This window comes from Triticum urartu, chromosome 3A (genome assembly GCF_056163025.1).
Source record: "Triticum urartu cultivar PI428250 chromosome 3A, HENAU_Tu73, whole genome shotgun sequence".
Classification (NCBI taxonomy): Eukaryota; Viridiplantae; Streptophyta; class Magnoliopsida; order Poales; family Poaceae; genus Triticum; species Triticum urartu.
The window spans coordinates 481,717,157-481,789,245 of record NC_141875.1 but is presented as its reverse complement, the minus strand read 5'-3'; the positions used below and the strand labels follow the sequence as shown (position 1 = coordinate 481,789,245).

Below are 72,089 nucleotides of genomic sequence, written 5' to 3'. Positions count from 1 at the left end.
AGAACAGAGTAACGCCTTAAGCAAGATGACATGATGTAGAGGGATAAACTCATGCAATATGATGAAAACCCCATCTTGTTATCCTCGATGGCAACAATACAATACGTGCCTTGCTGCCCCTACTGTCACTGGGAAAGGACACCGCAAGATTGAACCCAAAGCCAAGCACTTCTCCCATTGCAAGAAAGATCAATCTACTAGGCCAAACCAAACTGATAATTCGAAGAGACTTGCAAAGATAACCAATCATACATAAAAGAATTCAGAGAAGATTCAAATATTATTCATAGATAAACTTGATCATAAACCCACAATTCATCAGTCTCAACAAACACACCACAAAAGAAGAGTACATCAAATAGATCTCCACAAGAGAGTGGGAGAACTTTGTATTGAGATCCAAAAAGAGAGAAGAAGCCATCTAGCTAATAACTATGGACCCGAAGGTCTGAGGTAAACTACTCACACTTCATCGGAGAGGCTATGGTGTTGATGTAGAAGCCCTCCGTGATCGATGCCCCCTCCGGTGGAGCTCCGGAACATGCCCCAAGATGGGATCTCGTGGATACAGGAAATTACGGTGGTGGAATTAGGGTTTTGGCTCCGTCTTTGACCGCTTGGGGGTACGTAGGTATATATAGGAGGAAGAAGTACATCGGTTGAGCAACAGATGGCCCACGAGGGTGGAGGGCGCGCCTGGGGGGGGGGGTACGCGCGCCACCCTACCTCGTGGCCTCCCTGTTGGTTGCTTGACGTAGGGTCCAAGTCTCCTAGATCTTGTTCACTCCAAAAATCACGTTCCCGAAGGTTTCATTCCGTTTGGACTCCGTTTGATATTCCTTTTCTTCAAAACCATAAAATAGGCAAAAAAACAACAATTCTAGGCTGGGCCTCCGGTTAATAGGTTAGTCCCAAAAATAATAAAAAAGTGGATAATAAAGCCCAATAATGTCCAAAATAGAATATAATATAGCATGGAGGAATAAAAAAATATAGATATGTTGGAGACGTATCAAGCATCCCCAAGCTTAATTCCTGCTCGTCCTCAGTAGGTAAATGATAAAAACAGAATTTTTGATGTGGAATGCTACTTGGCATAATTTCAATGCAATTCTTCTTAATTGTGGTATTAATATTCAGATCCGAAATATTCAAGATAAAAGTTCAATATTGACATAATAATAATAATACTTCAAGCATATTAACTAAGCAATTATGTCCTCTCAAAATAACATGACCAAAGAAAGTTCATCCCTACAAAATCATATACTTTAGTCATGCTCCATTTTCGTCACACAATAATGCTCCCATCATGTACAACCCCGATGACAAGCCAATCAATTGTTTCATACTTTAGTAATCTCAAACTTATAAACCTTCACACAATACATGAGCGTGAGCCATGGATATAGCACTATGGGTGGAATAGAATATGATGATGGGGGTTACGTGGAGAAGACAAAAAAGGATAAAGTCTCACATCAACGAGGCTAATCAATGAGCTATAGAGATGCCCATCGATTGATGTCAATGTAAGGAGTAGGGATTGCCATGCAACAGATGCTCTAAAGCTATAAATATATGAAAGCTCAACAAAAGAAACTAAGTGGGTGTGCATCCAACTTGCTTGCTCACGAAGACCTAGGGAACTTGACGAGGCCCATTGTTGGAATATACAAGCCAAGTTCTATAATGAAAAATTCCCACTAGTATATGAAAGTGACAAAACAAGAGACTCTCTATCATGAAGATTATGGTGCTACTTTGAAGCACAAGTGTGGAAAAAAAGGATAGTAGCATTGTCCCTTTTATTATATATATATATATTTTATTTGGCATTTTTTTATTTGGCCTTTTTTTATTTGGCCTTTTTTTATTTGGCCTTTCCCTTTTTGTATTTGGCCTTTTTTTATTTGGGACAATGCTCTATTAATGATGATCATCACACTTCTATTTATTTACAACTCAAAGATTACAACCCGATACTAGAACAAAGTATGACTCTACATGAATGCCTCCGGCGGTGTACCGGGATATGCAATGAACCAAGAGTGACATGTATGAAAGAATTATGAATGGTGGCTTTGCCACAAATACTATGTCAACTACATGATCATGCAAAGCAATATGACAATGATGAACGTGCCATGATAAACGGAATGGTGGAAAGTTGCATGGCAATATATCTCGGAATGACTATGGAAATGCCATAATAGGTAGGTGTGGTGGCTGTTTTGAGGAAGATATAAGGAGGTTTATGTGTGAAAGAGCGTATCATATCACGGGGTTTGGATGCACCGGCGAAGTTTGCACCAACTCTCAATGTGAGAAAGGGCAATGCACGGTACCGAAGAGGCTAGCAATGATGGAAAGGTGAGAGTGCGTATAATTCATGGACTCAACGTTAGTCATAAAGAAATCACATACTTATTTCAAAAATCAACAAGTCATCAAAAACCAAGCACTACACGCATGCTCCTAGGGGGATAGATTGGTAGGAAAAGACCATCGCTCGTCCCCGACCGCCACTCATAAGGAGGACAATCAAAAGAACACCTCATGTTTCAAATTTGTTACATAACGTTTACCATACGTGCATGCTACGGGACTTGCAAACTTCAACACAAGTATTTCTCAACTTAACAACTACTCAACTAGCACAACTTTAATATTACTACCTCCATGTCTCAAAACAATCATCAAGCATGAAACTTCTCTTAGTATTCAACACACTCATAAGAAAGTTTTTACTAATCTTGAATACCTAGCATATTAGGATCATTTAAGAAAAATACCATGCTATTTGAGACTCTCAAAATAATCTAAGTTAAGCATGAGAGATCAATAGTTTCTATAAAACAAATCCACCATCGTGCTCTAAAAGATATAAGTGAAGTACTAGAGCAAAACTATATAACTCAAAAGATATAAGTGAAGAACATAGAGTATTCTAATAATTTCCGAATCATGTGTGTCTCTATGAAAAGGTGTGTACAGAAAGGATGATTGTGGTAAACTAAAAAGAAAAGACTCAAATCATACAAGACGCTCCAAGCAAAACACATATCATGTGGTGAATACAAATATAGCTCCAAGTAAAGTTACCGATGGAAGTAGACGAAAGAGGGGATGCCTTCCGGGGCATCCCCAAGCTTTGGATTTTAGGTGTCCTTATATTATCTTGGGGGTGACATGGGCATCCCCAAGCTTAGGCTCTTGCCACTCCTTGTTCCATAATCCATCAAGTCTTTACCCAAAACTTGAAAACTTCACAACACAAAACTTAAAGTAGAAAATCTCGCGAGCTCCGTTAGCGAAAGAAAAAAAAGACCACTTCAAGGTAATGTAATGAACTAATTATTTATTTGTATTGGTGTTAAACCTACTGAATTCCAACTCCTCTATGATTTATAAACTATTTTACTAGCCATAGATTCATCAAAATAAGCAAGCAACGCACGAAAAACAGAATCTGTCAAAAACAGAACAGTCTGTAGTAATCTGTATATAGCGCAAGATCTGGAACCCAAAAAAGTCTAAAATAAATTTCTGGGCGTGAGTAATTTATCTTTCAATCATCTCAAAAAATAATTAACTAAATATCACGTTTCAAATAAAAATTTCAGCAGTTCTCGTGAGCGCTAAAGTTTCTGTTTTTTACAGCAAGATTAACAAGACTTTCCCCAAGTCTCCCCAACGGTTCTACTTGGCACAAACACTAATTAAACACAAAAAACACAACCAAAACAGAGGCTAGATAAATTATTTATTACTAAACAGGAGCAAAAAGCAAGGAATAAAAATAAAATTGGGTTGCCTCCCAACAAGCGCTATCGTTTAACGCCCCTAGCTAGGCATAAAAAGCAAGGATAGATCTAGGTATTGCCATCTTTGATGGGTAATCCATAAGTGGCTCTCATAATAGATTCATAAGGTAATTTAATTTTATTTATAGGAAAGTGTTCCATGCCTTTCCTTAATGGAAATTGGAATCTAATATTTCCTTCCTTCATATCAATAATTGCCCCAATCGTTCTAACGAAAGGTCTACCAAGAATAATAGGACATGAAGGATTGCAATCTATGTCAAGAACAATAAAGTCTATGGGCACATAGTTCCTATTTGCAACAATAAGAATACCATTGATTCTTCCCATAGGTTTCTTAATAGTGGAATCTGCAAGGTGCAAGTTTAAAGAGCAATCATCAAAATCACGGAAACCTAACAAATCACACAAAGTCTTTGGAATCGTGGAAACACTAGCACCCAAATCACACAAAGCATAGCATTCATGATCTTTAATTTTAATTTTAATAGTTGGTTCCCACTCATCATAAGGTTTTCTAGGGATAGAAACTTCCAACTCAAGTTTTTCTTCATAATATTGCATCAAAGCATCAACGATATGTTTGGTAAAAGCTTTATTTTGACTATAAGCATGAGGAGAATTTAGCACGGATTGTAACAAGGAAATACAATTTATCAAAGAGCAATTATCATAATTAAATTCCTTGAAATCCAAAATGGTAGGTTCATTAGCATCAAGAGTTTTGATCTCTTCAATCCCACTTTTATCAAATTTAGCATCAAGATCTAAAAACTCCGAATTTTTGGAACACCTTCTAGGTAAAGGTGGATCATATTCATTCCCATCATTATCAAGATTCATATTACAAAACAAAGATTTAATAGGGGACACACCAATAACTTTTAGATCTTCATCTTTATTATAATGGAAACTAGAAGAACACACTCTTATAAAGGAATCTTTCTTAGCACGCATCCTAGTGGTTGTTTCTTTGCACTCATCAATGGAAATTCTCATGGATTTGAGAGACTCATTGATATCATGATTAGGTGGAGTAGATCTAAGTTTCAAAAAATCAACATCAAGAGAAATCCTATCAACGTTCCTAGCCAACTCACCAATCTTAAGCAATTTTTCTTCAATCAAAGCATTGAAATTCTTTTGCGAAGTAATAAATTCTTTAATATAGATTCAAAATCAGAGGACATCTTATTATAATTTCCATAAGAATTGTTGTAGGAATTACCATAATTATTAGAGGAATTACTAGGATAAGGCCTAGGATTAAAGTTTCCTCTATATGCGTTGTTACCAAAATTGTTCCTACCAACAAAATTCACACCCATAGATTCATTATTATTCTCAATCAAAGTAGACAAAGACATATCATTAGGATCAGAAGAAACACTTTTATTAGCAAATAATTTCATAATTTCATCCATCTTTCCATTCAAAACATTAATTTCTTCTATCGCATGCACTTTCTTATTAGTAGATCTTTCAGTGTGCCATTGAGAATAATTGACCATAATATTATCTAGGAGTTTAGTAGCTTCTCCTAAAGTGGTTTCAATAAAAGTGCCTCCCGCAGACAAATCTAAAAGATTTCTAGAAGCAAAATTCAATCTGGCATAATATTTTTGTATAATCATCCACAAATTTAAACCATGTGTTGGGCAATTACGTATCATTAATTTCATCCTCTCCCAAGCTTGTGCAACATATTCATGATCAAGTTGCTTAAAATTCATAATATCGTTTCTAAGAGAGATGATTTTAGCGGGAGGATAATACTTAGAGATAAAAGCATCTTTGCACTTATTCCATGAATCAATACTATTTTTAGGCAAATACGAAAACCAAGCTTTAGCACGATCTCTAAGAGAAAAAGGAAATAGCTTCAATTTAACAATATAATTGTCCACATCTTTCTTCTTTTGCATATCACACAAATCAACGAAGCTATTTAGATGGGTAGCGGCATCTTCACTAGGAAGGCCGGAAAACGGATCTTTCATGACAAGATTCAGCAAGGCAACATTAATTTCACAAGATTCAGCATCGGTAAGAGGAGCAATCGGAGTGCTAATAAAATCATTGTTGTTGGTATTGGTAAAGTCACACAATTTAGTGTTATCTTGAGCCATCGTGACAAGCAAGCAATCCAACACACAAGCAAACAAGAAACGGGCAAAAAGAGGCAAATAGAGAAAGAAAGGGAGGATAGAGAGAGAGGGTGAATAAAACAGCAAGGGTGAAGTGGGGGAGAGGAAAACGAGAGGCAAATGGCAAATAATGTAATGCGGGAGATAAGGGTTTGTGATGGGTACTTGGTATGTTGACTTTTGCGTAGGCCTCCCCGGCAACGGCGCCAGAAATCCTTCTTGCTACCTCTTGAGCACTTGCGTTGGTTTTCCCTTGAAGAGGAAAGGGTGGTGCAGCAAAGCAGCGTAAGTATTTCCCTCAGTTTTGAGAACCAAGGTATCAATCCAGTAGGAGGCTACGCGCCAGTCCCTCGCACCTACACAAAACAAATAAATCCTCATAACCAACGCGATAAGGGGTTGTCAATCCCTACACGGTCACTTACGAGAGTGAGATCTGATAGATATGATAAGATAATATTTTTGGCATTTTTATGATAAAGATGCAAAGTAAAATAAAAGCAAAGTATTTAAAGATTTAATATGATCAAGATGGACCCGGGGGCCATAGGTTTCACTAGTGGCTTCTCTTAAGAGCATAGGTATTTTACGATGGGTGAACAAATTACTGTTGAGCAATTGACAGAATTGAGCATAGTTATGAGAATATCTAGGTATGATCATGTATATAGGCATCACGTCCGAGACAAGTAGACCGACTCCTGCCTGCATCTACTACTATTACTCCACACATCGACCGCTATCCATCATGCATCTAGAGTATTAAGTTCATATGAATGGAGTAACGCCTTAAGTAAGATGACATGATGTAGAGGGATAAACTCATGCAATATGATGAAAACCCCATCTTGTTATCCTCGATGGCAAAAATACAATACGTGCCTTGCTGCCCCTACTATCACTGGGAAAGGACACCGCAAGATTGAACCCAAAGGCAAGCACTTCTCCCATTGCAAGAAAGATCAATCTACTAGGCCAAACCAAACTGATAATTCGAAGAGACTTGCAAAGATAACAAATCATACATAAAAGAATTCAGAGAAGATTCAAATATTATTCATAGATAAACTTGATCATAAACCCACAATTCATCAGTCTCAACAAACACACCGCAAAACAAGATTACATCAAATAGATCTCGACAAGAGAGTGGGAGAACTTTGTATTGAGATCCAAAAAGAGAGAAGAAGCCATCTAGCTAATAACTATGGACCCGAAGGTCTGAGGTAAACTACTCACACTTCATCGGAGAGGCTATGGTGTTGATGTAGAAGCCCTCCGTGATCGATGCCCCCTCCGGCGGAGCTCCGGAACAGGCCCCAAGATGGGATCTCGTGGATACAGGAAGTTGCGGCGGTGGAATTAGGGTTTTGGCTCCGTATCTGATCGTTTGGGGGTACGTAGGTATATATAGGAGGAAGAAGTACGTCGGTGGAGCAACAGGTGGCCCACGAGGGTGGAGGGCGCGCCTGGCGGGGGAGGGGGGGGGGGTAGGCGCGCCCCCTACCTCGTGGCCTCCCTGTTGGTTGGTTGACATAGGGTCCAAGTATCCTGGATCTTGTTCGCTCCAAAAATCACGTTCCCGCAGGTTTCATTCCGTTTGGACTCCGTTTGATATTCCTTTTCTTCGAAACCGTAAAATAGGCAAAAAAAACAATTCTGGGCTGGGTCTCCGGTTAATAGGTTAGTCCCAAAAATAATATAAAAGTGGATAATAAAGCCCAATAATGTCCAAAACAGAAGATAATATAGCATGGAGCAATCAAAAATTATAGATACGTTGGAGACATATCACGGCGCGCCACGCCTCTCGCTCTGTGGCGCTCCAACGGTCTCGCCGTGCAGCGAGCCGCAGCCTATCAGCGTGGACGCGCCTAGCTTGCTCTGCGGCGCGCCATCGATCATGTTGTGCAGGGAGCTGCAGCCTGTCGGTGCTGACATGCCTATCTTGATCCGCGGCGCTGAGGCGCCATGCACCAAGGGTCTGCTCAACCCTGGCAATAACACGCATCATGGTGTTGTCCATCGCGTTGCCGGGGAGCGCCTCGGCCTCGACGGGCCGTGGTGCCTGCTCATTTTCCTCGTCAACGAGGTTGATGGCAGAGGCGACGCTTTGGTGGGTTGGCATGCTTGGAAAAGGTGGATGTGCTACAGGCTACGCTTGTTGCCTCTCTGCATCGCGCGCCGCCTAAGTTTATGCGCAATATCGCTGGGTGGCGGGAAACCGGTGAGGAAATGGCGGGAAATGGTGGTGTGTTCATAAAATGCCATCAATTAATGGAAACTTAGCATAGAAGGAACATCGAGCTAGCACAAGAAGTAGATGATAATCAGATGATTGTTTATCCTAGTTAATTACGCATGTAATAGTTTACTTTGGTGTGTGGAAATGTCATGTGTGTATTAGCCACCTATGTAATTGGATGTTTGCCGCTTATTACACACATCTTGTTTATGTGAAACTTTTCAGTTCTCTTGGCTCAACACAAACAATTTATCGGAATGAACTGTATGCCCTCCATTGCACACACCTTGATCTGGTTGAACCGTTTCTGTTGCGTTGCCTAATCGAAAACAGTTCATCCGAGTGAACCGTATGTCGTATATCGCACACACCTTGATCTGCCTGACCGTTTCTTTTGTGTTGCCTAATCACAAACAGTTCATCCGAGAGAACCGTATGCTGTATATCGCACACACCTTCATCTGGCTGCCCATTTCTTTTGTTCTTCCTCATCGCAAATAGTTCATTGAACTGAACCGTATGCCCTGCATTGCACACGCAACTAAAATCTGAACCGTGTTTGATGCATCCGTGATCACAAATGTTTTGCACCTTTTTGACGGTTTTTTACACCATCGCTTGCGATTATTGCATCGCACACAGTTTTGTCGAAGGGTCTCTCATCGTAGTGTCACGTTAGCAGCATCCTGCAGTAGTGATAGTTGATCGCTGGAGCCTGCAAACAGACCAATAGACCAGTATGTACGTGCACGTTTGCGACCAGATAGACAACCCTACGTACGGTTCGACCGGGTGGGTCCCAGCTATAAGAGAGGTAAGGAGGCACTTCCTTGCGTGCGAAGTAGGGCTGGAATTCGAGCCGAGTCAAGCCAGCTCGGCTCGACTCGCTAGAGCTTGTTTCGTTACCGAGCTAGCTTGACTCGACTCGTTACTATAACGAGCTTAAACCCAAGATTGGCTCGACTCGTATAACTCGTGAGCTGGCTCGTTTAGCTTGTTAAGCTCGTTAAAGTTATGAACATGAAACCCTCAAAATGGTAAAATTGATTATGTATATATTAAACATATATATCACTAAACAATTGTAATTTCCTTGTAATGCATGAGTCTCCTAGGCGGATGGGCCTTCAACGGTTGGGCCTTGTGTTGTGCGCCTGGAACGTTGGGTGCTGAGTGGCTTATCTTTTTTTGTATTGGGAGTGGCTGATCTTTTGTACCGAGCCTAACGAGTTACACGAGTACTCGTGAGATTGGCTCGTTTAACTAGGTCTATAAATGATCTTAAACTAATGCTTGGCTCAACTCGTTATTCTTCGAGTTCGAGTCGATTCGAGCCGAGTCACGAGCTACTCGTTTAGCTCGCGAGCTTCGAGCTTTTTTTCCAGCCCTAGTGCAAAGTTATAGCTGGTGGGTCCCAGCTGTCAGGGGGAGAATCATATTTTTTGCTCGTAATATGGACGCACTTCCTTGCGTGCGAAGATGTAGCTGGTGGGTCCCAACAGTCAGGGGGAACATTTTTTTTCATGAAATATGGTGGCCCGTCCGGTGGGTCCCTGCTGTCAGGTGGAGGAATCATTATTTTGCATGTAATAAGGAGGCACTTTCTTGTTGTGGTCGTGGACCCAGCTGTCAGCCTCTCCATGTATAGTACACTTCCGATGGAAGTTGTTCCTTGACCACATTGACCACACCGCGCCGAGAGCACAAAGGCGGTGGACGACGGCAAGGCCTAGGAAGGGGATGATGCAAAGCTGGGGAAGATGCGACAGTGGATGCCCACGTGGAGAGGAGTACGAGGGTTGACTGGTTCGGCTGTGGTGTGAGGCTGCTGTCGCCGCAGAATAACAGGGGTTGTGGGTGAGTAGAGGGATAGCCTGGCCAGAGGTTGGAGTAGGGTGGGGTGGTCAGGCCTGCGCGGCAGCAGAGCCGGCCACGGGAGACAGGATCAGGCGGCACGACCGGTGCTGGTTTGGGCGGTTGGAGAAAGAAGACCAGAGGTTGAAGAAGCACTACGGTCGTTGGATGGACATCATACAGTCACTGGAGCTAGAATCATTCATATTGACTAAGTTGACAAAGCCCTCCGCCCGCGTCAAGTTAGTAGGCCCACAAGTCAGCCTCCCACTATTGTGGGTCCCAGCTAGCAGGGGGAGTATTCATGTTTTTGTGCGTAATAAGGAGGCCTTCCTTGCGGGAGAAGATATAGATGGTGGGTCTGAGCTGTCAGTGGGGGGGGGCGGTTTTTTTTGTGAAATACAGAGGCCCTTCCGGTGGGTCCCAGCTGTCAGGTGGAGGAATCATTATTTTGCGCATAATTAGGAGGCATTTCCTTGTGTGCGGCCATGGACCCGGCTGCCAGCCTCTCCACGTACAATCCATTTTCGATGGATGTCGTTCGCTGACCATATTGACCACGCCGTGCTGAGAGCACCAGGGCAGTGGACGACGGTATGGCCTAGGAAGGGAACGATACAGAGCCAGGGAAGACTCTGCAGTTGTTTCCCACGAGGAGTGGAGTACGAGGGTTTGCTGGTTCGTTTGCCGTCGCCGGAGAATAACAACAGGTGTGGGTGAGTAGAGGGATGGCTAGGCCAGCGATGGGAGTAGGGTGGGGCGGTGAGGCCTGTGCGGCAGCACAGCCGACCACGGGAGGAGGGAGCAGGCAGTTTCGCCGGTGCTTGTTTGAGCGGTTGGAGCAGGAAGAGCAGAGATTGAAGAAGCACGACGGTCGTTGGATGGACATCCAACAGTCAATGCTCTCGTGCGTTGACTAAAATGACACGACGTAGCATCTGCGTCAACCTTTTTCATAGGAAAGCGTACACATCAACCTATAGTAGGCGCACAAGTCAGCGTCAAATCTGTGGAAAACAACATACAACCCATCTGCCATTATTTCTAATAATTTACAACCCATTTACTAATTCTTAAGGTTTTTCTGGAGCCCATATTCTTTTTGTTAGCATTACAACCCATATTGTGGCCATAGTTAAAAAAATTATACGAAAACTTTGCATATTTCGGTGCGGTCCGAACTGTTTTTAATCCCGAAATTTTGATTCACATTCAAACTAATTTTAAAAATAAATTTATATCAATATAAAATCCAAATGTCCACACATAAAAATCAATGGAATTTAAAATCTCGAAATGGAAAAAAAAGAATTTTGAAACTAATTGCCGGTTTGATGTGTTTTAAAAATGTACAACCCATTTCTCATTACTGATAGCCCATTTTCTGGGCAAGCCGAATGAAAAGCTCTCCTCGTCTTGAAAGATTTGCAGCCAGTAGGGCTGACAAAGCAAGTAGGCCTCGGATGGTTATTCTGCAAAAGAACAAAAAAATGGGCTAGCCATTTTCAGAAAGAAAAAAAACTACTGGGCTGGTCTTGTGGTAAACATAAAAGAAAAGGCTGGCTAGACAGGCTAGAGTGCCCCGCACAGCCCAGTTGACACCCTGCTTCCATCTCAAAAACAAAAATAATTGGGCGAGCTACTGGGTCCCTGGTGTCATCCGCTCGTTGTGCAATTCTCTCGTTTATTGACTACGTTGACAATGGCATGGGTCCCCGATGTCAGAAATCCATTAGGAGGAACCATTTTTTGGCTTAAAATAAGGAGGCACTTGCTTGCGTACTACCATGACCCTGATGGGTCCCTGCTGTCAACCTCTCCATGTACAATCATCTCCTGATTGTGTATGCGTCAACCTAGTAGGCCCACAAGTCATCCTCTAAACCCGTGGCGGACAAATACAACCCATTTAAAAAAATAACAACCCATTCCATACGTTCAAATGGAAAGTTCAACATTCAAAGCGAAGTAACAGGTCTGATCCAGATATAGAGTACTGAACTTCCACATTGACAACCATCATAGCCAAGTTAACTATCTACTCCCACTAATACTCTAGTAGTGTACAAGTACTAACTTACTCTTTAACTAGACGATGTCGTCCGCCATCTGCGGTACATGCTAAACGCGGGCACCGACGTCCTCCTCCTCTCCTCGTACTTGCCAGAGGTGCGATTAGGTGCGTTGCTCGCGCGCGTTGGCCCTTTCCATGCCGGCGTGGTCCACCAAAGCTTCATATTCTAAGCGGGAAACCCACTTGATGAGCTGGTAGTAAAATTTGGTGTCGCAAACGCGTGCATGCCCGACAGCCTCCAGGGCTATTTGCCGGGCACCGACCTCCACGTAATCGGCCTAGTTGCGGGCGCTCTGCTCGCGACTCAGAGTGTTGGTGCGTTGCTGCTCCATGCCCTGTTGGCGGCACAAATCGGCGATACGCTGCTCCTCCGCCAGGCGGTCACGTTCCAACAAGTCCTCATACTCCACATTGCCATCTAAAGACCGATAGAATGCCTCCTCCCTCCGTCTGCCTTCCCGTGAAAAACCGAACACTAGTTCCGGTGGTGACCGCCTCCGGCATCGCCTATTGCGGACGGGCGGGGGCATGACGGACGTGGCGAGAGCAAGGACAAGTGGCGAGCAACGTCGGGCTGGTGGGGGCTTATGAGGATAGGGCGAGTTGCGTGATCGTGCCACCGGAGAACGCTGGGAACGAGTACTTAAGGCGGAAGGTAGGTGAACCAGCATGTCACGGGAAACGCGACAGTCATCACGGTCATCAGAATTCAATGCATAAGAAGGCATGGCTTAGCGCGCCAGCTTGCCGTGGAAAACTAGAGAAACAAAAATTATGACTGTGCCGTACCGTCCCGTCAGTGGTGCGTCCCGTCCGTGCTGGGTCACACATCGGCATGACGGTCAAACGAGTGTGCTCGATTCATCCAGATGAGGTACGTGCATGATCCACTGGTTATTCGCATAGGATCGAGTCGGTCGGATAGTGTATGTGTAGGATCACAATAGCGGATGAACGTTCGCTGGGAGATAAGGCATTTGCGAACGTTTGTGCTGGCAGTTTCTTCAGATTCGCATGGCATTTTCTTCAGAACAATATGTCAGTTTGTTTAGAGGTAGGCATTTTTATTCAAAAAACTGCCACTTTGGATATTGCGTCGCCACTAAAACTGCCAAGAGCGTATTAGTAGGCTAGCTAGTGATCAATCAGTAACTTGTAAACACTGAGCGAATAGAAATAAGGAACTGCTAGTAACTTGTAAACACTGAGGACACAGAAATAAGGATCATGCCGTGCACAATAGTAAGAGCCGATCTGTTCAAAATGTTCACACGAGACTCACATGTCTGGCATCCTAATATGTTCACATTAGTAGCCCAAATTCACAACCAACTAGTACGATTCTCCTACATAAGATCAACATGTTAATGCATCTCAATGATTCACGGATCATATACAAATATGTAGCTCCAATAGCAAAGATTTAGAAAAAACATCTATTCTTCCTACTAACATGGATGCTTCTCTGGGCCAACATTTAGTACAGAGTGAAAGACAATTTTTTTTGTGAAGTCTACAATTCCTCTTGCAAACCTAAGTGGTTTCACCAAAAGCTGGAACCATGAGAATGAACCACACATGATGGAGGAACATCCACTGCAATATCATTTGGTCTTCTCTCGATCACACGACGAGACTATTTTCGAAATACAAACTTAGGCAAAATGATGCCCATAGTATAATCAGACCAAAGCAATGAAGCACCTAGTGTTGGCCAATAAATAGTACAATACTACTTTTGTGCAGTCCATGAAGTGACTATCCAATCTTTCTGTGTCTATTTTCAAATGGCACTACATGCAGTGACTATACTATTCTCTTGTGCAGTTCCTCCAAAATTGCGGTCACTTTGTTTGTTTGCCAAAGAGCAATGGGCAGACACATGTTTGCACAAATATCAAGTAGCTAGTAAAGATATACCACACCTTGTATTTTCAGTTTAAACATGTCTCTTCCGCTTAGCATCTGTCATGTTTTGCACTGGACAATTTGATACTGTCATGTTTTGCCCTGGACAATTTTGTACAGAACTGATTTGCTGGTATAGAGCAGAAATATAATGCCTATTCTTCATCAGACCAAGGATATCCATGTTCGCAGTGATGGAAGAGGTGAAATCAATACAACCGAAATTGAGCATCCAATCATTGAATCATGTCCCGCACCTCCAGTGTAGGTCCACCCTGCCAATAAATTCACATGCAAACCACTAATATTAATATCTAATGACAGTACAAAACGAGTAGCGAGATAGTAGCGAACCATGTACCTTCGTAATGAACAACTCATAGTGCCACCAATTGGATATAAAGGTTTGGAAGAAAACATGCTCCTAATGTTGTGCAGTTCCACTAAAATCGAGCATCACTGTTTGCATAGATATTGAAAGAGTGATTACTATAAAAGTGGCATTAGTTGAAGCATAGACTCACAAATATAAGCATTCCAATTTCTTAATGGGAAAAGGTAGCAAGACTGTTTCTACCCACCTGTTTGAAGGAATAAATAAGGCAACAACGGCCGATGTCAGGAAGGCGTATATAGTATTTTCTTAAAAACTGAACCATTTCTGACCTTTCCCCTTCTTTTAAGCATATTTTGTGCAGTTCAACTAAAATAAAATGCCATCACCACCTTGACAATTCAGTGACACTGTACAAAAAGAAATGACTTAACATTACAGCATGATGTCAGGTATGTAATCGATAGGCATTAGAGACAAACATACAGACCTCCTCTGATAACATAATGAACATTAATTTTAACAAAGGTGTGACTAGCTTTACTAGGATAATTTGAGTGAACTCTACACCCTCTGTTCCTTAATATAGGACATTTTTGCAGTTCAATTTAAAGTACCCAAACGTCTAGTATTTAGAAAAACAGGTAGTAGTTTTCTTGAGCACATATCTGGGAAAGCTTGCCACACTTTATGTATGTCCATATGCTAATGCAACACCATTCGAATAGTACAAATATACACTAATCCAGTGGCTAGTGCAACAGTAGAGTAGTTTTTTTATTACGGGGTATAGTACAATGGTTTTACTGAACAAATTTCCATAAGCTAGCACTAGAAGATTTCTATAAGCATTAACAATACAAAATGTAAAGGTAACAAGTTTCAGCATTGGTATACTAGCTGCACAACAGCATTAAAGCAAATACAAAAGTCTGAAGGTAACTAGCATTGTTAACTAATGACAGTATATTTTTTTTTGCAAACCATGTACCTTCAAGGTAAATATCATTTCGAACTCGAGGGGACCTCAAAATTGCTATCCCAATCTTGATAATCGATCTTTGATCGAATGAATCAAGAGAACAGTCGAAGGAGGAGGTGGCCACTCTTGACCTTTCCTCTTCTCTTCATAATTTTTTGTGTAGTTTAACCAAAATAAAATGACATCAACGCCTTGGCATTTTGGTGACACTGTAGAAAAAAATTGGCTTATCTCATGAAAGTGAGGTATGCAATCTATAAGCATTAATAGTGCAAAAATCTGAAGGTAGTAACAAGTTTCATCGTTGGTATACTGGCTGTGCAACAACATTAGAATGCCTTAGATGAAAAATCTTTAATACATCCACAATCAACAGCTAACCCTGAAATAATCCAGTGACATTAAATGACATTGCTTAAATTTATAGGTGGCATTAGACTGAGTGCGGCATTAGTTAAATGTGGCATCACTTTAGCAGTAGCATTGCTTGAGTTTACCGCTGGCGTTATACTAACAACAAAAAAGTGTCAATAAGAGCATGGGAGGCCCATTTGGACAATGGGCACACAAGTATGATGTACCTCCACGGACGCATAGAGTGGTGAGGGAGGTATGGTTTCCTAGAGGAACAAATATCCAGGCATCATATGTGGATTGCGTCCCATTTTTGTTCTCCTTGGCCACCTTTTTCCAATGTGAGGACAACAAACCGATCGACCTGGTTACTCTCTATTGCGTTGTCATGCCTTTCTACCCCTTTTCACCCTTTTCAACCAAGAGACATGAGAATCATTCCTTAACTACTAATTTTCCCCTTTTCAACCTAGATGCGGGTTCGATACCTAGTCTCTTCGACAATACTTTCTCCATTCCTTTCCTTATTCAACCTAGACATGGATTAGTCTGCATGAAGTAGGGTTTCCTTTAATAGTGCAAATTAAGGTTTTCGTCTACGTGACCAGCAGAGCAGAGTGTCGGTGTAAAAAAGTAGGGGCGCTCCTTTTGACCCCTATACTCGTGCACGAGTAGTTAGAGCCGCGCACGCCACGGCCACACGTAGCAGGGCAAAGGAGGGGAACCGGAGAGAAGCCGAAGCACGAGGCAACCGAGGCAAGCCAAGACCAGAAACACAAAGAGCAGAGGGACAAAGTAGGTTCCCCCGGCAAGACCCTTGCCAGGGCAGCCTCAGCAGCCCCGGCAAGACCCTTGTCGGGGCATCTCGCCCAACACCAGTGGAGCACGCCACCCTTGAGTCCACGGTTTCCAGCACCATCAACCACGTTGGGCCAGGGCTCGGGAGGCACCTCCATGGTGGCATGCAGATCTTTGTGACGACAAAGAATATTCAAGATCAAATGAGGATTGGAAGACAACGGCCCTTGGCAAGATCCTTGCCGAGGAAAGCCACAAGACCCCCGGCAAGACCCTTGCCGGGGACGACTGCGCGCCACGGCAAGACCCTTGCCGGGCCCCCAGCAAGGCCCTTGCCAAGGACATCAGTGGGGCCACTGCCAGGCCTGTACCAGCCAAGTTTCCACGGCCATTAGCATGCAGCTGCCAGCCCGACTAGCTGGGCAGGCACCTGCGTGGCAACATGCGGCTCCCAGGCCAACTCAGCAAGCGCCTGCGTGGCGGCATGCAGATTTTCGTGAAGACCCTACCACCGTGCCACCTCAGCTGCCTGCCTGCCTACATGGCACTGCATGCATCACTGGCCAGGGCGCATGTCGAAGAGAGGAGGAGCAGCGACGGACGGGACATGCCTTCCCTCCCGTCCCCGATAAAGCTGAGGGACACATAAGCGATGCATTAAATGTGTCTTGTCCTGTAATACGAGCGATAAGCGCATAGTACTGTAGGCCTTTCCACCTCCTGTGTGCCACTATGGCAGCCCATTTTGACTATAAAAGGAGGCCCATAGCATACTGGAGGGGGATTCGGCTCTTTGGAACGGCACAGTCACCGTAGCTAGTTCGAGAGCTCAAGAACACCCAATACATCCACCAAAGCAGGATAGGGTATTACGCATCCTCGCGGCCCGAACCTGGATAAACGACCCGTGTGCTTTCTGTTAGACCCGCTCTTCCTACAACCTCGCGCCCCACCAACTGTAGTAGGGATTCTTGTGATCCCATAGGTGTCGTTCGCACCGACATCTTTGGCATGCCAGGTAGGGGGCGCTGTTGTGAGAATCTGGTCTAGTAGTTAGCCTAGCAGTTCTTCATCGCCATGGCTCCCAAGAAGAAGATGGTCACGGCGATCGGCTCGTTGGGAGCCGAATGGTCCGTGCTAGTGCGGGCGAGCAGTGGGCCGGTCGCGGACAGGACCCAGGCCGCAGTGCGCGAGCACTAGCATCGCTCTAGCAGTCAGAGCCTGGCGAGCGGCGTCGTTCGTGCGCCAGGCGACGGGCCGCACACCGCCGAATCCAAAGACGGAGCTGGCCCCCCCGCAGGCGGCGCGAGGCCCTCTAGGAGTGTCGTTGTGCCACCCACGGGCGGCGCAGCAACCTCCAAGACGCCCATGCCGGCGCCCATGCCGGCGCCCACAACACGCTATTCCCAGGGTGCACGCGACGAGCAGCGCCACCACGCTGGAGAACCCGGACACCGCCGTGGGAAGAGCCCTGTGCATCGTCCACGGGACGAAGGAGTCCAGCATGCTCGCTGAAGTGCTGATGAAAATGGCACGCAGCCGCTGGGCCGTGGTGGAGCTCCTTCTAACATGGTTAGAGGTCGAAGCGCTCCATGGTCCATGCAGCTCTCGCCACCACCCACGCCAGCAGAAGCTTTGGCGTGCGCGCAGCTACTCCTCGACTTCCCTCCTGCTGCGGAGAAGCTCGACGAGTGGAGAGCCACCATCCGGAGCCTCGTCACCGTCGCCAACAAAGATGATCCGTGACTGGCGGGGCCCTCGGGCCGGCGCTCCACCAAGCCACCACATGCCAACGGCGGAAGGACCGGGGGTGCTGCGGTCACAGTGCACTCTCCTCCTCCACGCCAACCATCGCAGGTGTCAGCCCGTCGTGACGACGCTTGTGATAACATCTCCATAGCGTCGTCCGACCCGCGGACCCACCGCGACCAGCGCCAAGTTCTTTGGGAGCGAGCTCATGAAGACGCTCGAACCACCATCGAGCGTCGGCGCGATACACGCCACCAGTCGGACAAGCGGGCAGGGCCCGCTACGGACCACCCGGCTCCGGGAGGCTCCGGTGGCCTACCTTACGAGGTGGGTTGCCCAGCCTTTACCCGTGAGCTGCGGCAGTTCTAGTGGCTGTCCCACCGCATGTTCAAGCACGATGTCGGCAAGAAGTACAACGGCAAGACCCATCCGTCGGAGTTCCTCAGCATCTACACCATTGCGATGCAAGCCGCTGGGGCCCGTGACAACAAGCTACTTGCCAATTACTTCTCGTTGGCCCTAAAACCCAATGTCATGTCTTGGTTGATGCACTTGCCGGCGGACTCCATTTCTTCTTGGTCAGACCTGTGCCATGAGTTCGTTGGTGCCTTCACTGGAGGCCACCAAGCTCATGGCCAGGCGAGTGATTTGCATATCATTCCCCAGAAGGAAGGAGAAAACCTGCGCAAGTACATACAAAGGTTCATCCGGGTGCAGTACAACATCCCCGATGTTCACCCCGCCGCTGTGATTAGCGCGTTCCATCAGAACATGCACAATCGCAAGATGCGTGAGGAGCTGGCGATGAACAAGGTTAAGGACGTGGCCGAACTTTATGTACTGGCTGATAGGTGCGCCCGGGATGAAGAGGGAAGGAAGTAACCTGGCGAGGATGCCGGCGCGGAAACCGACTCTACTGATGAAGACACCGCCGCCCCGACGAAGAAGGGCCGGCGCCACAATAGGAAACGCAAGGGCAAGGCCGTGCTTGCCATTGAGGGGTCTGACGACACCGGCGCTGCCAAGAAGGCCAAGGCAGACGACCCCGGCAAGGAGATTGCCGGGTGCGCCGCTTGCCGGGCCTTAGCAGCTGCTGACAAGCCAGGGGGCTCCGACAAGCAGTACTGCAAGATCCACCGCACCAAGGGCCACGACCTCCAGAACTGCCAGCAAGTCAAGCTGCTTGCCGAGAAGCAGAAGGCCGAGTATGATAGGCGGGACAAGGAGAAGGGTCAGGATGGTGCCGAAGGATCCGGCAAGAAGCGTGGAGGCCAGGGAGTTCGCCGCGACAAGGATAAGCAGCAAGAGAGGCCCGCTCGGGACCGCGACAAGAAGCAAGAAGACGACAATCATGATGAGTCCGGCAAGCATGAGTTTAAAAAGGCTATGGAGGCCATGTGCGTTGATGGTGGTGCTTCACTACATACTTCTCACCGCCAGCTCAAGCAGTGGGCGTGTGAGATTACAGCAGCGGAGCCCTCGTTCGACGCTCAGAAGCCACTGAAGTGGTCCAGCACGCCCCTCATCTTTGACGCCGAGGACCACCCTGACCGCACAACTGAGGTCGGGTGTTTTCCGTTGTTGGTTTCACCAACAATATGCAACCTTAAGGTGAACAAGATGTTGGTTGACGGAGGGGCCAGTCTAAACTTGATCTTGCCTGTTGTGATCAAAAGGCTGCAAATTCCTGATGGAGACCTCGAGGAAACGGGCACATTTCAAGGGGTCAACCAGGGAAGGAGCCAGCCGAAGGGGAAGGTCACATTGCCCGTGACGTTTGGAGGAGAGTTGAATTACATGACGGAGAGGATTGTCTTCGATGTAGCCGAGATCCCCTTGCTCTACAATGGGATCCTCGGCCACCCGGAACTAGCCAAGTTCATGGCAGTGTCACATTACGCCTACAACACGCTGAAGATGCCTGGGCCGATGAACATCATCACCATCCCCTCCGACAAGAAGGACGCACTGATCTGCGCTGACCTACTCTACCGGGAGGCAGTTGCAGCAGCTGCCGCCAAGGTACTTGCTCCTGCCGCTGAAGCCCCGGGAGGGAAGAATAAGACCGGCAAGACCTCTTGCACCCACTCTGGCAAGTGCACCTCTTCGGAGTGTTGTGCTACCGTCGAGGGCGTGCCAGAGAGCTCCACCGGCAAGAGCAAGAAATCCAGAGCTGCACCACCAGAGACCAAGAGGGTGTCCGTCAAGGAAGATGACACGGGAGGGGCTTTCACCATAAGCTCCACCCTAGACAACAAATATGAAGGCACGCCCGTAGCTTTCCTGCGGGCGAATGTCGATGTGTTTGTGTGGCAAGCATCCGATATCCCCGGCGTTCCGAGGTAAGTGATTGAGCACCACCTTGCTGTCTGTCCCCATGCACGACCCGTCAAGCAGAAGGTCAGGAAGCAAGCTTTGGAACGGCAGGAGTTCATCACAGAGGAGATCAGGAAATTAGAAGCGGTAGGTTTGGTGAGAGGTGTGCTCCATCCGACGTGGTTGGCCAATCCGGTGGTGGTGCGCAAGGCAAATGGGAAGTGGAGGTTGTGTATTGATTACACAAATATCAATAAGGCTTGTCCTAAGGACCCCTTCCCGTTGCCGCGCATCAACCAAATTGTTGACTCCACGACCGGGTGTGATCTGTTGTCATTCCTCGATGCCTACTCGGGCTACCATCAGATCTTCATGACCAGAGAAGATGAAGAGAAGACAACATTTATCACCCCATGTGGTACGTATTGCTTTTTACGGATGCCTTTCGGGTTCAAGAGTGCTAGTTCAACATTTGCAAGAGCAGTCCAAATTGGTTTTGAACCCCAGCTACATAGAAATATGGAAGCCTATATGGATGACATAGTGGTCAAAACCAAGGATAGGGCAACTCTTGTACAAGACTTAGAAGAGATGTTTGCCAACCTACGCAAGATCAACCTCAAGCTGAACCCTGAGAAGTGTGTCTTCAGCGTCCCGTCCGGCAAACTTCTCGGGTTCTTTGTGTCGCAGTGTGGGATCGAGGCAAACCCAGACAAGATCAAGGCTATCGAGAAGATTGAGGCGCCCAAGCGGATCAAGGATGTACGTCGGCTGACTGGTTGTGTTGCTGCCATGAGCCGATTCATCTCCAAGTCTGCCGAGCGTGCCCTTCCCTTTTTCAAGATCTTGAAGAAGGCGGGCCCTATGGAATGGACCCCAGAGGCCGAGGCGGCTTTGCAAGACCTGAAGAGATACCTTTCCTCTACACCGATACTAGTTGCACCTAGACCACAAGAGCCGTTGCTGCTGTATCTGGTGGCGATGAATCAAGTGGTCAGTGCCGCGTTAGTGGCACAGAGGGAGGTTGACGAGGAGGCAGTGGCAGCAGCAGGACCGGCAGACGGCAAGTCAGATACTCCCCCGGAAGGGCCTGGTGCGGCAAGGCAAGGCTCCCGGCAGAGTCTGACGCCATCAGGACAGAGCCCGCGCCGTTAAGCGGAGTGGTGCAGAAGAAGAAGATGATGCAGCACCCGGTTTACTTTGTTAGCTCCCTCTTGCAGGGGGCTAGGTCAAGATATTCCGGTGTGCAGAAATTGCTCTTCGGCCTCCTTATGGCCTCGAGGAAGCTGCGTCATTACTTCCAAGGCCACGAGATCACTGTCGTCACCCGCCTCCCGTTGCAACGGATACTGCACAACCCAGATGCAACCGGAAGGATTGTGGAGTGGGCCTTGGAGTTGTCTAGCTTTGGGTTGAGGTTTGAAAGTACTTAGACAATCCAGAGTAGAGTCCTAGCGGAGTTCATTGCAGAATGGACCTCGACGCCTGATGAAGAGATCCAGGAGACCACTCTCCCCGGCAAGGAAACAACTCGTGACTAGATTATGTACTTTGACGAAGCTTTCTCGCTGCAAGGCGCCGGTGCTGGTGTGCCGCTCATCGCACCCACCGGAGAGCACCTCAAGTATGTAATCCAGATGCACTTTCCCAGGGAGATGTCCACCAACAACACTGCTGAGTATGAGGGATTGCTTGCCGGCCTCAGGATCGTAGCAGACCTTGGAGTTAAAAAGCTCATCGTTAGGGGTGATTCGCAGCTTGTCATTAGACAAGTCAACAAAGATTATCAAAGTCTGTTTATGGAGGCCTACGTAGGTGAGGTGAGGAAGCTGGAGGAGCGCTTTGACGGTATACAGGTGGAGCATGTTCCCCGAGTAGAGAACGAGATCGCCGATTACCTGTCAAAGCGCGCTGCGTTAAAGTTACCTGTGGAACCAGGTACCTTTTTGCTTCGGTTAACTCAACCATCGGTTGAACCATCAACGGAGTAGAACAAGCGGGAGGAAATCAGGCCCCGGCAAGTACTTTCCTGCCGAGCCCCCAGGGGCAGCCGACAAGGGTGTTGTCGTGGGCCCTGAGCCTGCCGAGGAGCGACCGACTCCGGCAGGCCGTCAAGCCCTGGCCGTAGAGACGGACGCTCCTATGGCGGAAGATATGCCTTTGGTCCTTGCCGTCGAGCCTCAGGCTCCAGCGTGGGCATGGCACACCGTACGTTTCCTCCAGACAGGGGAACTTCCTGAGGAGCAGGAAGAAGCGGAAAAAGTAGCCCATCAGTCTGCCTTGTACCAGTTCGTCGATGATGTCCTGTACAGAAAAAGACCAAATGGTGTGAAATTGAAGTACATCCCCTGGGGGGAAGGACTGTAGCTATTGGCAGAGATACACAGAGGCATATGTGGCTCCCACATAGGGTCAAGGGCCCTTGCCGGCAAGGCGTTCCGGCAGGGTTTCTTCTGGCCCACTGCCCTCCAGGATGCAACGACACTAGTAACCAAGTGTGAAGCGTGTCAGTTCCATTCAAAGAAGCTTCATCAACCAGCTCAAGCCCTTCAAACAATCCCTCTCTCCTGGCCATTCTCGGTCTGGGGGCTCAACATACTGGGCCCTTTCCCCTGTGTTGTTGGGGGCTTTGAGTACTTGTACATTGCGATTGACAAGTTCACAAAGTGGCCGGAGGTGGATGCAGTGAGGAAGGTGACAACACAGTCAGCCGTCAAGTTTTTCAAGGGCTTAGTCTGACGTTTTGGTGTACCAAACAAAGTCATCACCGACAACGACACGCAGTTCACAAGCCACACCTTCATGTAGTACATCCAAGACCTCGGCAGCAAGGTCTGTTTTGCTTCCGTGGCACACCCCCGGAGCAACGGCCAAGCGGAGATGGCAAATGCTGAAGTGTTGCGAGGCCTGAGAACGAAGACCTTTGATAGGCTGCACAAGAGCGGAAGAAGCTGGATTGATGAGTTACCGGCGGTTCTTTGGTCGATCAGGACGACGCCAAATCGAGCCACCGGTCAGGCACGCTTTGCCCTAGTATATGGGGCAGAAGCAGTTCTCCCCACGGAACTCATATACGGGTCACTATCGGTGTCAAAACCGGCGGAGCACTGCGTTGGTTTTCCCTTGAAGAGGAAAGGATGATGCAACAAAGTAACATAAGTATTTCCCTCAATTTTTGAGAACCAAGGTATCAATCTAGTAGGAGGCTATGCGCGAGTCCCTCGCACCTGCACAAAACAAATAAATCCTCGCAACCAACGTGATAAGGGGTTGTCAATCCCTAGACGGTCACTTACGAGAGTGAGATCTGATAGATATGGTAAGATAATATTTTTGGTATTTTTATGATAAAGATGCAAAGTAAAATAAAAGGCAATGAAAATAACAAGTGTTGGAAGATTAATATGATGAGGATAGACCCGGGGGCCATAGGTTTCACTAGTGGCTTCTCTCAAGAGCATAAGTATTTTACGATGGGTGAACGAATTACTGTTGAGCAATTGACAGAATTGAGCATAGTTATGAGAATATCTAGGTATGATCATGTATATAGGCATCACGTCCAAGACAAGTAGACCGACTCCTGCCTGCATCTACTACTATTACTCCACACATCGACCGCTATCCATCATGCATCTAGAGTATTAAGTTCAAGAGAACAGAGTAACGCTTTAAGCAAGATGACATGATGTAGAGGGATAAACTCATGCAATATGATGAAAACCCCATCTTGTTATCCTCGATGGCAACAATACAATACGTGCCTACTGTCACTGGGAAAGGACACCGCAAGATTGAACCCAAAGCTAAGCACTTCTCCCATTGCAAGAAAGATCAATCTAGTAGGCCAAACCAAACTGATAATTCAAAGAGACTTGCAAAGATAACCAATCATACATAAAAGAATTCAGAGAAGATTCAAATATTGTTCATAGATAAACTTGATCATAAACCCACAATTCATCAGTCTCAACAAACACACCGCAAAAAGAAGATTACATCGAATAGATCTCCACAAGAGAGGGGGAGAACTTTGTATTGAGATCCAAAGAAAGAGAAGAAGCCATCTAGCTAATAACTATGGACCCGAAGGTCTGAAGTAAACTACTCACACATCATCGGAGAGGCTATGGTGTTGATGTAGAAGCCCTCCGTGATCGATGCCCCCTCCGGCGGAGCTCCGAAACAGGCCCCAAGATGGGATCTCGTGGATACAGAAAGTTACGGCAGTGGAATTAGGGTTTTGGCTCCGTATCTGATCGTTTGGGGGTATGTAGGTATATATAGCAGGAAGAAGTACGTCGCTGGAGCAACAGGGGGCCCACGAGGGTGGAGGGCGCGCCTGGGGGGGTAGGCGCGACCCCCTACCTTGTGGCCTCCCTATTGATTGCTTGATGTAGGGTCCAAGTCTCCTGGATCTTGTTCGTTCCAAAAATCACGTTCCCGAAGGTTTCATTCCATTTGGACTCCGTTTGATATTGTGGTATGAATATTCAGATCCGAAAGATTGAAGACAAAAGTTCAATATTGACATAAAAATAATATTTCTTCAAGCATACTAACTAAGCAATTATGTCTTCTCAAAATAACATGGCCAAAGAAAGTTATCCCTACAAAATCATATAGTCTGGCTATGCTCTATCTTCACCACACAAAGTATTTAAATCATGCACAACCCCGATGACAAGCCAAGCAATTGTTTCATAATTTTGGTGTTCTCAAACTTTTTCAATATTCACGCAATACATGAGCGTGAGCCATGGACATAACACTTTAGGTGGAATAGAATGGTGGTTGTGGAGAAGACAAAAAGGGAGAAGATAATCTCACATCAACTAGGCGTATCAATGGGCTATGGAGATGCCCATCAATAGATATCAATGTGAGTGAGTAGGGATTGCCATGCAACGGATGCACTAGAGCTATAAGTATATGAAAGCTCAAAAAGAAACTAAGTGGGTGTGCATCCAACTCGCTTGCTCACGAAGACCTAGGGCAATTTGAGGAAGCCCATCATTGGAATATGCAAGCCAAGTTCTATAATGAATAATTCCCACTAGTGTATGAAAGTGACAACATAGGAGACTCTCTATCATGAAGATCATGGTGCTACTTTGAAGCACAAGTGTGGTAAAAGGATAGTAGCATTGTCCCTTCTCTCTTTTTCTCTCATTTTTTATTTGGGCCTTCTCTTTTTTATGGCCTCTTTTCTCTCCTTTTTTTATTTGGGCTTCTTTGGCCTCTTTTATTTATTTATTTATTTATTTATTTTCGTCCGGAGTCTCATCCCGACTTGTGGGGGAATCATAGTCTCCATCATCCTTTCCTCACTGGGACAATGCTCTAATAATGATGATCATCACACTTCTATTTACTTACAACTCAAGAATTACAAGTCGATACTTAGAACAAAATATGACTATGTATGAGTGCCCCCGGCGGTGCATCGGGATGTGCAATGAATCAAGAGTGACATGTATGAAAGAATTATGAACGGTGGCTTTGCCATAAATACGATGTCAACTACATGATCATGCAAAGCAATATGACAATGATGGAGCGTGTCATAATAAACGGAACGGTGGTAAGTTGCATGGCAATATATCTCGGAATGGCTATGGAAATGCCAGGTTAGGTAGGTATGGTGGCTGTTTTGAGGAAGGTATATAGAGGGTGTATGATACCGGCGAAAGGTGTGCGGTATTAGAGAGGCTAGCAATGGTGGAAGGGTGAGAGTGCGTATGATCCATGGACTCAACATTAGTCATAAAATCTACATGTTATCAAAGCAAAGTATTACGCACATGCTCCTAGGGGGATAGATTGGTAGGAAAAGACCATCGCTCGTCCCTGACCGCCACTCATAAGGAAGACAATCAATAAATAAATCATGCTCCGACTTCATCACATAACGGTTCACCATACGTGCATGCTATGGGAATCACAAACTTTAACACAAGTATTTCTCAAATTCACAACTACTCAACTATCATGACTCTAATATCACCATCTCCATATCTCAAAATAATTATCAAGCATCAAACTTCTCATAGTATTCAACACACTCATGAGAGAATTTTATTATTAATCTTGAATACCTAGCATATTAGGATTATTTAAGAAAATTACCATGCTATTTAAAACTCTCAAAATAATCTAAGTTAAGCATGGGAGATCAATAGTTTCTATAAAACAAATCCACCACCGTGCTCTAAAAGATATAAGTGAAGAACTAGAGCAAAACTATATAACTCAAAAGATATAAGTGAAGCACATAGAGTATTCTAATAATTTCTGAATCATGTCTCTCTCTCAAAAGGTGTGTACATCAAATATGATTGTGGTAAACTAACAAATAAATACTCAAATAATACAAGACGCTCCAAGCAAAACACATATCATGTGGTGAATAAAAATATAGCTCCAAGTAAAGTTACCGATAGAAGTAGACGAAAGAGGGGATGCCTTCCGGGGCATCCCAAAGCTTTGGCTTTTAGGTGTCCTTAGATTATCTTGGGGGTGCCATGGGCATCCCCAAGCTTAGGCTCTTTCCACTCCTTGTTCCATAATCCATCAAATCCTTACCCACAACTTGAAAACTTCACAACACAAAACTTAAAGTAGAAAATCTCGTGAGCTCCGTTAGCGAAAGAAAACAAAAGACCACTTCAAGGTACTGTAATGAACTTATTCTTTATTTATATTGGTGTTAAACCTACTGTATTCCAACTTCTCTATGGTTTATAAACTATTTTACTAGCCATAGATTCATCAAAATAAGCAAACAACACAAGAAAAACAGAATCTGTCAAAAACAGAACAGTCTGTAGTAATCTGTAGCTAGCGCATGATCTGGAACCCCACAAATTCTAAAATAGATTGCTTGACGTGAGGAATTTATCTATTAATCATCTGCAAAAAGAATTAACTAAATATCGCTTTCCAAATAAAAATGGCAGCAGTTCTCGTGAGCGCTAAAGTTTCTGTTTTTTACAGCAAGATTAACAAGACTTTCCCCAAGTCTTCCCAACGGTTCTACTTGGCACAAATACTAATTAAACACAAAAAACACAACATAAACAGAGTCTAGATAAATTATTTATTACTAAACAGGAGCAAAAAGCAAGGAATAAAAATAAAATTGGGTTGCCTCCCAACAAGCGCTATCGTTTAATGCCCCTAGCTAGGCATAAAAAGCAATGATAGATCTAGGTGTTGCCATCTTTGGTAGGCAATTCTTCAATGAGGGATCTACCATCCTTAGGAATTTCTTTCTTTTTATTGATTATCAAACTTTTAGGCACAAGATCGAAAAAAATCATTAGTAGCAAATGGTTCCTTAATGATAGCAAAAAGATTGGGATGAACACTTATAGATTTGAGATCCGCAGTTTCCTTATTAGAGGATTCACCCTTATTTTTAGGAACATACATAAGCTTGGCAATTTTAGTTGGAGGACTTGGAGTGTTCTTTACGGAATAAAAGGAGGTTCCCAAGTTGGTAATGATACCCTCAAGTTTATCAATTCTAGTGGAATCATGATTTATTCTTTCATTAACTATAGGTTCCTTCTCTTTAATATTTTTCAAAGTTACTCCTACTTTAGATCCATATTGGGTAATTTGGTTATGGATCTTTTTATCGAAATTTTCAATTAACTCAATGGTAGCAACTTTATTTTCAATAATTTCAAGTTTTTGCATTACATGCTCCAAAGTTAACATAGTTCCATTAACCAAAAGAGGTGGTGAGCCAAACAAATCTATCATAGCATTATAAGAATCAAAAGTATGGCTACCCAAGAAGTTCCCTCCGGTAATGGTATCAAGGCTATATCTGTACCAAGGAGCAACACCTACATAAAAATTGCGAAGAAGAATGGAAGTAGATTACTTCCTAGTAGATGTATTTTGAGCATTGCAAATTCTATACCAAGCGTCTTTTAGATTTTCTCCCTCCCTTTGCTTAAAATTTAGAACTTCATTCTCGGGAGACAAAAAAGAAGATAGAGGACTTGCCATAACGACAAGCAAACAGAAAAGAGGCGAACGGAAAAGAGAGGGAGGATAGACAGAGAGAGGGCGAATAAAACGGCAAGGGTGAAGTGGGGGAGAGGAAAATGAGAGGCAAATGGCAAATAATGTAATGCGGGAGATAAGGGTTTGTGATGGGTACTTGGTATGTTGACTTTTGCGTAGACCTCCCCGGCAATGGCGCCAGAAATCCTTCTTGCTACCTCTTGAGCACTGCGTTGGTTTTCCCTTGAAGAGGAAAGGGTGATGCAGCAAAGTAGCGTAAGTATTTCCCTCAGTTTTTGAGAACCAAGGTATCAATCCAGTGGGAGGCTACACACGAGTCCCTCGCAACTAACGCGATAAGGGGTTGTCAATCCCTACATGGTCACTTACGAGAGTGAGATCTGATAGATATGATAAGATAATATTTTTGGTATTTTTATGATAAAGATGCAAAGTAAAATAAAAGGCAATGAAAATAACAAGTGTTGGAAGATTAATATGATGAAGATAGACCCGGGGGCCATAGGTTTCACTAGTGGCTTCTCTTAAGAGCATAGGTATTTTACGATGGGTGAACAAATTACTATTGAGCAATTGACAGAATTGAGCATAGTTATGAGAATATCTAGGTAGGATCATGTATATAGGCATCACGCCCAAGACAAGTAGACCGACTCTTGCCTGCATCTACTACTATTACTCCACACATCGACCGCTATCCATCATGCATCTAGAGTATTAAGTTCAAGAGAACAGAGTAACGCTTTAAGCAAGATGACATGATGTAGAGGGATAAACTCATGCAATATGATGAAAACCCCATCTTGTTATCCTCGATGGCAACAATACAATACGTGCCTTGCTGCCCCTACTGTCACTAGGAAAGGACACCGCAAGATTGAACCCAAAGGTAAGCACTTCTCCCATTGCAAGAATGATCAATCTAGTAGGCCAAACCAAACTGATAATTCGAAGAGACTTGCAAAGATAACCAATCATACAGAAAAGAATTTAGAGAAGATTCAAATATTGTTCATAGATAAACTTGATCATAAACCCACAATTCATCGGTCTCAACAAACACACCGCAAAAAGAAGATTACATCGAATAGATCTCCACAAGAGAGGGGGAGAACTTTGTATTGAGATCCAAAGAAAGAGAAGAAGCCATCTAGCTAATAACGATGGACCCGAAGGTCTAAAGTAAACTACTCACACTTCATCGGAGAGGCTATGGTGTTCATGTAGAAGCCCTCCGTGATCCATGCCCCCTCCGACGGAGCTCCGGAACAGGCCCCAAGATGGGATCTCATGGATACAGAAAATTACGATGGTGGAATTAGGGTTTTGGCTCTGTATCTGATCGTTTGGGGGTACGTAGGTATATATAGGAGGAAGAAGTACATCGGTGGAGCAACAGGGGGCCCATGAGGGTGGAGGGTGCGCCTGGGGGGGGGGGGTAGGCGCGCCCCCTACCTCGTGGCCTCCCTGTTGATTGCTTGACGTAGGGTCCAAGTCTCCTGGATCTTGTTTGTTCCAAAAATCACGTTCCCGAAGGTTTCATTCCGTTTGGACTCCGTTTGATATTCTTTTCTTGTGAAACCCTAAAACAGGCAAAAAACAGCAATTCTGGGTTGGGCCTCCGGTTAATAGGTTAGTCCCAAAAATAATATAAAAGTGAATAATAAAGCCCAATAATGTCCAAAACAGAAGATAATATATCAAAAATTATAGATACGTTGGAGACGTATCATTGTTCCATCGTACAATTCGATGTTGATGGGTTTAAACCCGTTTGGAAATTCGTGCTCCATTACCTCATCAGCAAAGCAAAGCGGGTGCGCAGCTCCTCTATGTTGGGCCACACTGTGAAGCACCTCTGTTGGATGCCGCCGGCGGCTTCGGGCATGGTTGGCTCTGTTAAGTCCGGCTGATTGACCATCATCGCCTGTCGGGGCATATCCCCGCGATCTATACGTCGATCTTGTCTGTCCTGCTCCGCCCACTAAGCTTTGGCAGATATTGCGGTTGTTTTCCCGAACCGTCTTGTTCTTACGGCCGGACTAGTTGGTATGGTGTTTTGGTTGTGCTGCTGCTTTATCCGGACCGAACTGTGGTCGACCTGCCACATTATTCGATGGTGGTATGGATTCTAGCGCCTTGCCATCATGTGGAGGGAGCCACCTGCACTTGGGGTGGCTTTTGTTCGGGCCGCTAAGGCCGTATTCCTCGGCGGTTAGGACCTCGGTCCATTTATCATTGAGCAGGTCTTGGCTTGCTTGAAGCTGCAACTGCTTTATCCTTAGATTCCTTGCTGTGGCAATTAGCCGGCGTTTAAAGTGCTCCTGCTCGAGAGGTTCCTCAGGCACAATGAATTCTTCGTTGCCGAGGCTCTCCTCCTCCTCAGAGATGGGAAGATAATTACTATCCTCTGAGTCTCCGTACATGACCTGTTCATCGGGGCTATCTTGCCCACTTTCCTGGTCCTCCTATTCGGATCCTGCCTTAACAGTGTCTTCGTTGTCCAGAGTAGTATCACCTCCGGCGCTAGTATTGTTTTATCTTGATCGATGTGATTGAGCGTGGCGCCGAGGGCGCCGGTGTTCAGACTGTGTACCAGGAGGTTTGTCCTCAACTGGATCCTCCTTGTCATCGTCGATATCGTCGTTGGGTGTGTCTACCATACACACGTCATACCACGAAGTGGTCATCCCGCGTCTAGCGAATAGCAAGCTCTGACCTTGCCCCTCATCGTCGTCGATACCATCGATGTCTTCGGAGTAGGGGTCAGGCGTGTTGGTTGGGTCTTCGACAGTGGCTATGAAGTGGGTGGCGGGTGGGAAGCGAAATTCTCCATCATTCGCCGTAAGGTCGAACCGAACATAGTTTGACGACGAGCCGTCTGCCAGGGATAGGTTTTTTTAGTGAGTTTAGTAGGTCGCCCATGGGCGAGTGTTGGAAGACATCTGCGGCACTGAACTTGAAGATCGATAGCCGATCGAGTTCGGTATCCACGGGCTCGCAAGGTTCGGAGCTCAATATCGGAGACGAGTCCGGGGTTTCGTTGATGCAGGTATCGTATGAAGCGAGATCTGCGTGTGGCTCCAACACCGCAGAATCGGTAGCCCCCATGATGGGGTTGAGTTTCCCATCTTCGGACGACTTGATCTGCTCCGGATCTAGGGCCAGAGTTGTTGTAGGAGCTATCTCCTGGATGCGGCCCGATGACAGGTTTAAGCCATGTTCAACGGGGCGAAGGAGGGCGGTTGTCACGGTCTCAAATCCGTCGAAGATCAAGTCTCCACGGATGTCCGCGATGTAGTTCAAACTTCCGAATCTAACCTGATGGCCAGGGGCGTAGCTATCGATCTGCTCCAGATGGCCGATCGAGTTGGCCCGCAGTACGAAGCCGCCGAATACGAAGATCTATCTGGGAAGGAAGGTTTCTCCCTAGACCGCTTCATGACTAACGATCGAAGGAGCCATCAAACCTTTTGTCGACGGCACAGTGGAACTCTCAATGAAAGCACCAATGTTGGTGTCAAAACTGGCGGATCTCAGGTAGGGGGTACCGAACTGTGCGTCTAGGATCGATGATAACAGGAGACGGGGGACACGATGTTTACCCAGGTTTAGGCCCTCTCTATGGAGGTAATACCCTACTTCTTGCTTGATTGATCTTGATGAATATGAGTATTACAAGAGTTGATCTACCATGAGATCATAGTGGCTAAACCCTAGAAGTCTAGCCTATGAGTATTTGGTAATGAATGTCCCTATTTGGGCTATGCTCTCCGGTTTATATAGACACCGGGGAGATCTAGGGTTACATGAAGTCGGTTACATAAGAAGGAATCTTCATAGTCGGTCGCCTAGCTTGCCTTCCACGCCAAGAAGAGTCCAATCCGGACACGGGTATAGCCTTCGGTCTTCGTGTCTTCACAGTCCATCAGTTCGGCCCAACAAATAACAGGACGGATGCCCGAGGACCCCTTAGTCCAGGACTCCCTCAGTCACCTCGAGTGCTCGCTTATGATGAGCTTGAGCAAGAGCAGTTGCGGCAAGATGACGCAACGCTCCTCGAGGAAGATCGTCTTCGGGCGGCTGTGAGAGCAGCACGCTACCAGCAAGCCTTGGACCGCTACCATAGCCGCAAGGTTCATGCCCGAAGCTTTGAGGAAGGCGACCTTGTTCTTCGGTGCGTTCAGTCGGCCAAGAATTCTAACAAGTTGACGCCGAAGTGGGAAGGCCCTTATCGGGTAATACGAGTCACCAGGCCCGGCGTAGTCCACCTGGAGACCGAAGATGCTGTCCTAGTGAGCAACTCCTGGAATATCGAGCATCTTCGCAAGTTTTACCCATAAGGTGCGGCTTGCTGGGCTTCCCGGCAAGCCACCTTTTGTACAAGATTTGCCGACAAGGCATGTAACCCTCTGTAGAAAGCCAGGCGCAGACCCTGAGCATAAATAAAAGAAGCGTTGGCGCCCTAAGTTGTAGCATGCATGCTAGGTTAAGTATCTCCCTCGGTTACGGTTGGTAGTGCTTGACGACGACTAACCCCTAGCCTAGAGGTCGAGTATGTGTCTTTCTGTTCTCTTTGGTTCGCAGGGCACTTCTGCTGAGCCGCTTGGGAAAAGGAGGACGAACAAACGCTCCGGCCCCGGCAGGGCGAGGCTGCCGGGAGCTGAAGATACAAGGATCCAACCACGGCAAGCCAGGGTTGTCAGGGGCTGCGGATTCAGATAAGTCTTTCACCCCCCCTGTTATGCGTTTCCGTATCGAGCTGGGACATATGAAATCTCGTTCATGTTCCTAAAACCACCATGCTCCCCCTTTCTTGTACCTGAGAGCTACCTCCTGGGTCGGAATTTGGTAGTAGTCATGGTGGCAAGGAGATGAACAAGGGGCCAAACTCTACTTCGCCCCTGCCTCCGCCAAGAGCGCGAGAATGGTCGACCGAAGTGGGGGGACAGCAAGGCATGTTGCCGGGCGACAATGTTTAACTTAGAAATAACAAGGACTCATTCCTTGGCATGGGCCTCGCTCACGCACAATGAACCCGTCAAGCACCCTTTTTCATTAAAAACATCCCATACAGGTACAGTTCATACGGAATTAAAAACATGAGCAATGGGGATTACAAGCTTTAAATCTAACAAGTGCCCGTAGGCTTACAAACTAAAAACAGATTAGGTGCCCGTAATCCCTTTCTTCTCCCTCTCCTCAGAAGGTGGAGCAAGACAACAGAGGGCAAAAGGGGCACCTAGGCGAGGTGCGAGGAGCAGAAGGCACCAAGTGAACATCTTGGTGCCGGGAAAGGAGCTGGAAGACGAAGGAGCGGGCCAGCAATACGCGACGAAGGCGTCGGTGCCCGTGTACTCCGAGTTGACGGCCACCACCCGCCTTCTTCCCCTTCTCCGTCCCTCCTACGCCAGCCGCCCAAGTAGACGATGGGGAGCACCCCGATGGAGAGCTTGGCGAGGATGGCCCTCGGCAGGGCGCGTGGCCGAGGGAGGGATGGCGCGGTCAGTCGAAGTCGGAGTCAGCATCCTGCCGCTCGACTCCCTCGATGCTGCTGTCGCTGTCCTCCTCGTCACTCCCGCTTGAGGAGGAATCTTCATTGTTGGAGGAGCTCTCCACGCAGCACTTCAGGCGAGTGCCATAATCTCTGAAGACCTTGACGGAGAGCGCCCTCCATTAACTTGAAGTAGAGGACAAGCCCCACCGTCAGGCAATGGATGCGGGCAAATGTCTTCCATCTGCGACAGAGATACATGACGTGAGGAGCGGGGAAGTTGACGTGGACCCGCGTGCCGCCGGTCCCACAACCCCTCATGTGCAACCTGAGGGTCTGGGGCGGATCAAGCTCCATCTCCTCTACGAAGGGGGTGGGGAGACGGAGACGACGACGTGGTGGTCGGCGCAGCCTGATGAAGAACTCGCGGGGCCAGTCCCCGACGTGACCCGCCATCGTGGGAGGCATCGCTGGCGGAGGCACGGCCGCCGCGCCACCGCATCCCCCTCTCCCTCGACCGCCATGGCGACCTCGGCCACGCCCGCTCCCCCTTCCTCTTGTGGCTGGCTCCACCGCCACAGGCTTGTGGGAAGGAGGGACGCGCTGACGAGCAGCTACCCTCGCCGCCACCGACGAAGACCCAACACCTCCTCTCGCCATGGCAGGTGGAAGAAAGAAGCAAAGATGAAGGAGGACGGATACTGAAGGAATGTGAGATGGCGCCCTCCCTCCCCCTCTTTATAAAGGGGCAGGGTCGAGACTTGACCGCCCCACTCAGCCAATCCAGCCGCCGGAGGCGCAGGGAATCGGGACTGACCCGCTGCCCCAATCAGCGACGGCCCGGGTCCCCGCCTCCACAACCCGCCGCTTGCATGAAGGACGCGTGGCGAACGTGCATGGTCGAAAGGACAGGTGAGGAGACCGTACCCTACCCCGTGATGGGGGGGGGCGTGGGCGCCTTGAAGACTGCGACCTGAGTCCATCCAGTAAATGAGCCGCGCCTCCATGCCTCCCTCTTTTTATGGGGAAGGCGCGAGCCGCCTCTTTACCATGATGTGATGCATGCATGCGGAAACCGCCCCACGCATGCCGCCCACGTCACACACAACCCCCCACGTCGCGCGTTCAACACGGGTCATGGGGAAGCGCAGCGGACGAAAAGTTACTACGGAAAAAATCCCGCCCCAACTGCCCGCGCACCATTCTGGGCCTGGCCCAACAACATGTTGCGCTTATGTGTGGCCCAGGCCCGGGGGCTCCTGTCGGTGTACAAAAGTAGGGGCGCTCCTTTTGACCCTTATACTTGTGCACGGGCAGTTAGAGCTGCGCGCGCCACGGCCCCACGTAGCAGGGCAAAGGAGGGGAACCGGAGAGAAGCCGAAGCACGAGGCAACCGAGGCAACACCAAGACCAGAAACACAAAGAGCAGAGGGACGAAGCAGGTTCCCCCGGCAAGACCCTTGCCGGGGTAGCCTTAGCAGCCCCGACAAGACCCTTGTCAGGGCAGCTCGCCCAACACCAGCGGACCGCGCCACCCTTGAGCCCACGGTTTCCAGCACCATCAACCATGTTGGGCCAGGGCTCGGGAGGCACCTCCATGGTGGCATGCAGATCTTTGTGAAGACAAAGAATATTCAAGATCAAATGAGGATTGGAAGACAACGGCCCTCGGCAAGATCCTTGCCGAGGAAAGCCACAAGACCCCCGGCAAGACCCTTGTCAGGGACGATTGTGCGCCACGGCAAGACCCTTGCTGGCCCCCCGGCAAGGCCCTTGCCAAGGACATTAGTAGGGACACTGCCAGGCCCACACCAACCAAGTTTCCACCTCCATTAGCATGTAGCTGCCAGCCCGACCAGCTGGGCAGGCACCTGCGTGGCAACATGCGGCTCCCAGGCCAACTCAGCAAGCACCTGCGTGGCGGCATGGAGATCTTCGTGAAGACCCTACCACCGCGCCACCTCAGCTGCCTGCCTGCCTACATGGCACCGCATGCATCGCTGGCCAAGGTGCGTGTCGAAACGAGGAGGAGCGGTGACGGACGGGATTGGCCTCCCCTCCCGTCCCCGATAAAGCTGAGGGACACCTAAGCGATGCATTAAATGTGTCTTGTCCTGTAATACGAGTGATAAGCTCGCAGTATTGTAGGCCTTTCCACCTCCTGTGTGCCACTGTGGCAGCCCCTTTCGACTATAAAACGAGGCCCATGACATACTAGAGGGGGATTCGGCTCTTTGGAACGGCACAACCACCGTACCTAGTTCGGGAGCTCAAGAACACCCAATACATCCACCAAAGCAGGACTAGGGTATTATGCATCCTCGCGGCCCGAACCTGGATAAACGACCCGTGTGTTTCTGTTAGACCCGCTCTTCCTACAACCTCGCGCCCCGCCAACCATAGTAGGGATTCTTGTGATCCCATAGGTGTCGTTCGCACCGACACAGAGGATAGCAAATTGGGGAGATGGTGGAGTGGGAAAAGACCCACATGCAGCGACGTGGCAAATGGGGCAATAGAACAAGGGTATGGTTCGAAAAGAGGTAGCATACCTGAGGGTCGGTGGGAAGTGTCTTCGCTCGAGGTCGTCTGATACGTCTCCAACATATCTACAATTTATGAAGTATGCATGCTGCTATATTATCATTCCTGCATGTTTAAAAAAATTGTAGCAACTTTATATCATTTTTTGGGACTAACCTATTAACATAGTGCCTAGTGCCAGTTGCTGTTTTTTGCTTGTTTTTTACATCGCAGAAAATCAATACCAAACGGAGTCCAAACGTAGCGAAACTTTTTGGAGATTTTTTCTATACCAGAAGATACCCGGTGGGCCAAAGAAGTACTAGAGGGGAACTCTGAGGGGAGCACAACCCACCAGGGCGAGCCGGGGGCCCAGGCGCGCCCAGGTGGGTTGTGCCCACCTCGGTGGCCTCCCGCACCGCCTCTTCGCCCTATAAATTCCCAAATATTCCAAAAACCCTCGGGATAACCCTAGATCAGAAGTTCCGCCACTACAAGCCTCTGTAGCCACAATAAACCAATCTAGACCATGTTTCGGCACCCTGCCAAAGGGGGAAATCATCACCAGTGACCATCTTCATCATCCTAGCGGCCACCATGATCAGGAGGGAGTAGTCCACCCTCGGGGCTGAGGATTTGTACTAGTAGCTATGTGTTCAATCTCTCTCTCTCTCTCTCGTGTTCTTGAGATGTCAAGATCTTGATGTATCGCGGGATTTGTTAATATAGTCGGATCATATGGTGTTTTCCCCTCTCTATCTTGTTGTGATGTATTGAGTTTTTCCCTTTGAGATTTCGTTTTATTGGATCGAATACTTCTATGGATTTGAGAGCACTTGATGTATGTCTTGCATATGAATACCTGTGGTGACAACGGGGTATTATATTGATTCACTTGAGATATGTTTTGGCACTCAACTCATGGATTCCTGAGGTGATATTGGGGTAATCTATGCATAGGGGTTGATGCACATTCTCGTCTTTTGTTTCTCCGGTAGAAATCTTGGGGCACTCTTTGAGGTTCTTTGTGTTGGATTGAGTATTATGAATCTGAATTTGCTTTGGTGTTATTTTAGTACGAACTCTTGATAGATCAATCGAAAAGAATAGCCACATGTTATTTTAGTACGAACTCTTGATAGGATTAAGGAAGAATTTAACGCATATTTGCGTAACGCTGATCTTGTGAGTTTCGAGGAAGAGAAGTGCAGCCAGTATCACTATCTCACTAGTTCCTTTGTGAGGAGGTTTGAATTTTCATCTTCACGTAATTCTCCAACTGTCCTGTTTGATCTTTATGAAAATTCTTACACTATGGACTTAGAGGATTTTACCACTATTTGCAAACTTCCACAATGGGGTAGTATCAGGGAACCTCACAAATCTGAATTTAGAGATTTTCTTGCTAGTATAACTGTGGAGGAATCTAGAGATATAACACAAGCTACCATAGGGAGCATTCATTTTCCTGCTATACATTATTTTGCTCTCTTCATAGGTAGATGCATTAACAGTAAAGATGAAGCATGTCACATGTGTGTCCCCGACCTCAGTATTCTTAGGAGTGCTGTGTTGGAAGATAAATCTTATAATTTGGGAGCCATTGTTGCACGTAGGTTGCATCTAAATAGATTTAATGGAGATTTCTTTGGTGGAATTTATGCAACCCGCTTAGCTGATTTTCTTGGTGTAACTATACGTAATGATGATATTGAATTGCCTCCTGCTTACCTAGACTTTAATGCTATGGTTCACCACCAGTTTGTTGAGAGGAATGAATCACCTCTCCAGTATCGCTTAATCTTTGACACACATCGTGCTGTCCGTATTACTCTCCCTGCTCCTGCCTTCTTTGATTATCAGGCAAAAGGAAGATATGTTATTACCAGAGAAGAGGCAGATGAGTACGAGAGGAGGGCGGAGGCTGCTCATCGCCATGCTGCAGCTCAGGAGGCGATAGCCGCTGCATCTTAGTACGACCCCAACTATTACTATGGATATCCGCCAGGCCAACCGTGGCCATAGACCAACTTAGGCCAAAAGCCTAAGCTTGGGGGAGTACGTATTTCTCACCGACATTATATTCATGTTCACACACTCATTGCTAGATGTCGGTGCTCATACTTTTTCAGTGTATCATCCATGCTAGTTTATTTTCCTTTTCATGCTTTCTTCTTGTGTGTTTAATAAACCTTAAGAAAAACCAAAAAAAATTTGTTGTAGCTTTTAATTAGTTTACTTTCCATGCTTGTAGTAGTAATTAAAAAGAAAACCCAAAAAGATTTCCTGTTCTTCTTTTGCTTGTTGGGAGCTTTCCCGTGTAAATAGTTTTATTTCTTTTCTTTTCTTTGGGGTCGATAGGAGAAGACCATGATTAAATTGTTGAAGTGGCTCTTATATGCATTATTGTTGATCTGACAAAAGAGCCCATATTGCCTTGTCTTCTCCTGTTTATTGAATGCTTGCAGATTCCAGCTTAGTCCAATGCACGTGCACTATTATTATTATTCACACTATTCGGTCGTGCAAGTGAAAGGCAATTATGACGATATATGATGGACTGACTGAGATGAGAAAAGCTGGTATGAACTCGACCTCTCTTGTTTTTGTAAATATGATTAGTTCATCGTTCCTGATTCAGCCTATTATGAATAAACATGTTTGCAATGACAACTAGAGATCATAGTTTCTTGTGCCATTCTTGATTATCTAGGAGCTTATAGTGGTTTACCTTGCGTGCCAACATGCTATTAAAATGGTTGTGATGTGGTATGATAGGGTGGTATCCTCCTCTGAATGATTTAAGTGACTTGACTTGGCGCATGTTCACACATGTAGTTGAAACAAAATCAACATAGCCTTCACGATATTTATGTTCATGGTGGATTATATCCTACTCATCCTTGCATTCGGTGTTGATTAATTTTAATGCATGTTCATGACTATTGTCGCTCTCTAGCTGCTCGCTTCCCAGTCTTTTACTAGCCTTCACCTGTACTAAGCGGGAATACTGCTTGTGCATCCAACTCCGTAAACCCCAAAGTTATTCCATATGAGTCCATCATACCTACCTATATACGGTATCTACCTGCCGTTCCAAGTAAATTTGTATGTGCCAAACTCTAAACCTTCAAATAATATCCTGTTTAGTATGCTCGAATAGCTTATGTATCAACTAGGGATGTCTGTCTCTTCCATGTTAGGCGGGTTATTATCAAGAGGAGTGGACTCCGCTCCTCACTCACGAGAAAGTGGCTGGTCACCGGGATGCCCAGTCCCAAGCTTTACGCAAACTAAATCAAAATAATTGCAAACAAAACTCCCCCTTGGACTCTTGTTAGTTGGAGGCACTAGTTGTTTCGAGCAAGCCATGGATTGATGTTTGTTGGTGGAGGGGGAGTATAAACTTCACCATTCTGTTTGGGAGCCGCCTATAATGTGTGTAGCATGGAAGATATTGCCATCTCTTGGTTGTTATGTTGACAATGAAAGTATACCACTCAAAATATTATTCACCTCTATTTCAAAACCGAGCTCTGGCACCTCTACAAATCCCTGCTTCCCTCTGCGAAGGGCCTATCTATTTACTTTCATGTTGAGTCATCATCCTCTTATTAAAAAGCACCAGTTGGAGAGCACCGCTGTCATTTGCATTCATTATTGTTAGTTTACATTGAGTATGACTTGACTTGATCTCTTTTACCATGAATTACAATGTCTAGTCAGTCCTTGATCTTTAAAGGTGCTCTGCATTTATGTTTTGCGATCTCAGAAAGGGCTAGCGAGATAGCATCTTGTTATATCATATTATGATTGTTTTGAGAAAGTGTTGTCATCCGAGATTTATTATTATTGCTCGCTAGTTGATTATGCCATTGATATGAGTAAACCTGAGACCTAAGCGTTATTGTGAATGTGGTTAGTCATAATCTTTGTTGAAAACTTGAATGCTGGCTTTACATATTTACAACAACAAGAGCAAACAGAGTTTGTAAAAGTTTTTCTTTATCACTTTCAGTTTATCAACTGAATTGCTTGAGGACAAGCAAAAGTTTAAGCTTGGGGGAGTTGATACGTCTCCGTCGTATCTACTTTTCAAAACACTTTTGCCCTTGTTTTGGACTCTAACTTGCATGATTTGAATGGAACTAACTCGGACTGACGTTGTTTTCAGCAGAATTACCATGGTGTTATTTATTGCAGAAACAAAAGTTCTCGGAATGACCTGAAACTTCACGGAACATCGTTTCAAAAATAATAATAAACCCTAGCAAAAGATGAAGGCCAAGGGGCCCACCACCTATCCACGAGGGTGGGGGGCGCGCCCCCCTACCTCGTGGGCCCCCTGGAGGTCCTCGGACCTCAACTCCAACTCTATATATTTGGTTTCGGGGAGAAAAAAATCAGAGAGAAGGATTCATCACGTTTTACGATACGGAGCCGCTGCCAAGCCCTAAAACCTCTCGGGAGGGCTGATCTGGAGTCCGTTCGGGGCTCTGGAGATGGGAATCCGTCGCCATCGTCATCATCAACCATCCTCCATAACCAATTTCAGGATGCTCACCGCCGTGCATGAGTAATTCCATCGTAGGCTTGCCAGACGGTGATGGGTTGGATGAGATTTATCATGTAATCAAGTTAGTTTTGTTAGGGTTTGATCCCTAGTATCCACTATGTTGTGAGATTGACGTTGCTATGACTTTGCTATGCTTAATGCTTGTCACTAGGGCCCGAGTGCCATGATTTCAGATCTGAACCTATTATGTTTTCATCAATATATGAGAGTTCTTGATCCTATCTTGCAAGTCTATACTCACCTATTATGTGTTATGATCCGTTAACCCCGAAGTGACAATAATCGGGATACTTACCGGTGATGACCATAGTTTGAGGAGTTCATGTATTCACTATGTGCTAATGCTTTGTTCCGGTACTCTATTAAAAGGAGGCCTTAATATCCCTTAGTTTCCAATAGGACCCCGCTGCCACGGGAGGGTAGGACAAAAGATGTCATGCAAGTTCTTTTCCATAAGCACGTATGACTATATACGGAATACATGCCTACATTACATTGATGAATTGGAGCTAGTTATGTGTCACCCTATGTTATGACTGTTACATGATGAACCGCATCCGACATAATTATCCATCACTGATCCGGTGCCTACGAGTTTTCCATATAATGGTTTACGCTTATTTACTTTTCCGTTGCTACTGTTACAATCACTACAAAATACCAAAAACCTTACTTTTGCTTTCTTTACTTTTGTTGCCGCTACCACCACTATCATATTACTTTGCTACTAAACACTTTGCTACAGATACTAAGTTTCTAGGTGTGGTTGAATTGACAACTCAGCTGCTAATACTTGAGAATATTCTTTGGCTCCCCTTGTGTCGAATCAATAAATTTGGGTTGAATACTCTACCCTCGAAAATTGTTGCGATCCCCTATACTTGTGGGTTATCACCCCCCTTAAGAGAGTTCACCTGCACCTGATTATGCTTATACTTACATACATATTTGATCCTCTTCCCTCTTGGTGCACTGAGAGTAATAGACCGACTGGCACAATCAATACGACATTTATATAACTGCAACCAATCCATACCCAAAATAATATCCAGACCTTGTGACTTCAATATAATCAAATCCATAGGAAACTCATGCTTCCCAATAGACAAAGTCAACTGATGACAACCAACACCCGCTATCATCTCAGCTCCTGGGGAACTCACTCTAATAGGCATACTAAGTGTTTTGGTTGGCAATCCATGTTTATCAACAAACACCCTCGAAATAAGTGAATGTGATGCACCAGTATCAAAAAGAACAAGTGCAGGTACTGAATTAATCAAGAACTTACTAATCACTGCATCAGGTTCATTATAGACCTCCTCAACATTAACATGGTTGACATGACCCTTTTGGAAGGGGTTTGGCTTGCTGACTCCTGAATTCCCATTACCGTTCTTGCTCTCTGGACAAGCATTGGAGTAGTGGCCCATCTGCCTACACTTATAGCACTGAACCTGGCTAATATCCCTCTGCACAGGCATACTCTGGTGGCTCTGGTTATTATTCCCTCCATTACCATTACCATTACCATTACCTCTACCATTGCCATTGTTACTCTTATGCCCATTGTGATGATGGTGGCCATTATGGTTGTGGCTATTCCCTCCATGATGATTATGTCCATTACCTCCATGATGATTATGCCCATTACCTCCATTACCATGATATGAAGTGCGTGGCTTCTGCTGTGGTCCTGAATTATACCTATTATTATTGTTGTACTTCCTCTTGCGATTCTCTATGGCATGTTGCTTTCCCTCCAGCACAATAGCCTTATCAATCAAATCCTGACAATTCCTAAAAGTGGCCACTGTCAACTGAAGGCTCAACTCATCATTTAGGCCCTCCAAGAATTTCTCCTGCCTAGTTGCATCACTGTTAACATCATTACGAGCATAGCATGCAAGATTATTAAATTCCTCCACATAAGCATTAACAGTGTGACCCCCTGGCGCAAACTGCGAAACTCCTTCTTTTTCAGACTCATAGCACTAGCAGACACATGTGCAGCACGGAAAGCATCCTGAAACTGTACCCAAGTGATACTAGCAATGGGATAAGTGACCAAGTAGTTGTCCCACCAAGCTGCGGCAGGACCCTCCAGCAAATGTGAGGCAAACCTCACCCTCTCTGCATCTGTGCATCCAACCGTCTCCAGGTTCCTATTGACTGCACAGAGCCAATCATCAGCCACAATAGGTTCAGGGGAACTGGAGAACCTCTGAGGATTCAACCTCAAGAACCTGGTAAGCATATCCACAGGTGGTGGCGGTGGCGGCGGATTGTTGTTGTTGTTGTTGTTATTGTTCTGGTTCTGAGTAAGCAATTGGATCAACTGGGCCTGTCCCTCAATAACCTTCTGTATGTATGGTGGTACTCCATTGCCATTGTTGTCTCCTCCTGCAGTATTGCATCTAGTATCATGCCTCGGCGGCATCTAGTGGGCAAGCATAGATGAGTTATAGATATAATAGGGCCAAAAGCTATGTATATATAAATATATTCTACCCATATGCATAATATGATCAAGCCAACAAAACACAAAAACGAATAACACCAACAAACAAACAACAAACAACAAACAATATAATATTATATATATATAGTCGAATAATTTCGACACTAAGCAATTTAACAAACAACTACCAATCAAGCAAACAATCTAGTATCTTCATACCACAAAAGTGGACATAATCAGATACGCTAACACGATAACATGGCAATGTAAAACAAAGATGAATGGTGGTCTCAGCACTAGTTCCTACTTAACTGGTCAACATACTTGAGGGGGTTAACTAATAAACAGTAAAAAAGTATACCTAGTTTATAAAATAATTTTCACTCCTATGGCTTTTCTAATCCATTTTCTAGGGTCACATCCTACAGTCAACACACTGCTTTGATACCATCTGTAACGACCAAACCTCTAATTATTTGAGTCTCTATGCTTACCGTGCTAGTCCCTGGATCGAACTCGCTAGCACACACAGTATAGATGAATACCAGAATAGAAAGTGCATCATTTATTACATCGTATGATCCAGAATATATAAAATAAAACAATCTCATAGCACTTGGCTAGCTTCATTCAATCAAACAACGGAAAGTAACAGAAAATAACGATGAGTCCCATCATAGCCCACTGACGATGCTGAGTGCAGACTCACGACTCTAACCGTACCTTACTCTTCGTCTGAATATCCTGCAACATGAGACGTTGCAGCCATATAGGTCAATACTTGGAATGTATTGGCAAGTTACACAGGAGTAATAATAAAGCAGACCTACATGTATATGCATAGTATATCAAAAGGAAGGCTTGAGGGTTTATTTTTGTAGAAAGCTGATTTTGTCCTCATAACTACCTAATAGTCAAATTTTTATTTAGTTATTTTATTACTACAATTAAATACACAAGGTTGAGTTGGCAAAATCTGTTGGAAATATGCCCTAGAGGCAATAATAAATTAGTTATTATTATATTTCCTTGTTCATGATAATTGTCTTTATTCATGCTATAACTGTATTATCCGGAAATCGTAATACACGTGTGAATACATAGACCATAATATGTCCCTAGTAAGCCTCTAGTTGACTAGCTCGTTGATCAATAGATGGTTACGGTTTCCTAACCATGGACATTGGATGTCGTTGATAACGGGATCACATCATTAGGAGAATGATGTGATGGACAAGACCCAATCCTAAGCATAGCACAAAGATCGTACAGTTCGTATGCTAAAGCTTTTCTAATGTCAAGTATCATTTCCTTAGACCATGAGATTGTGCAACTCCCGGATACCGTAGGAGTGCTTTGGGTGTATCAAACGTCACAACGTAACTGGGTGACTATAAAGGTGCATTACAGGTATCTCCGAAAGTGTCTGTTGGGTTGGCACGAATCGAGACTGGGATTTGTCACTCCGTGTAAGCGGAGAGGTATCTCTGGGCCCACTCGGTAGGACATCATCATATGTGCAATGTGACCAAGGAGTTGATCACGGGATGATGTGTTACGGAACGAGTAAAGAGACTTGCCGGTAACGAGATTGAACAAGGTATAAGGATACCGACGATCGAATCTCGGGCAAGTAACATACCGCTAGACAAAGGGAATTGTATACGGGATTGATTAAGTCCTTGACATCGTGGTTCATCCGATGAGATCATCGTGGAACATGTGGGAGCCATCATGGGTATCCAGATCCCGCTGTTGGTTATTGACCGGAGAACGTCTCGGTCATGTCTGCATGTCTCGCGAACCCGTAGGGTCTACACACTTAAGGTTCGGTGACGCTAGGGTTATGAAGATATATGTGTATGCAGTAACCCGAATATTGTTCGGAGTCCCGGATGAGATCCCGGACGTCACGAGGAGTTCCGGAATGGTCCGGAGGTAAAGAATTATATATAGGAAGTGCTATTTCGGCCATCGGGACAAGTTTCGGGGTTATCGGTATTGTACCGGGACCATCGGAAGGATCCTGGGGGCCCACCGGGTGGGGCCACCTGTCCCGGGGGGCCACATGGGCTGTAAGGGGTGCGCCTTGGCCTATATGGGCCAAGGGCACCAGCCCCTATAGGCCCATGCGCCTAGGGTTTCCATATGGGAGGAGTCCCACTAGTGGAAGGCACCTCTAGGTGCCTTGGGGGGAGGGAAACCTCCCTTGGGAAGCCGCACCTAGGAGATTGGATCTCCTAGGCTGGCGCACCACCCCCCTTGGCCCTCCTATATATAGTGGGGGAGAGGAGGAACTTTACACACCAGCCCCTGGCGCCTCCCTCTCTCCCCGTTACGTCTCTCCCTCGTAGTATAGGCGAAGCCCTGCTACTGTGACGCCCTGCATCCACCACCACGCCGTCGTGTTGCTGGATCTTCATCAACCTCTCCCTCTCCCCTTGCTGGATCAAGGCATGGGAGACATCTCCGGGCTGTACGTGTGTTGAACGTGGAGGTGCCGTGCGTTCGGCACTTGATCATCGGTGATTTGAATCACGAAGAGTACGACTCCATCAACCCCGTTCACTTGAACGCTTCCGCTTAGCGATCTACAAGGGTATGTAGATGCACTCTCCTTCCCCTCGTTGCTGGTTTCTCCATAGATAGATCTTGGTGATACGTAGGAAAATTTTGAATTTCTGCTACGTTCCCCAACAGTGGCATCATGAGCTAGGTCTATTGCGTAGATTCTATGCACGAGTAGAACACAAAGAAGTTGTGGGCGTTGATTTTGTTCAATGTGCTTGCCGTTACTAGTCTTATCTTGATTCGGCGGCATCGTGGGATGAAGCGGCCCGGACCAACCTTACACGTACTCTTACGTGAGACCGGTTCCACCGACAAACATGCACTAGATGCATAAGGTGGCTGGCGGGTGTCTGTCTCTCCTACTTTAGTCGGATCGGATTTGATGAAAAGGGTCCTTATGAAGGTTAAATAGCAATTGGCATATCACGTTGTGGTTTTGCGTAGGTAAGAAACGTTCTTGCTAGAAACCCATAGCAGCCACGTAAAACATGCAAACAACAATTAGAGGACGTCTAACTTGTTTTTGCAGGGTATGCTATGTGATGTGATATGGCCAAAAGGATGTGATGAATGATATATGTGATGTATGAGATTGATCATGTTCTTGTCAAGGGAATCACGACTTGCATGTCGATGACGAGACAACTTCAAGAAGACACAATGATGGAGATCATGATGATGGAGATCATGGTGTCATACCGATGACAAGATGATCATGGAGCCCCAAGATGGAGATCAAAGGAGCTATATGATATTGGCCATATCATGTCACTATTATTTGATTGCATGTGATGTTTATCATGTTTATACATCTTATTTGCTTAGAACGATGGTAGTAAATAAGATGATCCCTTACAACAATTTCAAGAAGTGTTCTCCCCTAACTGTGCACCGTTGCTACAGTTCGTCGCTTCGAAGCACCACGTGTTAATCGGGTGTGATAGATCCTTTTTTTCACATACAACGGGTGTAAGAAGTTTTACACATGCAAAAACACTTAGGGTTAACTTGACGAGCCTAGCTTGTGAAGACATGGCCTCGGAACACAGAGACCGAAAGGTCGAACACGAGTCGTATGGAAGATACGATCAACATGAAGATGTTCACCGACGATGACTAGTCCGTCTCACGTGTTAATCGGACACGGCTTAGTTGACTTGGATCATGTAACACTTAGATGACTAGAGGGATGTCTTATCTAAGTGGGAGTTCATAAGATGAACTTAATTATCCTGAACATAGTCAAAAAGAATTTTGCAAATTATGTCGTAGCCCGCGTTTCAGTTCTACTGTTTAGATATGTTCCTAGAGAAAAATTAGTTGAAAGTTGATAGTAGCAATTATGCGGACTAGGTCCGTAAACTGAGGATTGTCCTCATTGCTTCATAGAAGGCTTATGTCCTTAATGCACCGCTCAGTGTGCTGAACCTCGAACGTTGTCTGTGGATGTTGCGAACATCTGACATACACGTTTTGATAACTACGTGATAGTTCAGTTAAACGGTTTAGAGTTGAGGCACCAAAGACGGTTTTTTTTTTGAAACGTCGCGAAACATATGAGATGTTTCGAGGGCTGAAATTGGGATTTCAGGCTCGTGCCCACGTCAAGAGGTATAAGACCTCCGACGATTTTTCTTAGCCTGCAAACTAAGGGAGAAAAGCTCAATTGTTGAGCTTGTGCTCAGATTGTCTGAGTACAACAATCATTTGAATCAAGTGGGAGTTGATCTTCCAGATGAGATAGTGATGGTTCTCCGAAGTCATTATCACCAAGCTGCTAGAGATTCGTGATGAACTATAATATATCGAGGACATATATGATGATCCTTGAGATATTCACGATGTTTGACACCGCGAAAGTAGAAATCAAGAAGGAGCATCAATTGTTGATGGTTAGTGAAACCACTAGTTTCAAGAAGGGCAAGGGCAAGAAGGGATACTTCATGACACGGCAATTCAGCTGCTGCTCTAGTGAAGAAACCCAAGGTTGAACCCAAAACCCGAGACTAAGTGCTTCTGTAATAAGGGGAACAGCCACTGGAGCAGAATTACCCTAGATACTTGGTAGATTAGAAGGCTGGCAAGGTCGATAGAAGTATATTGGATATACATTGTGTTGATGTGTACTTTACTAGTACTCCTAGTAGCACCAGGGTATTAGATACCGGTTCGGTTGCTAAGTGTTAGTAACTCGAAATAAAAGCTACAGAATAAACGGAGACTAGCTAAAGGTCAGCTGACGATATGTGTTGGAAGTATTTCCAATGTTGATATGATAAAGCATCGCACGCTCCCTCTACCATCGAGATTGGTGTTAAACCTAAATAATTGTTATTTGGTGTTTGCGTTGAGCATAGACATGATTGGATTATGTCTACCGCAATACGGTTATTCATTTAAGGAGAATAATGGTTACTCTGTTTATTTGAGTAATACCTTCAATGGTCTTGCACCTATGATGAATGGTTTATTGAATCTCGATCGTAGTGACACACATGTTCATGCCAAAAGATATAAGATAGTACCACCTACTTGTGGCACTGCCACTTAAGTCATATCGGTATAAAACGCATGAAGAAGCTCCATGTTGATGGATCTTTGGACTCACTCGTTTTTGAAAGGTTTGAGACATGCGAACCATGTCTATTGGTGTATATGCATGAAGAAACTCCATGCAAATGGACCATTTTGTACTCGCTTGATTTTTGAATCACTTGAGACATGAAAATCATACCACATGGGCAAGATGACTGAAAGCCTCGTTTCAGTAAAATGGAACAAGAAAGCAACTTGTTGGAAGTGATACATTTTTGATGTGTGCAGTCCAATGAGTGTTGAGGCATGTAGTGGATATCATTATGTTCTTACTTCACAGATGATTTGAGTAGATGTTGAGTATATTTACTTGATGAATCACGAGTCTGAATTATTGAAAGGTTCAAGTAATTTCAGTGTGAAGTTGAAAGATCGTCGTGATAAGAGGATAAAAATATCTATGATATGATCATAGAGATGAATATCTGAATTACGAGTTTGGCACAGAATTAAGACATTGTGGAAATTGTTTCACAACTGATACAGCCTGGAACACCATAGTGTGATGGTGTGTCCGAACATCATAACTGCACCCTATTGGATATGATGCATACCATGATGTCTCTTATCGAATTACCACAATAGTCTATGGGTTAAGCATTAGAGACAACCACGTTCACTCTAAATAGGGCACCACGTAATTCCGATGATATGACACCGTATGAACTATGGTTTAGAGAAACCTAAGCTGTCATTTCTTAAAAGTTTGGGGCTGCGACGCTTATGTGAAAAAGTTTCAGGCTGATAAGCTCAAACCCAAAGCGGATAAATGCATCTTCATAGGACACCCAAAACAGTTGGGTATAACTCCTGTCTCAGATTCGAAAGCAATAAGGGATTGTTTCTAGAATCGGGTCCTTTCTCGAGGAAAAGTTTCTCTCGAAAGAATTGAGTGGGAGGATGGTGGAGACTTGATAAGGTTATTAAACCGTCTCTTCAACTAGTGTGTGGCAGGGCACAGGAAGTTGTTCCTGTGGCACCTACACCAATTGAAGTGGAAGCTTATGATAGTGATCATGAAACTTTGGATCAAGTCACTACCAAACCTCGTGGGATGACAAGGATGCGTACTACTTCAGAGTGGTACGTAGTGCTGTCTTGGAAGTCATGTTTCTAGACAACAATGAACCTACGAGCTATGGAGAAGCGATGGTGGGCCCGGATTCCGATAAATGGCTCGAGGCCATATAATCCGAGAGAGGATCCATGTATGAAAACAAAGTGTAGACTTTGGAAGAACTACTTGATGGTCGTAAGGCTGTTGAGTATAGATGGATTTTAAAGGGAAGACGGACAATGATGGTAAATGTCACCATTAAGAAAGCTCGACTTGTCGTTAAGATGTTTTCCGACAAGTTCAAAGAGTTGACTACGATGAGACTTTCTCACTCGTAGCGATGCTAAGAGTCTGTTGGAATTATATTAGCGATTACTGCATTATTTATGAAATCTTGCAGATAAGATGTCAAAACATTGTTTCCTCGACGATTTTCTTGAGGAAAGGTTGTATGTGATACAACCGAAAGGTTTTGTCAATCCTGAAAGATGCTAATAAGTATGCAAAGCTCCAGCATTCCTTCTAAGGACTGGAGTAAGCATCTCAGAGTTGGAATGTATGCTTTGATGAGATGATCAAAGATTTTGGGTTTATACAAAGTTTATGAGAAACTTGTGTTTCCAAAGAAGTGAGTGGGAGCACTGTAGAATTTCTGATTAGTATATGTTGTTGAAATATTGTTGATCAGAAATGACATAGAATTTCTAGAAAGCATATAGGGTTATTTGGAAAGTGTTTTTCAATGGAAAGCCTGGATTAAGCTACTTGAGCATTGAGCATCAAGATCTATAAGGATAGATCAAAACGCTTAATAGTACTTTCAAATGAGCACATACCTTGACATGATCTTGAAAGAGTTCAAGATGGATCAGTCAAAGAAGGAGTTCTTGCCTGAGTTCTAAGGTATGAAGTTAAGACTTAAAGCTCGACCGCGGCAGAATAGAGAGAAAGGACGAAGGTCGTCCCCTATGCTTAAGACATAGGCTCTACAGTATGCTATGCTGTGTACCGCACCTGAAGTGTGCCTTGCCATGAGTCAGTCAAGGGGTACAAGAGTGATCCAAGAATGGATCACAGGACAGCGGTCAAAGTTATCCTTAGTAACTAGTGGACTAAGGAATTTTCTCGATTATGGAGGTGGTAAAAGAGTTCGTCGTAAAGAGTTACGTCGATGCAAGCTTAACACCTATCCGGATAGCTCTGAGTAGAGATACCGGATGCATATAATGGAGCAACAATTTAGAATAGCTCCAAGTAGAACAGTTATTTGGAATAGCTCCAAATAGAGCATGGTAGCTACATCTAGGAGATGACATAGAGATTTGTAAAGCACACACGGATCTGAAAGGTTCGGACCCGTTGACTAAAACCTCTCTCACAAGCAACATGATCAAACCTAAAACTCATTGAGTGTTAATCACATAGTGATGTGAACTAGACTACTAACTCTAGTAAACTCTTGGGTGTTAGTCACATGGCGATGTGACCTGTGAGTGTTAATCACATGGCGATGTGAACTAGATTATTGACTCTAGTGCAAGTGGGAGACTGTTGGAAATATGCCCTAGAGGCAATAATAAATTAGTTATTATTATATTTCCTTGTTCATGATAATTGTCTTTATTCATGCTATAACTGTATTATCCGGAAATCGTAATACACGTGTGAATACATAGACCATAATATGTCCCTAGTAAGCCTCTAGTTGACTAGCTCGTTGATCAATAGATGGTTACGGTTTCCTAACCATGGACATTGGATGTCGTTGATAACGGGATCACATCATTAGAAGAATGATGTGATGGACAAGACCCAATCCTAAGCATAGCACAAAGATCGTACAGTTCGTATGCTAAAGCTTTTCTAATGTCAAGTATCATTTCCTTAGACCATGAGATTGTGCAACTCCCGGATACCGTAGGAGTGCTTTGGGTGTATCAAACGTCACAACGTAACTGGGTGACTATAAAGGTGCATTACAGGTATCTCCGGAAGTGTCTGTTGGGTTGGCACGAATCGAGACTGGGATTTGTCACTCCGTGTAAGCGGAGAGGTATCTCTGGGCCCACTCGGTAGGACATCATCATATGCGCAATGTGACCAAGGAGTTGATCACGGGATGATGTGTTACGGAACGAGTAAAGAGACTTGCCGGTAACGAGATTGAACAAGGTATAAGCATACTGACGATCGAATCTCGGGCAAGTAACATACCGCTAGACAAAGGGAATTGTATACGGGATTGATTAAGTCCTTGACATCGTGGTTCATCCAATGAGATCATCATGGAACATGTGGGAGCCATCATGGGTATCCAGATCCCGCTGTTGGTTATTGACCGGAGAACGTCTCGGTCATGTCTGCATGTCTCCCGAACCCGTAGGGTCTACACACTTAAGGTTCGGTGACGCTAGGGTTATGAAGATATATGTGTATGCAGTAACCCGAATATTGTTCGGAGTCCCGGATGAGATCCCGGACGTCATGAGGAGTTCCGGAATGGTCCGGAGGTAAAGAATTATATATAGGAAGTGCTATTTCGGCCATCGGGACAAGTTTCGGGGTTATCGGTATTGTACCGGGACCACCGGAAGGGTCCCGGGGGCCCACCGGGTGGGGCCACCTGTCCCGGGGGGCCACATGGGCTGTAAGGGGTGCGCCTTGGCCTATATGGGCCAAGGGCACCAGCCCCTATAGGCCCATGCGCCTAGGGTTTCCATATGGGAGGAGTCCCACTAGTGGAAGGCACCTCTAGGTGCCTTGGGGGGAGGGAAACCTCCCTTGGGCAGCCGCACCTAGGAGATTGGATCTCCTAGGCTGGCGCACCACCCCCCTTGGCCCTCCTATATATAGTGGGGGAGAGGAGGAACTTCACACACCAGCCCCTGGCGCCTCCCTCTCTCCCCGTTACGTCTCTCCCTCGTAGTATAGGCGAAGCCCTGCTACTGTGACGCCCTGCATCCACCACCACGCCGTCGTGTTGCTGGATCTTCATCAACCTCTCCCTCTCCCCTTGCTGGATCAAGGCATGGGAGACGTCTCCGGGCTGTACGTGTGTTGAACGCGGAGGTGCCGTGCGTTCGGCACTTGATCATCGGTGATTTGAATCACGACGAGTACGACTCCATCAACCCCGTTCACTTGAACGCTTCCGCTTAGCGATCTACAAGGGTATGTAGATGCACTCTCCTTCCCCTCGTTGCTGGTTTCTCCATAGATAGATCTTGGTGATACGTAGGAAAATTTTGAATTTCTGCTACGTTCCCCAACAAAATCAACTCCAACCTACCCTTTATTAAGTTTTCCCACAAATATTATTAAGTGTCGCATCTGTCAAGATCATCCAACAACTGTAATGGCATAGTCGCTCAAAGTTACCCATAACCGGGGACACGGCTAATCATGATTAGTTATTAATACTCTGCAGAGTTTAGTACGCTTTACCCACTGGACCCAACCCGAAGATTGAGACGAAGTCTTTCAGAAGCAGTCCCCTAGTCCCAACAGGAGGCCCATCCCAACTATTATATCTACATCTGCTGGCACATCCGGGTAAGGGTTCCACAGCTGATAAACTATGCCAAAGTCCACTTAGCCAGTGGTCGCACATGGAAGCTACTAGTCACTAAGTTTGTCTAATCTTTTTGAGCCTGGGCGACCGTCCACTTACATTCAGAGGGTATAAACCATGATGTTCTTGAAACCACCCTAGCAATACCAATTCTGCCCAGAGGTGAATTAAATCCTGAGTTACTACTCAAATTATTATTATTATTATTATTATTATTATTATTATTATTATTATTATTATTATTATAGGCAAAAGCAAACCTATGCAACAATCTTGTGGAGGTAGCAATCATAGCCACATGTTGAGCTTGGGATCTAGTCCAAAACTTTTCCATCTTTGAATTTCTCACATTTCAGTTGGCTGAATCTTATTTCCTCTTATAGATGGTTTTGGACCACGAGCGCATGTGCCTATGCACTAGGCCCAGCCCATATCCTGCCAACCCTGCGACATGCCAGTCATCGGCCCGCGTGAAACAGTTCCAAGCCCATGAAAGGTTCCTATATGCGCATGGTGCTCAGCTTGTGAAAGGTTCATTATTTTTTTCGCCTTCCTTTTTTATTAGTTTTGCACCCCCTATCCGATACCCTCACTCATATTCTTATTGTTGGGCTGCTTGGAACCCGTCCAAATGGGCACATAGCATGGGAACGTCAACATTATGGCCGTTAAGAGTAAAACGAATAGTTGAGAAGCCCAATGCACCGGCCGATTTGTGTAGCAAGGTGAGTACTATGCAAGGTTTCTGCGTCAGGAAGAAGAAAGAAAACTTGGCATGTGTACCATGGTAGTGAAGCACGAGTTTTAAAAGGTTGCCGTATGGATGAGCATAGCATGTTTTAAAACATTTACGAATAAGGGTTTGCTATCAACAATATTTACAGAATTTACACGCTCATTCCTGTTTGGTACACAAGGTGTAAGGTTTGAAAACTAGACACTTTTTTGTTACTATCGTCACAATTTTATGATATAGGCCAACATCACACATAATTCCGTCGTTACCAATAGCACAGGTTATGTCTGATACTTCTTTTAGGTCTTCTACTAGACTTAAGAACACGTTTGTCTACTGCTTTATTAAAACTTGTGTCAGCAAAGAGTCTTTTATTTTGCTCCAAACTTACATTTGAACGTACCAACAAGCATTGAATGATAGTAATTCATAGCAGATTTTAAAAGCGTGCCCTGGTAAAACATTCTATTCTGCATGCATGCGGACACAGTAAAAAAGCCACAAGCACGACGACGTTTTTGTCTGCACACAGGCAGACGGACATGGTAGCATCCCAAGGTCCCCCAGTCCATGCGTGTACGCTCATTGCATGCTAGCCTCCGTCGTTGCGAACAGCAGCACACTTCGTGCGGCCAACCACAAATTTATGTGTGTGTGTGTACGTTTGCTAGCTTCCAATGGATATAAAATAAGTCTGACACCATGCATGCACCTGTGTTTGCCAGTTTTATGAAAGTGATGGGTCAACTTACTATATTTACTAAAACGTCATTTCTACTTCCTTGGGGCAGTCACATGACGAAGCTGTCTGTCCAGATGGTCCCCAGCTGGCCGCACCCTAGGCTATGCCCTGTAGAGCCAAAGCGCGAATGCACGGATATAGCAAGGTCAACTCACACTTTTTCCGTTCTGGAGGGTAGCATGCAGCCTTTCCCAGCCATGTTTTGGTCCGTCGTTTAACTAGTGTCGTAGAGCACCGTGCACCGTGAGGCAGAATCGTTTCTCTCGCCCCACCAGTGCTTGCACCACAACCCACCGCTTCGAGGACTCCATGTCCCAAGTTTTTAGCCTAAGCTATCTGCTAGAAGAGGTTGTTGATAGGGTAGACAGTCTAAGGCCAACTCCAACGCACGGCCCCCATCAGGTCCGAGTGTGTCCGTTTTGGTCCTAAATGGACAGACGGAATAGCCCAACATGCGACCGCATTCGCAAATAATGTCCGTTTCTGGTCCGTCTCGGTCCATCTTTGGCGCAAGTTTGATCTGGCTTTGCGGTCAAACGGACACCCAACGAACGTGCATGTGTCCTCTCGCCGTATGCCCCGGGTCCCTGTGTCGGCCGCCCAACTACCTCCCACCATCCCCCATTTAATCCACATGCATGGACGGGCCTGCCGGTCAGCCACCCAACTGCCCCCGGCCGTGTCCTTTTTTATGGCGAAGCCGTGGACTGGGCAATCCACTTCCACTTCCGACAGCTTCCCCACACCATTGCTCCCTCGGTGCCTGACACCAAACCCTAGCCGCGCTTCCCGCCTCGGCCACCACTGGCCATCACGATGGGCTTTTGGAAGTGGGTGCCGGGCAAGAAGGCCAAGCAAGACCATGAGGCAAGCTCGTCATCCACCTCACTAGGAAGCGCGACCACCTACTCCACCTCACTGACGGCATTCTCCAGCTCCCACCCGCAGCTCCGCCCCGCTTCCGGCCGTACGTCAAGGTGGAGGTATGCCGATGGTACTAGCAGACCTGCACCCCATTGTCATGGTCTGTTGCCCAGCCCGCCCCGCGAGCCGCGTGTGCGTGTGCCGAGCCCACCCAGAGTGCGCGACTGGACTCGTGTGCGCGGCATCACGCTGACGCCCTCTCCCTCCCCATCGCCGCTGCCACCGCCAGTTTCCACCATGATGGCCGAGGAGGCAGAGCTGCTGGTGCGTGCCGTCATGGAGGACTCCGTGAGGGAGTACAAGCGGAGCTAGGAGGCGCAGTGGATGGGTATGGAGGAGATGCTGGCGCCCACGGCCGCTGGGGACGTCTACATGCCGGAACAGGACGTCAAGGAGGAGGTGAAGGAGGAGGCCATGGAGGACCGTCCGCCCACCCCGGTGTGGAATGGTGGGATGTACGAGTTGTCGTGGTCGTGGATGACCACGGTCCCATGCATCCTGCCGTTGTCGCTGTCACCAGCACCGCGGGCGGCGTGGGCGGCGTGGTCACCACCACCGCCGCATCCACCACGCTCAACCTGTAGGGGACACCGGGCCATTTTGGGGGATGCCAGGACATTTTGGGGGCCGTCGTCCCACCTCTGGACGCCGCCTACCTACATCGACCTAACCAAGGATGACGACGGCGAGGACGGTGGCGCCTGAAGACGGCAATGGCATCGGCGGCGCGGACGAGCAATAGATCTACCCTTTTATTTTTTATTTAAACTTAAGTACTATGTGCGGGCCGTGACGAAGACGTGGACTGTTTAATTAATTTGATGTTTTTAGCTATTTTTCAGTGCCTTTTATGTTTTTTTAAACTTGCAATGCCTATTTTGGTAGTTTTTTTGTTCAACACAGACAATGTTTGGGTTGCGGCCGCGCGTTGGGTGCATAGGCCGACGGGTGACCCAAACCGGACATGGGTGTTCATTTTTCCGACCCAAACGGATGAAATTCGGACAAAACAGACGTCCGTTCGTGGTCGTGCATTGGAGTTGGTCACATCCAGCAATTTATTTGAGAATTTTATGAGTTCCATAAGTATACTTTGATCCAAATTACTAAAACTGTTCTGTTTTTGACAGATTCTGTTTTCGACGTGTTGTTTGCTTATTTTGATGAATCTATGACTAGTATCGGAGGGTATGAACCATAAATAAGTTGGAATACAGTAGATATTACACCAATATGAATTTAGAATGAGTTCACAACAGTACCTAAGTGGTGATTTATTTTCTTATACTAACGGAGCTTATGAGTTTTCTGTTAAGTTTTGTGTTGTGAAGTTTTCAAGTTTTGGGTAAAGATTCGATGGACTACGGAATAAGGAGTGGAAAGAGCCTAAGCTTGGGGATGCCCAAGGCACCCCAAGGTAATATTCAAGGATAACCAAGAGACCCTGGAAGGCATCCCCTCTTTCGTCTTCGTTCATTGGTAACTTTACTTGGAGCTATATTTTTATTCACCACATGATATGTGTTTTGCTTGGAGCGTCATTTTATTTTATTTAGTTTTGCTTGCTGTTTGAATAAAATACCAAGATCTGAAATTCTTAAATGTTAGAGAGTCTTCACATAGTTGCATAATTATTCAACTACTCATTGATCTTCACTTATATCTTTCGGAGTAGTTTGTCGTTACTCTAGTGCTTCACTTATATCCTTTTAGAGCACGGTGGTGGTTTTATTTTATAGAAATAATTGATCTCTCATGCTTCACTTATATTATTTTGAGAGTCCTTTAGAACAGCATGGTAGTTTGCTTTGGTTATGAAACTAGTCCTAATATGATGGGCATCCAAGATGGATATAATAAAAACTTTCATATAAAGTGCATTGAATATTAAGAGAAGTTTGATACTTGATGATTGTTTTGAGATATGGAGATAGTGATATCAAAGTTGTGCTAGTTGAGTAGTTGTGAATTTGAGGAATACTTGTGTTGAAGTTTGCAAGTCCCGTAGCATGCACGTATGGTAAACGTTGTGTAACAAATTTGAAACATGAGGTGTTATTTGATTGTCTTCCTTATGAGTGGCGGTCGGGGACGAGCGATGGTTTTTTCCTATCAATCTATCCCCCTAGGAGCATGCGCGTAATACTTGGTTTTTAATGACTTGTAGATTTTTGCAATAAGTATGTGAGTTCTTTATGACTAATGTTGAGTCCATGGATTATACGCACTATTACCCTTCCATCATTGCTAGCCTCTTCGGTACCGTGCATTGCCCTTTCTCATATTGAGAGTTGGTATAAACTTCGCCGGTGCATCCAAACCCCGTGATATGATACGCTCTTTTACACATAAACCTCCTTATATCTTCCTCAAAACAGCCACCATACCTACCTATTATGGCATTTCCATAGCCATTCCGAGATATATTGCCATGCAATTTTCCACCATTCCGTTTATTATGACACGCATCATCATTGTCATATTTCTTTGCATGATCATGTAGTTGACATCGTATTTCTGGCAAAGCCACCGTTCATAATTTTTCATACATGTCACACTTGATTCATCGCAATCCCGGTACACCGTCGGAGGCATTCATATAGAGTCATATCTTGTTCTAAGTATCGATTTGTAATTCTTGAGTTGTAAGTAAATAAAAGTGTGATTATCATCATTATTAGAGCATTGTCCCAGTGAGGAAAGGATGATGGAGACTATGATTCCCCCACAAGTCAGAATGAGACTCCGGACAGGAAAAAAAAGAAGAAAGGCCAAAAAAAGAAAAAATGAGAAGGCCAAAAAAACAAATAAATAAATAAATGAATAAATAAATATGAGAGAAAAAGAGAGAAGGGACAATGTTACTATCCTTTTACCACATTTGTGCTTCAAAGTAGCACCAAGATCTTCATGATAAAGAGTCTCTTATGATGTCACTTTCATATACTAGTGGGAAATTTTCATTATAGAACTTGGCTTGTATATTCCAACAATGGGCCTCCTCAAGTGCCCTAGGTCTTCGTGAGCAAGCAAGTTGGATGCACACCCACTTAGTTCTTTTGTTGAGCTTTCATACATTTATAGCTCTAGTGCATCCGTTGCATGGCAATCCCTACTCCTTGCATTGACATCAATTGATGGGCATCTCCCTAGCCCATTGATTAGCCGCGTCGATGTGAGACTTTCTTCTTTTTTGTCTTCTCCACATAACCCCCTCATTATATTCTATTCCACCCACGGTGCTATATCCATGGCTCACGCTCATGTATTGTGTGAAAGTTGAAAAAAGTTTGAGATTACTAAAGTATGAAACAATTGCTTGGCTTGTCATGGGGGTTGTGCATGATGAGAGCATTCTTGTGTGACGAAAATGGAGCATGACCAAACTATATGATTTTGTAGGGATGAACTTTCTTTGGCCATGTTATTTTGAGAAGACATGATTGCTTAGTTAGTATACTTGAAGTATTATTATTTTTATGTCAATATTAAAATTTTGTCTTGAATCTTATGGATCTGAATATTCTTGCCAAAATAAAGAGAACTACATGGATAAATATGTTAGGTAGCATTCCACATCAAAAATTCTGTTTTTATCATTTAACTACTCGAGGACGAGCAGGAATTAAGCTTGGGGATGCTGATACGTCTCCAACGTATCTATAATTTTTGATTGTTCCATGCTACTATATTATCAACCTAGGATGTTTTATATGCATTTATATGCTATTTATATGATTTTTGGGACTAACCTATTAACCTAGAGCCCAGTGCCAGTTTCTGTTTTTTCCTTGTTTTAGAGTATCGCAGAAAAGAAAAATCAAACAGAGTCCAATTGACCTGAAACTTCACGAAACTTATTTTTGGACCAGAAAAAACCCACGGAGTATCGGAGTTGAACCAGGAGAGTCTCGGGCTGCCCACGAGTGTGGGGGTGCGCCCCCTGCCTCGTGGACAGCCCGGAGGTCCACCGACGTACTTCTTCCTCCCATATATACCCATATACCCTAAAAACTTTGGGGAGCACAATAGATCGGGAGTTCCGCCGCCAGAAGCCTCCGTAGCCACCGAAAACCAATCTAGACCCGTTCCGGCACCCTGTCGGAGGGGGAATCCTTCTCCGGTGGCCATCTTCATCATCCGGGCACTCTCCATGACGAGGAGGGAGTAGTTCTCCCTCGGGGCTGAGGGTATGTACCAGTAGCTATGTGTTTGATCTCTCTCTCTCTCTCTCTCGTGTTCTTGAGGTGGTACGATCTTGATGTATCGCGAGCTTTGTTATTATAGTTGGATCTTATGATGTTTCTCCCCCTCTACTCTCTTGTAATGAACTGAGTTTTCCCTTTGAAGTTATCTTATCGGATTGAGTCTTTAAGGATTTGAGAACACTTGATGTATGTCTTGCGTGGGATACCCGTGGTGACAATGGGGTATTCTATTGATCCACTTCATGTATGTTTTGGTGATCAACTTGTGGGTTCCGCTCATGAACCTATGCATAGGGGTTGGCACAAGTTTTCGTCTTGACTCTCCGGAGAAACTTTAGGACACTCTTTTAAGTACTTTGTGTTGGTTTGAATAGATGAATCTGAGATTGTGTGGTGCATGTCGTATAATCATACCCACGGATACTTGAGGTGACATTGGAGTATCTAGGTGACATTAGGGTTTTGGTTGATTTGTGACTTAAGGTGTTATTCTAATACGAACTCTATGATAGATTGAACGGAAAGAATAGCTTCATGTTATTTTACTACGGACTCTTGAATAGATCGATCAGAAAGAATAACTTTGAGGTGGTTTCGTACCCTACCATAATCTCTTCATTTGTTCTCCGCTATTAGTGACTTTGGAGTGACTCTTTGTTGCATGTTGAGGGATAGTTATGTGATCCAATTATGTTATTATTGTTGAGAGAACTTGCACTAGTGAAAGTATGAACCCTAAGCCTTGTTTTCTAGCATTGCAATACCGTTTGTGCTCACTTTTATCATTAGTTACCTTGCTGTTTTTATATTTTCAGATTACAAAAACCTTTATCTACCATCCATATACCACTTGTATCACCATCTCTTCGCCAAACTAGTGCACCTATACAATTTACCATTGTATTGGGTGTGTTTGGGACACAAGAGAATCTTTGTTATTTGGTTGCAGGGTTGCTTGAGAGAGACCATCTTCATCCTACGCCTCCTACGGATTGATAAACCTTAGGTCATCCACTTGAGGGAAATTTGCTACTGTGCTACAAACCTCTGCACTTGGAGGCCCAACAACGTCTACAAGAAGAAAGTTGTGTAGTAGACATCATTCATAACCTCTTGTTAGTTCGTGGCATAACAATTCCGTGGAGAAGAGGATGGAGCACTTGGACGGATTAATAAATTGTCTCGTTGCTGCCGCATAAGTGTTCAAAACACCTTCACAATGATTTCTTGTGCAAGTGTTGCGGTGATGCTATATATAGTTGTCTACATCTCTATCCCTCTCAAGTCTTTGAACATCTAGTTTAACACGCATGCATCCTCGGAAACTTATGGAGAAGGTTCCCCGTGTATAGAATGGTGCCGACAATACAAAACGAAGGTTCTTGTGCAACAACCACCTTATGGAGAAGCTTCTCGTGCGCACAAAAAAGTTGCCCTTCAGTTGGTATGCATGGTTCCGACAATGTAAAACGGAGGTTCTTCTACAAACGTTGCTGTGATGTTAGCTAATTGTGGCTCCCTCCCTCTTTAGTCCTTTAATTAACATCTGATTTAACACACATGCATCGTAAGAAACTTATGGAGAAGGTTCCCCCATCCACAAATGGTGCCGACAATACAAAAGAGAGGTTCTTGTGCAACAACCACATTATAGAGAAGGTTCTCATGCACACACATAAAGTTCCTCTTCGGTTGGTATGCATGGTTCCGACAATGCAAAATAGAGGTTCTTGTGTAAGGGTTGCGGTGATGGTAGATAATTGTTGCTCCCTCCCTCTTTAGTTTTTTAAAATCCGATTTAACATGCATGAATCGTAAGAAACTTATAGAGAAGGTTCCTCCGTCCACAAATGATGCCGACAATACAAAATGGAACTTCTTGTGCAACAACCACCTTATAGAGTAGGTTCTCATGCACGCACAAAAAGTTCCCCTCCGGTTGGTATGCATGGTTCCAACAATGTAAAATATAAGTTCTTGTGTAAGTGTTGCGGTGATGCTCTATCTAGCTAATTGTTGCCCTCCCTCTTTAGTCCTTTAACATCTGATGTAACGCACACACATCTTAAAATTTACACCAAGAGCCAAAAAATGGACACCCGAATCAACCTAGATTTCCTTTTCTCTCGAGAATAATATGCTTGAATGAACAGTGTAAGTGAAATATGAAGTTATATAATGACACGAGAACCTTGATTTTCCAGTGTCCAAACCTTGTGCAACCCTATGAGTGCACACTTGTTATTGGAGAAGGCACCTTTTATACCTTGAACTCCTATCTCTCTTTATCTCATCCATTTGTGTGTGTGTGTCTCTGTGTGTGTGTGTCTTGCACTTGTTTTTGCATATAAAAACAACACGAATATGTGTCCCTCTACCAGTTAATCCATGGGCCAAAAATCCTTTACTCTATTGGTGCTACTCTCAAAAACCACCTATCATCTTTTTTTTACAGTTACACCATCTAGCCTCTGCGTTACTCAATTTTTGACTTTTTGAAAGAAAAATATACCCAATGGGTCTCGGGGCACAATGTACCTGATTTGAAAAAAAGAATTTAGAAATTGTAAAAAAGTCAATAATTCCAATTTTTTTGAAAATAGACTTGATCTAACGTTATACTCGTATAAAAACTTCCACGGAAGGAATAACTTTCATCGACTTTAGGTACAAAAACACAAACTAACAAGTACAAAAGGTGTGAATAGTAACATTTATATAGTGTCAATTTTGTTTTTCACCCAGAATACCATGGAAGTCATTTTATCAAGATAGTTATCACTAGTATCTTTTACACCGCATGCCCTGTAATTAATCCACCGTGCTATCTGTATTGTTCTCCAAACACAGGAAATTATCCATGTCCCCATGTCGCATGTGGCAGCAGGCGCACAAGCCACGGAGGAAAGGGAGGGGAGCCGGCACCGCCAGGCTGCCACCATGTCCCCCGATCTGGAGTGCCTGGTCATCGAGCCGGAGCTAGCACTGCTTCCAGAGGCTCCCTTCGGTGTCGGGGTTTGGTAGCGATGCAGCAGTTGCTGCGGCCATCGCCCGCGCCGCGACGGGGATGTGGCGATGCCTATGTAGCAGATGTCGGGGCGATCGCACCTGATCTAGCCCGTGCTGCTGGGCATTATCAGTTGGGCTTGGCTAGCTGTCATTGCCACCATGGACGCGGCACCTGCTGGACAATGGTCTCCGGAAGGGCTCGAACCTTCAAATCCAGCAAGATTCACGATCTGCATCGCTAACGGCGATGCATAACCGCGGCCATGTCCTCCACGCAGGAGTAATCTGCTGCCACATGCGACGATGATGGGAGTGGTGGCATGTGGTGATGTTGTCTCATGCAGATTGGTCATCAGTTGTCACTTGTGAGGACGGTGCAGGTGCACCAGATCGTCTCAACCTCAGGATTTGGGCGGTGCATGTGACCATCCTCCCTCGTCTAAGTATGCTTCTTGTTGTGCTGCTGGGATTGTGGAATGTGGAGGAGATAATTTAAGATGACTTCAGTTGGGTGGTGCTTCTCGAGCACCCGGTCTCGAGCTCCAGGGTGAAAACCCTAGGTCTGACCTTAGTTGGTTATACCTGGCAATGACGGTGTTTTTGCATCGTTACCTTGTTGAAGGCATTGCTTGGAGTTTGCTCGGACTTGATCATCAGGGTGAAAACCCATGATCTAGCCTTTGGTGATGGATCCGGCGATGGCGACGCTTATGTGTCTTTTCCTTCTTGAAGGCATTACTTTTGGAGAACCCTTCTTGTAGTCCTTATGTTGTCAAAGAAAAGGATGGTGTTGTTGTCGTTGTTTTATATCGTTGATCATTGTTTTGATCACTTCAGGATTTTTCTTTTTCTTTCTTCACCTAGGCAGGGCTTCGGTCTTATATGACTTTGCTCTTTACCAACGTGATTTTTATGTGTGTGCGTAGTGTTGGCTGTGTGCATCTTAGTTATGCAGAGGCCGGGTGTGTGCTCATTGTGTTTGTATCACTCGATGCTATATTATGAGTAAATAAAAAGCGCCCTTTATAAAAAAAACATTTCTTTGTAGCTAAGCACGCATTATCTCCACATTTTTCTATAACTAACCACGAAGTAGAAACAGATGTACATGCAGTTAGGGTCCATATGCCGCCGTTGGCTATCATCGCCATTCCTGCATGTGTTTAAAAGGAAGTTTATATCTAGACGTGTAGAAAGAGAGTAAGCCATCAAGGTGCACAACAAAGATAATATTTACTTGGCCTGGTGCATCGGGAGGCACCTACAGCCAGCTCCAAACCCTCCACTTTAATGCCTGAGAAGGGAACAACTAGATGGAGTGTTACAATCTCACTAATAACTCTCGTTAGTTTTCTAACTCATTTCCTTATTAAAAATGCTAGACGCTCTACGCATGTGCATCAAAGGCCTTGTTTGGATACTCTAACTCAGTTAGAGGTTAGAGTTAGATTCTAACCCTGAACTAACCATAAACTAACTCTAGCCAAAAAGGTGTTTGGATGGCAGGGTTAGATAGAGCGCGGATATGGCTAGGCGCCTTCATAGGCAGTGCGAGAGGGAGAGAGGGAGAGGATGAGAAGCTTCGAGAAAGTGAGGAGGGATCTGTTGTGGGGAGAGCGAGAGAAAAATGTGTTTTTTTATGTTCCCGAAAAAACTAACCCAAATAAGCATCTCTTAAATGAGTTAGATTTTTTGAATGGATTAGATGCATCTAACCCAAACTAACCCTTCTATTTGGATATTTTAAAATTAGTTGAGTCCAAACTACCAAACTAACTCTAACCCCTGGATTCAAACAAAGTCAAAGGCCAAACTTCCTGGAATCCTGGGATCAGAAGTTGGCTGGTGTATACGGGCAGCTCTCCTTTCCACCTTCGAAGCGGTATATGAGTGGGCCCGAGCAACTATAGTCAAAACGACTATGACCGAGAAGGTCCCGCAGCTGAACAGGGAGAGGTGAACGGCACGAGGAAGTTTGAGAATCTACAGTCCTTTGATAGAGCAATGAAAGACGGCAAGATGCGTTTCCATTTCCCAGTGTGTCATTTTTTTCTTTTTCTTTTTTTCGAGAAAGGAGGTTGAAACTGTGGCCTCTGCATCGGTAGATGCATACAACCATATTTATTAATTATTATTCGACAAATGTCTGATAAGAACATACATCAAACAATCTCACACCTACAAACTTGATAATATAGAATGGAAAAAACAGGAAACATAACCCCATGCCCGCGTCATCGCTCCCGCGGTGGCTTGAGCGAAAACCTAGCCCGCCACTGCCGCCGCCGCTCCATCCATCTCCTCCCCCCTCGCCGCCACTGGAGGAGGCCGCCGGGCTAAGCCGGCGCGGTGGACGGCGGCAGGGAGTTTCTCGCATTCCCGTGCACGCATCTGGTGAGGGAGGCTCCGGTCCTCGTCCTACTCCTCGATGGCAGGGGACTCACCTGGCCCGGCTCGGCGGCGCGCCCCGGCTGCATCATCCGGCCTCTCCGGCCGCGCTCGGTTGTGGCAAGGGGTGGGCCGCCTGGCTTCCTGGTGGGTGTTGCACGCCCAGCGGCGCATCGGCGCGCCAGCGGCTGGTCCGTTGCGGGGCAGGTGCGAGTGACCATCAGATCCGGTCGGGCTCGCCGGATCTGGCCTACTGGCTTTGGTCAGTGATGAGGTGGTTTGTGGTGGTCCTCTGGTGCTGCTGGCGTGGTGGTGTTGGTGGTGGTGTGCAGGCTAGTGGAGTTGCGATGCGTGGAGTTGTGATGTTCGGCGGTGCTCCGAGCGGCTTTGGCCGGCCGATGGCGTTAGTGTTCGTGGGCGTCGTGTTACCTCCTTGGAGGCATCGCCATGGAGTGCACTCCCTTGCACATCCTCAGATCCAACTCTTCGGTTGAAAGCCTAAGGTCCAGACGGGTCGGGCGACGCATCGGCATTGACGCTTCCCTCTTTGGGGCATGCCTCGAAGAGCATTGGTTCCCGTTCGTGCTCTCCATGTGCTAGACGCTCACAACACTATGGTAGGTAGGTGCCCGGCCGGCAGTGTGGCAATGCGGTGTCCAGTTTGGCAATGATGATGATGGCTAGCGGTGTAGGGTCGCGCAATGCTTTGGTTGTCGGTTCTTACCCGGCATGCTTGACAGGTCTCTTCTGGGTCTCTCCGATCCGTCGTGGAGTCGGAGCTACCCGGGAGGTGCCTAGGCGGTGATGATGACAAGTGGCTGGTGGTCTTCGAGCAGGTGTTAGTTGGCGCCTACTCTGCCCATCTCTCTTGTGTTTTGGTGGTCTTCTTAGTCGGAGTTGTCTGGCGCCTGCATCGGTGGCCGACTGTTGGCATGGGCTAGCATGGGTTCCGGCATTTGCGGCAACAAGGACTTCGTTGGTGGAAGTCGGAGTTGTTGGCTCGGTGGAGGAGTGACAACCTTGACTTTGTGTTTCTTCTATGCAGCATAGTTGTATCTTCGTGTAGGTGGCCAGGTCGGCCGGTGTTGCCATGTGTGGGCTGTTATGACAGATTCAACCCGGTTTTTTGTTAATTAACCGGACAACCCTCTTCGTGTCCGCGCCAACGCAAATGATGCCCAAATTTGGGTCGGAAATGTGTCGGCAGGCGAACAAAAAACGGACGCGCTCCCGTTTGGGTCGACGCATTGGGCCAACTTTTGTGTCCATTTTGACCCAAATGGACACACACGGACGAAATGGGTCAGCGCGTTGGAGTTGCTTTAACTATATTTTACATGCTTGTCTCTCATGTAGAAGCGCCATGAACATGCAATACTTTTTTATTGGATGAGAGTTTAATAAAATTGGCTAGTTAAACATTAAGACACACATGTGTTTGCTCAATGGACAGTGTGACGCGGTCCTTCAATTGCAGGTTATGACGAGTAAAAGTAGAAAGTAGTGCCAACGTACCAAAATGGTAATCTTACAAGTAGCAGACTGGAACTCTAAAGATGACAGTGCACCTACAGCCAATATGAAATAATGGTCCTGCAGCGTCTTGTTCGTATATGGCTGTCCTTGTCTTGGCAGTGCTGCGTAGCACATCACACCTTTCTAGTACATCTGTGGCCCTGTAAACAACTCCATTTCCGGGCTAGTTTTGGATAGATTGAAGCATCCTGATGTGGTGATATATATCAGTGGTGTGATGATTAGACTTGCTAGGCTGGAGCATCCTGATGTGGTTCTAGATCAATGATGTAATGGCTAGTTCGTTTCCATGTAAACAACCCCATTTTCATAATGAAAATGGAGGCCATGTGGCCCCTTCGATAAAAAAACATTTGTGGCAAAAGTAGTGCACTGGTTCTTTTGTTTTCTTTTTAGTACACACGGTTGTGCATGAATAGTGGACCATAGCGCTATCACTGGCTTGCATGTGTATCTTGTAAGGCTAATCTATTCATGGAGACAGTTGAATAATTTAGATGTAAATTATAGAATTACAGTGAATAAAACGAGAAAGAAAGAGTAGAAAATTTGCATCTTGCTCGCAACACAAAACCACCGTCTCCATTATGGCATGCTCGTTTTCTTCCCTCTCTTTCTTGCATCGTCCGGATCTGACATGCAGTATATTAGTGTTTCATGTGCCTCCTTGTTAACTCCATCAGCCACATTTGCGGTGAGATTTGCCTAGATGGAACCGAACGATGTTTAGTGCGATACAGATTGAAGAACACTTGTAACAAGAAAGTCTTCAGGCGTGCCCTGATTTCATGGAATAGAAACGCTAGAACCTAACATGGCAGTAGATGCTAGCGTTGATGTACAACCTATGGGCACTAGTTGAACTTAGAGCATCTCCAGTCGTTCGGCCCCTCAAGGGCACGAAAAAAAGCACTGCTTGGGGGCGAGCCGACGTTTTTTTCGGCATGGGGGCGAGCACGTTCTCAGCCGCCGCCCCGAGGTCGCCCCCAGACGCCCCCATAGTTCGTCCAAATTTTAACAAACACGTCCAAATTTAACGCCCCCATAGTTCGTCTAAATTTTAACAAACACGTCCAAATTTAAACAAACACGGTCAAATTTCGGCGAAATTTAGCCATTTTTTACACGAATAAAAGGGACGAAAAAAACCTAAACTACGGCCAATGCTTCTCCTCCTTGACACGGCCGCTGCTCGACACCTCGCCCCGACGCGCTGCTTCACTCGAGCGGCGGGTCGTTGCCGCCCTCGACGTGCACGAGGACGCTGCTGAGCGTGCGGCCAGGGACGCCCCACCACAGGCGGCGACCCTCGCTGTTGTTGCGGCCGTGCGGCATCGGCGCGTTGTTCGTGGAGACGAGCCGCTCCTCCTGCCGGCGTTTGAAGTACGCCGCCCACGCCGCGTGGTTGTCGGCGGCGTACTCCGGGAGCGCCCGCTCCGCGGACGTCAGGGACGCCCGCGCACGCTCGATCTCGGCGTGGAAATAGGGCGTCTCGGGGACGGACAGAGGGGGGACAGGGACCCCGCCGGCGCTGAGCCTCCACCGCGACGGAAGGCGTACGTCGGGCGGCGCATGGTATTTGGACTCGTGGAGGAGGTTTGCCTCCCACTCATTCACCGAGAGGCGGCCGAAACCCTTGGCCGCCGCCACGTCGCCGGGGTACCTCGCGCTCATGGTTGCCGGGGGGGAGAGGGGCTCGAACGGCGGAGAGAGGGGAGGAACTGCGGCGGCGAGGAGGGGGAGGACTGTCGATGGATGGGTGCCTCACTGGCGCAGCCAGGGCACCTTATATAGCGGCTCGGGGGCGGCCGCGTGCGACACGCGTGGCGGACGGCGGGGCGGCGTCGCCGCACTTCGCTGCCCATGAATCAATGGCATGCTGGCATTGATTCCCCGCGGGAAAACCGAGACGATGAGGACGACCAGCCTTCGTCTCGCTGACGCGCCGGTCCCGCCACTCTTTTGCACCAAAACGTTCGAGCCGGCGCCCCCGGGCGCCCCCCAGTGCGCCGGGTTCGGATTGGGTGCGCCGGCGCCAATTTCGGCCCAATCCGGCGAAAAACAGGCTCGTGGGGGTGCGACTGGGCCGATTTTTTTACGCCCGCGCTAAAAACGACCTCGGGTGGGCCTGTTGGGGGCGCGGCTGGAGATGCTCTTAGCACGCTGGTAATGTTCAGGTCCATGTACTGTCGCACAGAAGTGGCAAAGAACGGAGACCCGGTAGTCGTCAGTGCATACAAGCTCAGAGAGTCAGAGTCAACGAATAGAGAAAGGGCACTTGCAAAAATGAAAACGAGCTAAGAAAGGGAAGAAGTAAACAAAAGCAATGATAGATAGTGTACTAGTTTGTTCAATGGCATTAACGAAAAACTGAAAGCTCCAATAACGGACCTGAAACATTTTTGTGTTTGGCGGGTGTGAGTAATAAGCACCCGAAATGATGAATTAATTGCTAGTGCACGCGAAATGATTAAACCTGAGTTGGCCCACAATCGCCCCAGTTTGAGTTTGTATCACACGTGATGAAGGGTCGTTCTCTAACTCACTGTTTAGGGGTTGGACAGTTATCAAAATCATCACAAAAATGAAAAACGACTCAGAAATGAAAGCATAGAAAACCGACACTCACATCATCCCTGGATGATAGAACACTTCCAACACGTCATCAAACATCATTGATACTGAGCACTCGTCGACGTCCACAACCGGGTATCTCCGAGGCATCGCCGTTTGCCTAGCCGATTATAGCATAATCTTGATTAATCTCAGATTAGTTAGTTTGCATGTGCTAGCTCAGTACGGTGTGTTAGTACTATGTTGTGTCCGGTAAGAGTCATGCACAATCTATGCATGCATGTAGGAACAAATGGAGTACTTTAAAGTAGGAGAAGCAAAAGGTGCCGAACCTAGACACAGATTGAATGAAACCTTTCAGACTGAAACCTACTAAAACGTATAGATGTATGGAACCTTTCGAAGCTAGCAACAAAACAAAACCACACAATAGCCTTCTCGAAATAGAACATGCTAGCTGACAGGTGATGTAAAGGAGCTGCCCCATTCCACGAATAGCGCTCGCCTTTTCAGAACCTAGCTTGCCATTTCCATCCACAGCCCTAGAAAGAGCCTCACATGTTTTCCTCTTCTGTAAATGTGATGTCCAATAATGCAAGAATTAGAAACCTTATCCATACAGAAGTTTGAATCTTGATGCAAACCAAAGGTTCCGATAGCACACTCTGGTGCTAGTGTAGATAGGAAAGCCGTTCCCTATATATATATATATATAAACCTCACATAAGCTCAATGAATACACGAACCACCCCCGTCTGCAGTGATGGGAGATAGCTCAACAATATAGCAAAGTAATATAGTAAACCTATACATGCATATATTCATAGTGTGATATAACTACATGCATAGAAAACAATAGGTAAAGGATGATCAACATGTAACTTGCCTTGGTTCTGGTTCAGAAAGTCACACTCATGACAATAGTTCGCGTCGCACTCCGGACAATCTACACGTTTCACACAATTCAACAAATCAATCACCGAAACACAAATAGAACCAAAATAAAACCAACAGCAAGAAAACCATTTTTAAAACTCAACAACATAAGCTTAACAACACCTAAATTGCACGATGGTCACAATGCAAAAAGAATCACTCGAATTCGATAAGCGGTTTGAAAGATACGGCCTCCGGAAGGTTTAATTCAAATTCAAACGAATTCAAAATTGAACAGTGCAAGCATGTGAGATTTTGGTACTGTGATAAACTACTGGTATTTGTGAGTGCATAGGAAAAAGAATTACCTAAATTGAGTATATAGACTAAAAGATATAGCTAAAAGAAGTTAGAGAACAAATCTGGAAAGAAAAACAAAAACAATAGAAAACTCCCGCACTGTTCGTGCGTGTACTATAGCTGGTTGCCACGGGGCAGCACGTGATCGGCTAGAGTACCTCCTGTGCGTGCGTGCTCACCAAAGGCAAAGGACGGCGGCGGCGGTCTCGGGCGTCGGTGGCGGCGCTTCACCGGCGGTGCTCCCGCGAAGATGAGGTGACGGGCGGGTGCGACATTGAGCGGCGGAGGTGGTGGTGGCTCAAACAACGGCGGGGACTCCGTCTATAGGCGACGGTGATGAAGTGAACCGCGGTGCTCCGGCGGCGTCGGGCGTCGGTGGCGGCATCGTTCTGGGGTGCTGCATTTTACCCAGGGATGTCAAACGAGCGGTCAACTGAGAGGGGGTCCGAGAGGAACGAGCGGAGCAGACTGGGTGATCTTACGGCGTCGGAAAAAGGCGGTGAACGACGAAGAACTCCGAGCCCCGGGGCGAGATCCGTTCTGCCCTAGCTGAAGCGTGCGGCAGCATGGAAGAATGACGAGTGGATGCGGGGTTTCCCTGGGTCTTCTGCTTGCACACGGTGACTCGGGAGCGCTCGAGGTGGACCAGGGGTGCGGGGCGAACCGGCTCGGCCTCGGGGTGCATGCACGCATGCGGCGCGCTGTGTCCGGCTCGGTGGAGGGGACGAGCAGGGCGTGGGACCCGCTGTCAACGGCTGGAGGCGAGGGGTGGATCGGGCGCGGGTCGGGTACGAGCGAGCGGGCGTATCGCTTCGCTAGGTTTAGCGGGCTGCGGCTGTTGCGCACTGGGCCACGGGCGGTGGCGGCTAACTAGGCCGCGTGGTGCGCTGCGCTGCGGTTTTCCTTTTTTTAAACACAAACCCCGGGAGCAAAAATAAATAAAATAATATACACAACATAAAATCTAAATAAAAACACCTAGACACATAGTAAAATCTATACTGCTAATATAAACTACAAGAAAACTAGTTCCTCACCTAATGCAATTTTAGAAATTCATTTTGATGAAAAAGGCCACACAAACAGTAAAATAACACACAAACAAAATATTTTGGAGATTGCAAAAATTATCATAACATATCAGATGAACTATAAATAATATTCTGCACATTATGAACATTTTTAAAACAGGAGAGAAGTCATGATATCTCCACTCCAATAAATTGCCTTTGTTGCATAATGATTTTAATATTACGGAAA

At 45.9% G+C, this 72,089-nt stretch overlaps 1 pseudogene; it reads right to left on the bottom strand.

The window, feature by feature from the left end:
- Positions 1 to 22,595: 22,595 nt before the first annotated feature.
- On the bottom strand, positions 22,596 to 43,661 carry LOC147980199 (uncharacterized; annotated as a pseudogene).
- Positions 43,662 to 72,089: the final 28,428 nt, after the last annotated feature.